We start from the raw sequence: 72,089 nt of genomic DNA, 5'->3' as shown, positions 1-72,089 counted from the left end.
TAGTAGTTTAAAGCTAATTGGGTACATATATGTGTGATTATATGTTAACTAGGATCATAGAGTGTGTTTAAGACTTCACTTGACACCTAGCAATCCTACATCTTCAGTACATCCGTACCACTCACTGTAGGTGAGTTCATACCCCTTAATCAATGGTTTAAATGTTTTTAAATGCTTTTATGGGGGGGATACAAGTTGAATACTTATAGTTATTACATCAATCACATGTGATTAATAACTACAAAACCAGTGATTTTCTTACTGTTCAAACTGTTTATCAAACTGTTTTGCTTCAAACTGTTTTACAAATTCTTACACTTATCAAATACATTTACTTAAGCTCTGTTATACTTATTATCAATTGCATGTATATGTATGTATAGTTATATAAGAAATGTTTAAAAGGCTTAGGAAGGCCTGCCCGCCTTATTTCCTTTCCGCCGTTGAGATGTAGTCTGGTGGGGTATCGGGTATCCGTCCAAAGGTCGTTTAAATATTAGTTATATATCATGTGTGCATATATAGTCATAAAGGTTCTTCCAGTTCATTCAATACCCTTGGGTAGCAAGGGTATACTTCCATGTTCATACGTACCAGTTACATCACTAGTAAGTTACCATAGGGGTAGCACAGGAAGATACAATTACTATTACTAGAACAATGAAACATATAATGTGTCAGTTCATTCGTGAGTCAGAACGAGTAATACATACAGTACATTACAGCTAGTACACACAGTACATTACTATACATGCTAGATAGAGAGAACATACATTACAGCTAGCACACGCAGAACATTTCAATACATTACTATACATGCTAGATAGAGAGAACATACATTATAGCTAGCACACACAGAACATTTCAGTACATTACTATACATGCTAGATAGAGAGAACATACATTATAGCTAACACACACATAACATTTCAGTACATACAGGCTAGACAGAGAAAGAGTACACTTTTCAGTTAGCACATTCATTACATGTACATTTATGCAGTTATGTGAACCAATAAGCGGGGTATGACACTTCCTGCCATGACCGTTTTTGTATCCCGAATCTCCTTAATTGGGGAGCGTATGAGTTTACATATAGATCTATACTGGATTGATTATCCTACACCTTGCTGCTCGCTACAGTGGGACTTGCAAGTCTACGGGTTCCAAATGTCATTTCTTACGGCGTCTTACATCGTCGTTTTACTAGAGTCGGCAGGATACAGGTCGATCACATGTTACATTGAACACCTTTTGTTTTAAGGTAGTTAGTACAGTGGTAGTCACTTATTACAAATACTACGTACTTTGATATTTTCCCATTACATTCACTTCGTGAATATTCACACGATGCACGGTAATGTAGTAACTATACTTTGGTTAATGATAGTCAAAATTGGGAAAACACACACTCTAACAAGAGACACACGCACATACACTAGATGCCTTGGTAGAAGGCTACAGTTAGTAGGAAACATAGGGTTTTCTAGGAGAGTTCAAACATTTTACAAAACATTGTACAAAACATCTTACAAATGCTTTCATACAAAGACATACAATAATATACTTATGATCTCACCAACTTTAAGCTGATACTTGCTTTCAAAATAACTTGTATTCTCAGGTCACCAATAGACAGGAACATGTGCCAGGCTTTTGAGAAGATGGAGTTCGTTCAAGACTCACCTTTTATTTTGTTATGTATATTTTGGTGTCTATATAACTTGACAGAACACACATGTATGAAATTATATTATTAATGCAATGGATGATGTTGTTGCTTGTTTACTACTATTCGTTGTTTGTGATACTGTACATGACGTCCACCGCCCCAGAATGTTTCCGGCATTCATGGTTTTGGGGTGTGACATTATGACTATGCACAAAATCACAAAGACTTGGCAACAGACATTACAGAGTATTCCAATGGAGATCATTCCATGGAAACGAAGTCTCAAATTCAAAGTACATTGCTTTGAACATCCTTCTTGAATTAAGTTTCTTAAACAGATTTAATGAATAACTTCCGCCTATGGGAATATTTATATATTCTCATTTTAACTATCACTTCTGAACAAGAGTTGCCTCTTTTCAGAATATGTCAATATGGTCCTCTCCAAAAATTTACACCATACTTCCAACTGTCCTTGAGCAACTAATCTTTGGTAAAACGTAGATTGTCCTCGACAATTACTTAATCAAATTAGTCATATCTAGTTCTAGTACTTTTTCCTTCTTAATGCTCTAGCCATTTGGAAAAATTTAGAACAGATGAATATTATAGCACATGCAATCGACCCTATATCCGAAGTATATGGGACATGATTCATGATGTCTCACATAAAGACATGATACTAGACCAGTCTTTTGCTATAATATTTCTATTTCTATTTTCCATGTTCTCACAATTCAGATTATGAAAAGGGATGTCATAATCATAATCGAATTTTAGAACGCAAATTATGTTCCCATATATAGAAATTCCTTATGTTGAACCATTCCAACATAACATATATATATATATATATATATATATATATATATATATATATATATATATATATATATATACACTTGACTAAATTTGATTAAAATATCACGATCTAAGCTTTTAGAATTGAAATGAAGTATAATCTCCTCTCCCTTAATTATAGCAAAACAACTATTCCCAATTGAAACTTTTGCTTTCTATAACTAATATTGCTAACTTAAAATACTTATCATAATTATCATGCTACCACTAACATGATGATTATTAACATAAGACTTATGCTCCCACTAGCTTTGACATGTATCCAAAAATTATTTGGACTTCTAGAAATCAATACTTTATTGACTTTCTTACCAAAGTTCAGTTTTCTGATATGAGATGCTTTGATAAAACTTTATCAAAAATCATACACCTTTCCTTAGATAGCACACATGTGTGTCTAAACAATTTCATAACTATGAAAAGGGATGTCGTAATCATAGTCTCAATTGTTTAGATTTTTGTCATTCCTCATAAGTCCAGGTTAGTGTGCCGGTTAACCACACACGCTCCACTAATGACTTTGAGAATGCAAATATCACAATTGCTATCTACTTAAAACCTCTTAGTGAAAGTGTTTCCTCGCCATCATTCTCATGAATCAGAGAGAAACCTTATGACACTTAGATTTTATGGTGTATGTGTTCCTATCCATGTGAATTTGTCAAAACCATAATCGTAAGATAAGGTTAGTGACAAATCCAAACTCATATGGACTGAACTTGTGCAGTCTTAACTTCTTGCCACCTGGCAGCATAAGAGCCTACCATTGCTTCCAAGTTGTTGTGTCATCAATTGAGAACTCTCAAAACTTATATACAAAGCCAAATTTAACTGGAATGGGCATAAAAATAGGAATATGTCAACACGATAGGTTATAAAACTCAAGTCGTGTGCTAGTGATAAACTACAGGTTTTTATTCTTGATTAGATCTTGAAGCTTTTTCAAGATCTTTAAGTCTCCCGCTGTCCTCTTGACATATAAGACTCTCTTGCCAAGACCCATTCCTTGACAAAAAAATATTCAAGAGATAGTGCGGATTCTTATCCAGACAAACACTTCACATAATTGTCCTAAGTTGGTCTCTGTTTTTATCCAAAACATCACAACTTACCAATTTCAAATATACAAGAGTAAAACACATTTTACTCTTACATTTGACAAGTGTTAATAACCTTCTTTAAGATGTGTCACTCAAGTTACAATCTTGGAGTATGACTCTAAGACTTGTTTTGGAACGAAGTATGACTCGCTTCTTGATTTAACCACTTCAACAATTCATGACTCATCTTCTTGATAAAACCGGCTGCCCTTGCTTTCTATTTATAGGGTGAAATTTTTGGATTCACGTCGTGAACCACAAGTGTTCACATCGTAAACTTGGTCATGATCAGTTCGTAGTCGCGATGTCAGTCTGCCAGGCTCTGGGAGACGTTAATCACTAGTTCATGTCGTGAATCTCTTGTTCTCGTCGTGAGGTCTGACAGATGTTGAAGTTTGTGCCCCGAACTTCAGAAATTCATATCTTCCGCATACGAGCTCCGTTTTCGATGTCCTTTATATCCACGCGTAGGTGAGATTATGCTCTACGACTTTGATTTAGACTATGTCGTCTAATTCTGATTTATTTTTATTATTATATTTTTAGTAGGCCGGGACATGAAAAGTCTGTTATAAATTCATAACTTCTTCATCCGACGCCCGTTTTCATCCGTCTTTTTACTGTTGCACTACTATTAATGAGATCTTCGATTCTCGTTTAGATTGTCTCGGCTAGAAATCACTCGATCTCATATTCGAACTTTGGGTTGCATACTGTTAAGTCGAAACTTCGAAAAATCATAACTTCCACATACGGAGTCAGATTTAGACGTTCTTTTCATGCATTCTCTCGGTTTAACGTATTCTACGACTTTCGTTTAGATCTCTAAGGCTAAAAATCCCTCTATCGTAAATTCACTATTTACGTCACGGAGTGTCGTACCGGTACTGTCGCGAAACTTCGACATGCCATAACTTCTTCGTTATAACTCGGATTTCGGCATTCTTTATATATCCGGAATCCTTGTCACGACCACTACAACTTCCTTCATGGATATTGGGTTTATCTAATATATTATTTTAACGATTATTTTTATCCTTAATTCATTTAAGTCACACAATTAAGCATAAAACATATAATACTCAAACAATACATTTTTATTATTTCAAAATGATTTTCAAAGGTTAACCTAGACTATTACATCATCATTAATGCCTAGCCTAGAAACACGGGCGTTAAAATTCTCTCCTCTTTAGGATGATTCCGTCCCCAGAATCACACATCAACAAACAACTACAGATAGCGACTCATCATGTCACTCTCCGTTTCCCAGGTGAGATTTGTCCATTCGTAAGTTTTTAACGGACAAGCACTAATTCAACTATCTTGCGTCGCAACTTCTTAGTCTTACGGTCAACGATTGCCTCTGGTTCTTCAATTAACCTCTTGTTTTCATAAATCCTTAATTCATAAATTGGAATTATGTCGGGAATTATGTCAGCAGTTTGATGGACTATCTCTGGTCCCATAAACTGCTTTTCCCCAGCATCAAGCCTACAAGATGGCGTACGACACTTCTGTCCGTACAAAGCTTGATAAGGTGCCATCTTTATGCTTGAGTGGAAACTATTATTGTAGGAAAATTCTACTAAAGGTAAATGTTCATCCCAGTTACCTTGGAATTCTAGGGTACATGCTCTCAGCATATCTTCAAGTGTTTGTATCGTCCGTTCACTCTAACCATCAGTCTGTGGATGGTAAGTTGTACTCAAACACAACTTGGTACCCAATTGCTCTTGTAGACTTTTCCAAAACCTTGAGGTGAAACGGCTGTCACGATCTGATACAATCGTTAATGGAACACCATGAAGCCTCACAATTTGCTTCACGTCAGATTCGTAAGCTTATCCATAGAACATTTCTCATTGGCTGCTATGAAGTGCGCACTCTTAGTGAAGCGATCCACGACCACCCAAATCATGTCGTGACCGTTCTTTGTTCTGAGCAGCTTAGTGACAAAATCCATGGCGATGTCTTCCCATCTACCCATGGGTACAGGTACATGTTCTAAACTCCCATATGGCTTCTGATGTTGTGCCTTAAGTCTCGCACATGTCATACACCCGACCACATACTTTGCAATATCAAGCTTCATCGTCGACCACCAGTAGTAGGGTTTTAGGTCCCTATATGTTTAAGTGTTGTCAGGATGAATCGAGTACATGGTTTTGTGAGCTTCTTCCATCAGAAGATCTCTTATTCCTCCTGACTTAGGCACCCAAATTCGATCTTGGAATACCTTTAGTTCGTGACAGTTTATACCGAACACTAACATTTTGCCCAAACGCTCTTCCTTTCGGTCATTCTTCTGAGAAGCTTCTTCTTGAGCTTTCTTTATACTCTCCACAATCTTCACGACAACTTCTATTCTCAACACTCTTGGCCTTTTTCTTTCAAGATTGACTTTCCAACTAAGAGCATCAACAACAACATTGGCTTTACCAGGGTGGTAAAGTATCTCACAGTCGTAGTCCTTAAGTAACTCTAGCCAACGTCTTTGCCTCATATTCAATTCTTTCTACTTAAAGAGATATTGGAGACTCTTATGATCAGTGAAAAGTTTGCACTTCGTCCCATAAAGTTAATGCCTCCATATCTCTAGAGCAAATACTACCGCTGCCAACTCCAAATCATGAGTGGGGTAGTTCTTTTCATGCTCTTTTAGCTGTCGAGACGCATATGCTATCAACTTTTCTCTTTGGTTCATAAGACAACCCAACCCAACCCCATATGCGTCGCTATAGACAGCGAAGTCCTCAACTCCATCGGTTAGAGAAAGAATCGATGTTTTGTTGGGTTTTGAGCATTCTAACACTCCTATGTGTACATGCAACCCTAATAAACCTTGGATCTATGTTTTCTCTAAAATACATGCAAATAATAATTTCCAAGGTTTACATCCTAACTAGCATGGCATGAAGAAATAGAATCATAAAACACTAGAAGAATGACATACCTTTGGATAGTGATTGATTGCCTGGAGTTTGAAAGCCTAGCACCAATAATGTGAATGCCTCAAGTGGAATCACAAATCACCACAAACTTGGAAAAACCTTGAGAGAATAATATGTTATGTAGAAATCGGCCACCATAAAATCTCACACAACTAGTTGCCATTTCTTGAATTATGTGCATATTTATATAGTGTGGAGGATTAGGGTAAACCCTAATAACCCGTGTCTTTTCCTTTCCAAGGATCCATGGGTTAAAAGCTCCATGGATCATCCATGGACCCCCATGCATGCTTAGCCCATTCCTAATGAGTTTAAGCCCACATTATATAAAATGCAATAGCCCATGTTTAATCAGTCTTCCTTTTAATCACTAAATTAATTCATAATTAATTTAAGACTAAAACTAATTAAATAACATGACTTCATATTAATATATTATAACTTATAATATATTAATAAATCATCAACATACTATTCTCATAAGATTATCCATATAAATTGTTCGGGTGAAGTGCAACCCAATTGGAACATGTCGGGTCGGGTCAAGTGTATACCAAACAAGTTATGGACTTAGACACCTTATCCAATAGTCTCCCACTTGGATGAGTCTAATAATTGTATTTGCGTATATTACTTCAGGAACCAACCAACAATCGTAGCTCTCGAAAACTCTATTGAACTATGAAGTGCCATTTTAGATAAGTGATCATATAATCCTCTGCTCTTATGATATCAACCGGACAAATACATGGAACAACTTCGTACTTATTGTCCAGCAGTTTGTTTCCCGATTTCCGATTTGTTTGACAAAGAACTAAATTGAACACACCAATTAGGTTCTGACCGGGCCCGGTACATAGGTCAAAACAAAATCATCGAGGGGCCTAGATATCGCTTCTATTTCTAGAAGGAACAGATAAACTCCGACTCATATGCTTGTTCTACTACTTGTTGAATTGTACACAAAGGCACGTTTTATAACATCAAGTTACTAATGCGTTTTCGTGCAATCAATGCACAACGAACTCATAGGCAACAACTCATATCTCTAGGTTTGAAGACTTATATGATATTACCGTCTCACAATCACTCGATATAAATTCCATGAAGTGATACAAGTGAGCGTGGGTTAATTTAAATACTCATAACTTATGAGCACTCGTGAATGTTGTAGCAACCATTGCTATGACTAAACACATTTAGCCATCTACAAACTCAATTCATGATAGTCTTAATTCATACCTACTTCCAACATATGAACGACTGTGGAGTGTTTAAATAACTTAGTCATTCGGAAAGAAGAACTTAGCTATTATTGAAGTCAAAACATGCAAAGTGAAACATAATAATAATCGAATCCAATATGGTCTCAGAACCCTTTTGAATATAAATAAAACCATCTTTTATTTATCACCATATTGATTACACATTATTCATTGTATAATGTTTCAAATAATCAACTTAACACTTGAATAAAAACAACAGTTGTCCCATGCTCCTAGCATGTACACTTTGTTTTTCTAAACAATAGTTATGCCATACTCCAAGTATGCACACTATGTTTGTCTATGATCTTTAATTTGTGAAATAGATCAATTGAACATGATTCCAATGATGCTCATTTCACAATCCCAAATCCTTATTGTAAACGTAAGAATTCCTAATTCCTACCATTTACCAAAAATCTGTTCAATTTTAAACTTATATGCACTGATCCTCTCGTAATGATTATGCACAAGGTCACCAAAACCTTGTTATCAGTCATTACAGAGGATTCCAAATGAGATCAACTCTATGGAAACGAAGTCTCATATTCAAAGTACATTGCTTTGAACATCTTTCTTGCATTAAGGTTTTCTAAACTTACACAGATTGAATAACTTCCACCTATGGAGACATTTCCATAGTCCCATTTTGACTATCACTTCTGAATAAGAGTTACCTATATTCAGAAAATGTCAATAAGGTCCTGCCAAAATTAACACTATACTTCTAAATGTCCTTGAGCAACCAATCTTTGGCAAACCTCAGATTGTCCTCGACAATTGCTTAATCACTTTATTCATATCCAATTCTAGACTTTTCCCTTCTAAATTCCCTAAACATTTGGAAAATTTAGAAAGGATGAATATTATAGCACATGAAATCGATCCTATATCCGAAGCATATGGGACACGATTCATGATGTCTCACATAAAGACATGATACTAGACCAGTCTCTTGCTACAATATTTTTTATTTTCCATTTTTTCAAAATTTAACTATGAAAAGGGATGTCGTAATCATAATCGAACTTAGATAACTTAATATATATATATATATATATATATATATATATATATATATATATATATATATATATATATATAGAATTTGTTTAAGTTGAACCATTCCAACATAAAATACATACATACATATATATATATATATATATATATATATATATATATATATATATATATATATCCATGACTAAAGATGATTAAAATCTCAATCTAAGCTTTTTGAATTGTATTGAAGTATAATTTCCTCTCCTTTAATTATAGCAAAACAACTTTTCCAACCCCTGCAACTTCACAAATTGAAACTTTTGTTTTTCTATAACTAACATTGCTAGCATGCAATAATAATAATAATCATAATTATCATGCTCCTACTAACATGATGATTATTAGCATAACACTTATGCTCCCACTAGCTTTGACATGTATTCAGAAATCGGTTAGACTTCTAAAATTTAGATTCATACACCTTTCCGTAGATAGCTCACATGTGTGTCTAAGCAATTTCAAGAACTATGAAAAAAGGATACCGTAATCATAGTCTCAATTGTTTATACCTTTTCCATTTCTCACAAGTCCATGTTAGTGTGCCGGTTAACCACACACGCTCCACTAACGACTTTTAAAAATGCAAATAACACAATCACTATCTACTTAAAATCTACTTAGTGAAAGCGTTTTCTCACCATCATTCTCATGAATCGGAGAGAAACCTTATGACACTTAGATTTTATGGTGTATGAGTTCCTATCCATGTGAATTTGTCAAAGCCATAGTCACAAATAAAGGTTAGTGACAAATTCAGCCTTACATGGATTGAACTTGTTAAATCTTAATCTTTTGTCACCTGGTAGCACGAGGCCCACCAATGCTTCCAAGCTATTATGCTCATAATTTAGAACTAACAGAACTCATATGCATAGTCAACTTAATCGGCACAAGAATTATGTCAACATGATAGGTTAAAAACCTCAAGTCATGTGCTAGTGATAAAACACAGGTTTTACTCTTGATTAAATCTTGAAACTCTTTCAGGATCTTTAAGGCTCCCACTGTCCTCTTGACATATAAGTTTCCCTAGTCAAGAACCATTCCTTGACAAAACAAATATTCAAGGGGTAGTGCGGATTCTTATCAAGACTAACACTTCACACAATTGGTCTTAGTTGGTCTTTGTCTCATCCAAGACATCACAACTTCCCAATTTCAAATGTACAAGAGTAGAAAACATTATACACTACATTTGATAAGTGTTTTAAACCTTACTTTATGTCACTCAATGTTACAATCCTGGAGTATAACTCTAAGAATTGTTTTGGAACGAAGTAGGATTCATCTTCTTGATTTTAACCACTCCAACAATTCATGACTCCTCTTCTCAACCATAAGAATACACTACGATGTCCTTAGAGGATCAAATTGTGATATGGTTTCAAAATCATTAAGATGATCATAAAACATGATACTAAAGTACTCTCCCATCTTTTCAGATTTGAGAAACTTTTATCTCTCTGCCAAATTTGATTCTTCTCATCTGCTCTGCCATACATTAAAACCTTTTCAATATTACAGAATTATACTTAAACTTGCAAGTATAACCATACTTACTAAACTTAAGTAAATCATGACGAATCGATATTTGTGGTGGACCTCGTCCAGCACACACCTAGTGTACCCGATCCCTTTAGTTCTATCCTTGTTCACATAAGGAATTAGTCTTAATTTTCCAAAGATGAAAATTCTCATCCGTCATACAATACAGCTTGTATGATTCCAAGTTTCGGTCCAATTGAAACTTGGGTGATGAGAACCTTTCCTCATTTGGTAAATTCTGACACTACCACAAACGAAAGAATCAAATCCACTTTCCATTATTGCTATTACTGGAAACATATAAGCAACAATTTTTCACAAATGCCATTATAAGGATATTTTTAAAATAAATAAAATTAAAACCTTTTTTTTATTTTAAGCGGAAACACTTATCCTTACAATCCATATCAAAACCTTGTTGTTATCTATTCCTAAGTAATATATTATAACTCTTAAGCAACAGCTCAAAATTCTGATCACCGAACCATGCGATCGAAACCCATCTTCGCAATCAGGATCAACATATACTTGCTTTAAGCTTCCTATCTTTTCTTTGATTCTTAAAACATCAACATGTGACCCATTCACATTATGTAATAAGAATCTCCAAATAGGAACTTAATAGAGTTAGATAGTGGACTTTAACTGAAGTAGAGTCAAACTTCTGGACTTGATCAACCGTATGATCTTTTAGGTAAATAAGGCAGCTTCGGAATCAGTGCCCCTCCCTTTGGCAATAAAACATATTGACCCTTTGGTAATGGCACATGAGACTATGTAAGACTTATCCTTTCTCTTTACCATTTGGTCAACCGAGTTGACTATGGCCGATCCCTTTCCATTGGGAAGAGAAATCCTTTTCTAGATATCCAATGCTACGATTGTCAATGTCCATTTAAGGTTTGGGAAGTTGATCTTCTAACAAATTTTTCTTTACTAGTGTTCCAAATCATTGCTGATTCCGCAGCACCAAGCAAATAGATAAGATCACTAAGGGTCATGTCATAGTCTATCTCATAGTAGTCCCAAAGGGACTCGCTATGTTACCAAGAAAGTGATTGAACATCCAACTTTCACAAGACTTTGACACCCAACTTTCCCGGCTTGTCAATATGTGACTTTATCTCCAAGATGTGAGCACACATAGACTATGCTTGCCAATAGGGCTTGAGTGACCTTAAACTTGTGGGTTAGGTAGAATAAATAGAGGAGGTAGAGGAAGAGAAGCATGATGTTGAGGGACATCATCTTTAAGAGGAAAGCTTGTTCCAAGAGATTTAGGAAGATCATAGTTGTCTGAACTAGACATCTATTATGGGAGATAATCAAGTTAGTTGATTCAAAATCCTTAATATAACACCTAATATGAAATATTAAGGCTAGGACCCAACACAATATTTTATAACTTGGAAGAGGGATGTCGTAATCCAAGCTATAAAATATTTGAAGGTAGGCGAATGACGATTCACCAATTTCCACCACAAAAACAAAATAATTTTATTAGGTTTTTCCTGGGTTTGAAATTCCTAGATCTTTTGAGATTCATTGAACTTTTCAATGGCATGTTTCAATCTCGAGTGCTCCCTTCAAGTTTTGAGACTGGGATGTCGAGGATCACAAAACAACGTGTGAATAACCATACTAATTCACTTGGTACCCTTAATATTACCACCTAATCAATGTGCCAGTTAACCACACACTCTCTATTGATCTATGACAAACATTAAGTCACCCTTCGTGATCCTTACTAGTCCAATTTAGTGTGTCGGTTAACCACACACGCTCCACCAACGACTTGGTAAGGTACAGAGTGTGAATTCCATGGGCAAGAACCATGTTCACATTTTTCCTAAAGTAACTAAGATTGGGAATTAAAATATTTAGTTACTTTATAATAATCATTATACTTTTAATGAGGATTTAAAGTCATTTTCCTACCAGTTCGGCTAACGACCCTCCACTGATCAAGGAAGCGATGGGTGAGAGTGGACACCCATTAAGCTGCCATTTTATAAGCAACAACCTTATACCCCCCTTATAGACTGGCTTCGTGAATGAGGTCTACTAACGGTAAAGCGACTTAATCTTATACATATATATATATATATATATATATATATATATATATATATATATATATATATATATGTATATATATATATATATATGTATATATATATATATATATATATATATATATATATATAAATATTAACCATTAATCTTATAATAGTATAAGGGTTGAATTTTAACTTTTAAAACTTCTAGGGCATGGAATTAAAGTTTGTGTGAGACTTTACAAATTCCAAAGCTTGAGGGCAAGTTTTGAACAATTCAAAAACTTTTGGATATTCATAACTTATGAGTTTTAATTAAGTGTTTAAAACTTTTAATGAAGAGTCTCTTGGAAATCCATAACTTGAGGACAAGTTATGGAGTCCATAAAAACATTTATTAGAAAAAAACTTTTCAAAAGTGTAACTTATGACTTCTTAAAAAAAATTTAAAAGAAAAAACTTTTGGAATTCCATAACATGAGGACAAGTTATGGAGTTCATTTAATGTCATAAAGATCAAGAATTATTCTATCAAACTATTTGCAAACAATTCCTATGATCTATCAAAACTCATAAGTTCATGAACATTCATAATCAACAACTTTCAAGAATCATATAAGCATATATAAACATGAAACTTTGATTATAACTACGAAATTGGTCCACCATCATCATTACCACATCAAAAACAGGTTTTATAAGTTCAAAACAGTTTAAGGTAATGATTCTAGACCAATTCCAGCACCAAAACTCGAAAAACTGCACTCAGGCCTGCCAACTCGTCGAGTGCATGAACTGACTCGGCGAGTTGGTTGCATATAAACATGGACTTGGCGAGTTCCATGAAGGACTCAGTGAGTCAGCTGTGCATAATGCAGTTTTTCGACATTTTTCAGCAATTTGCATCAAGTATTCAAGAAAACAAGCTTAGGCTCTGATACCACTGTTGGGTTTTGAGTATTCTAACACTCCTAAGTGTACATGCAACCCTAATAAACCTTGGATCTATGTTTTCTCTAAAATACATGCAAATAATAATTTCCAAGGTTTACATCCTAACTAGCATGGCATGAAGAACTAGAATCATAAAACACTAGAAGAATGACATACCTTTTGATAGTGATTGATTGCCTGGAGTTTGAGAGCCTAACACCAATAATGTGAATGCCTCAAGTGGAATCACAAATCACCACAAACTTGGAAAAACCTTGAGAGAATAATATGCTATGTAGAAATCGGCCACCACAAAGTCTCACACAACTAGTTGCCATTTCTTGCAATATGTGCATCTTTATATAGTGTGGAGGATTAGGGTAAACCCTAATAACCCATGTCTTTTCCTTTCCAAGGATCCATGGGTTAAAAGCTCCATGGATCATCCATGGACCCCCATGCATGCTTAGCCCATTCCTAACGAGTTTAAGCCCACATTATATAAAATGCAAAAGCCCATGTTTAATTAGTCTTCCTTTTAATCACTAAATTAATTCATAATTAATTTAAGACTAAAACTAATTAAATAACATGACTTCATATTAGTATATTATAACTTATAATATATTAATAAATCATAAACATACAATTCTCATAAGATTATCCATATAAATTGTTCGGGTGAAGTGCAACCCAAATGGACCATGCTGGGGCGGGTCAAGTATATACCAAATAAGTTATGGACTTAGACACCTTATCCAATAGTCTCCCACTTGGATAAGTCTAATAACTGTATTTGCGTATATTACTTCAGGAACCAACCAGCAATCGTAGCCCTCGAAAACTCTGTTGAACTATGAAGCGCCATTTTAGATAAGTGATCATATAATCCTCTGCTCTCATGATATCAGCCGGACCAATACATGGAAGAACGTCATACTTATTGTCCAGTAGTTTGTTTCCCGATTTCCGATTTGTTTGACAAAGAACTAAATTGAACACACCAATTAGGTTCTGACCGGGCCCGGTACATAGGTCAAAAAAAATCATCGAGGGGCCCAAATATCGCTTCTATTTCTAGAAGGAACAGATAAACTTTAACTCATATGCTTGTTCTACTACTTGTTGAATTGTACCCAAAGGCACGTTTTATAACATCAAGTTACTAATGCGTTTTCGTGCAATCAATGCACAACGAACTCATAGGCAACAACTCATATCTCTAGGTTTGAAGACTTATATGATATTACCGTCTCACAATCACTCGATATAAATTCCATGAAGTGATACAAGTGAGCGTGGGTTAATTTAAATACTCATAACTTATGAGCACTCGTGAATGTTGTAGCAACCATTGCTATGACTAAACACATTTAGCCATCTACAAACTCAATTCATGATAGTCTTAATTCATACCTACTTCCAACATATGAACGACTGTGGAGTGTTTAAATAACTTAGTCGTTCGGAAAGAATAACTTAGCTATTATTGAAGTCAAAACATGAAAAATGAAACACAATAATAATCGAATCCAATATGGTCTCGGAATCCTTTTGAATATAAATAAAACCACCTTTTATTTATCACCATATTGATTACACATTATTCATTGTATAATGTTTCAAATAATCAACTTAACACTTGAATAAAAACAACAGTTGTCCCATGCTCCTAGCATGTACACTTTGTTTTTCTAAACAATAGTTATGCCATACTCCAAGTATGCACACTATGTTTGTCTATGATCTTTAATTTGTGAAATAGATCAATTGAACATGATTCCAATGATGCTCATTTCACAATCCCAAATCCTTATTGTAAACGTAAGAATTCCTAATACCTACCATTTACCAAAAATCTATTAGATTTTAAACTTATATGCACTGATCCTCTCGTAATGATTATGCACAAGATCACCAAAACCTTGTTATCAGTCATTACAGAGGATTCCTAATGAGATCAACTCTATGGAAACGAAGTCTCATATTCAAAGTACATTGCTTTGAACATCCTTCTTGCATTAAGGTTTTCTAATCTTACACAGATTGAATAACTTCCACCTCTGGAGACATTTCCATAGTCCCATTTTGACTATCACTTCTGAACAAGAGTTGCCTATTTTCAGAAAATGTCAATATGGTCCTGCCAAAATTAACACTATACTTCCAAATGTCCCTGAGCAACCAATCTTTCGCAAACCTCAGATTGTCCTCGACAATTGCTTAATCACTTTAGTCATATCCAATTCTAGACTTTTCCCTTCTAAATTCCCTGAGCATTTGGAAAATTTAGAAATGATGAATATTATAGCACAGGAAATCGATCCTATGTCCGAAGCATATGTGACACGATTCATGATGTCTCACATAAAGACATGATACTAGACCAGTCTCTTGCTACAATATTTTTTATTTTCCTTGTTTTCAAAATTTAACTATGAAGAGGGATGTCGTAATCATATTTGAATTTTGATAACGCAATATATATAGAATTTCTTTAAGTTGAACCATTCCAACATAAAATACGTACATATATATATATATATATATATATATATATATATATATATATATATATATATATATATATATATATCCTTGACTAAAGATGATTAAAATCACAATCTAAGCTTTTAGAATTGTATTGAAGTATAATTTCCTCTCCTTTAATTATAGCAAAACAAATTTTGCAACCCCTGCAACTTCACGAATTGAAACTTTTGTTTTTCTATAATTAACATTGCTAGCATGCAATAATAATAATCATAATTATCATGCTCCCACTAACATGATGATTATTAGCATAACACTTATGCTCCCACTAGCTTTGACATGTATTCAGAAATCGGTTGGACTTCTAAAATTTAGATTCATACACCTTTCCGTAGATAGCTCACATGTGTGTCTAAGCAATTTCAAGAACTATGAAAAAGGATTCCGTAATCATAGTCTCAATTGTTTATACCTTTTCCATTTCTCACAAGTCCATGTTAGTGTGCCGGTTAACCACACACGCTCCACTAACGACTTTTAAAAATGCAAATAACACAATCGCTATCTACTTAAAATCTACTTAGTGAAAGCGTTTCCTCACCATCATTCTCATGAATCGGAGAGAAACCTTATGACACTTAGATTTTATGGTGTATGAGTTCCTATCCATGTGAATTTGTCAAAGCCATAGTCACAAATAAAGGTTAGTGAAAAATTCAGCCTTACATGGATTGAACTTGTTAAATCTTAATTTCTTGTCACCTGGTAGCACGAGGCCCACCAATGCTTCCAAGCTGTTATGCTCACAATTTAGAACTAACAGAACTCATATGCATAGTTAACTTAATCGGCACAAGAATTATGTCAACATGATAGGTTAAAAACCTCAAGTCATGTGCTAGTGATAAAACACAGGTTTTACTCTTGATTAAATCTTGAAACTCTTTCAGGATCTTTAAGGCTCCCACTGTCCTCTTGACATATAAGTTTCCCTAGTCAAGAACCATTCCTTGACAAAACAAATATTCAAGGGGTAGTGCGGATTCTTATCAAGACTAACACTTCACACAATTGGTCTTAGTTGGTCTTTGTCTCATCCAAGACATCAAAACTTCCCAATTTCAAATGTACAAGAGTAGAAACATTTTACACTACATTTGATTAGTGTTTTAAACCTTACTTTATGTCACTCAATTTTACAATCCTGGAGTATAACTCTAAGAATTGTTTTGGAACGAAGTAGGATTCATCTTCTTGATTTTAACCACTCTAACAATTCATGACTCCTCTTCTCAACCATAAGAATACACTATGATGTCCTTACAGGATCAAATTGTGATATGGTTTCAAAATCATTAAGATGATCATAAAACATGATACTAAAGTACTCTCCCATCTTTTCAGATTTGAGAAACTTTTATCTCTCTGCCAAATTTGATTCTTCTCATCTGTTCTGCCATACATTAAAACCTTTTTAATATTACAGAATTATACTTAAACTTGCAAGTATAACCATACTTACTAAACTTAAGTAAATCATGAATCTTTGTGGTGGACCTTGGCCAGCACACACCTAGTGTACCCGATCCCTTTAGTCCTATCCTTGTTCACATAAGGAATTAGTCTTAATTTTCCAAAGATGAAAATTCTCATCCGTCATACAATACAGCTTGTATGATTCCAAGTTTCGGTCCAATTGAAACTTGGGTGATGAAAACCTTTCCTCATTTGGTAAATTTTGACACTACCACAAACGAAAGAATCAAATCCACTTTCCATTATTGCTATTACTGGAAACATATAAGCAACAATTTTTCACAAATGCCATTATAAGGATATTTTTAAAATAAATAAAATTAAAACCTTTTTTTATTTTAAGCGGAAACACTTATCCTTACAATCCATATCAAAACCTTGTTGTTATCTATTCCTAAGTAATATATCATAACTCTTAAGCAACAGCTCAAAATTCTGATCACCGAACCATGCGATCGAAACCCATCTTCGCAATCAGGATCAGCATATACTTCCTTTAAGCTTCCTATCTTTTCTTTGATTCTTAAAACATCAACATGTGACCCATTCACATTATGTAATAAGAATCTCCAAATAGGAACTTAATAGAGTTAGATAGTGGACTTTAACTAAAGTAGAGTCAATCTTCTTGACTTGATCAACCTTATGATCTTTCAGGTAAATAAGGCAGCTTCGCAATCAGTGTCCCTCCCTTTGGCAGTAAAACATATTGACCCTTTGGTAATGGCACATGAGACTATCTCAGACTTAGCCTTTCTCTTTACCATTTGGTCAACCGAGTTGACTATGGCCGATCCCTTTCCATTGGGAAGAGAAATCCTTTTCTAGATATCTAATGCTACGATTGTCAATGTCCATTTAAGGTTTGGGAAGTTGATCTTCTAACAAAATTTGCTTTACTAGTGTTCCAAATCATTGCTGATTCCGCAGCACCAAGAAAATAGATAAGATCACTAAGGGTCATGTCATAGTCTGTCTCATAGTAGTCCCAAAGGGACTCGCACTGTTACCAAGAAAGTGATTGAACATCCAACTTTCACAAGACTTTGACACCCAACTTTCTCGGCTTGTCAATATGTGACTTTATCTCCAAGATGTGAGCACACATAGACTATGCTTGCCAATAGGGCTTGAGTGACCTTAAACTTGTGGGTTAGGGAGAATAAATAGAGGAGGTAGAGGAAGAGAAGCATGATGTTGAGGGACATCATCTTTAAGAGGAAAGCTTGTTCCAAGAGATTTGGGAAGATCATAGTTGTCTAAACCAGACATCTATAATGGGAGATAATCAAGTTAGTTGATTCAAAATCCTTAATATAACACCCTATATGAAATATTAAGGCAAGGACCCAACACAATATTTTATAACTTGGAAGAGGGATGCCGCAATCCAAGCTATAAAATATTTGGAGGTAGGCGAATGAAGATTCACCAATTTCCACCACGAAAACGATATAATTTTATTAGGATTTTCCTGGGTTTGAAATTCCTAGATCTTTTGAGATTCATTGAACTTTTCAATGGCATGTTTCAATCTCAAGTGTTCCCTTCAAGTTTTGTGACTGGGATGCCGAGGATCACAAAACAAGGTGTGAATAACCATACTAATTCACTTGGTACCCTTAATATTATCACCTAATCAATGTGCCGGTTAACCACACATGCTCCATTGATCTATGACAAACATTAAGTCACCCTTCGTGATCCTTACTAGTCCAAGTTAGTGTGTCGGTTAACCACACACGCTCCACCAACGACTTGGTAAGGTACAAAGTGTGAATTCCATGGACTAGCACCATGTTCACATTTTTCCTAAAGTAACTAAGATTGGGAAATAAAATATTTAGTTACTTTATAATAATCATTATAATTTTAATGAGGATTTAAAGACATTGTCCTACCAGTTCGGCTAACGACCCTCCACCGATCAAGGAAGCGGTGGGTGAGAGTGGACACCCATTAAGCTGTCATTTTATAGGCAACAACCTTATACCCCCCTTATAGACCGGCTTCGTGAATGAGGCCTACTAACGGTAAAACGACTTAATCTTATACATATATATAAATATTAACCATTAATCTTATAATAGTATAAGGGTTGAATTTTTACTTTTAAAACTTTTAGAGTATGGAATTAAAGTTTGTGTGAGATTTTACAAATTCCAAAACTTGAGGGCCAGTTTTGAACAATTCAGAAACTTTTGGATATTCATAACTTATGAGTTTTAATTAAGTGTTTAAAACTTTTAATGAAGAGTCTCTTGGAAATCCGTAACTTGAGGACAAGTTATGGAGTCCATAAAAACATTTATTAGAAAAAAAACTCTTCAAAAGTGTAACTTATGACTTCTTAAAAAACATTTAAAAGAAAAAACTTTTGGAATTCCATAACTTGAGGACAAGTTATGGAGTTCATTCAATGTCATAAAGATCAAGAATTATTCTATCAAACAATTTGCAAACAATTCCTATGATCTATCAAAACTCATAAGTTCATGAACATTCATAATCAACAACTTTCAAAATCATATAAGCATATATAAACTTGAAACATTGATTATAACTATGAAATTGGTCCACCATCATCATTACCACATCAAAAACAGGTTTTATAAGTTCAAAACGGTTTAAGGTAATGATTCTAGACCAATTCCAGCACCAAAACTCGAAAATCTGCACTCAGGCCTGCCAACTCGTCGAGTGCATGAACTGACACAGCGAGTTGGTTGCATATACACATGGACTCGGCGAGTACCATGAAGGACTCGGCGAGTCAGTTGTGCAGAATGCAGTTTTTCGACATTTTTCAGCAATTTGCATCAAGTATTCAAGAAAACAAGCCTAGGCTCTGATTCCAGTGTTGGGTTTTGCGCATTCTAACACTCCTAAGTGTACATGCAACCCTAATAAACCTTGGATCTATGTTTTCTCTAAAATACATGAAAATAATAATTTCCAAGGTTTACATCCTAACTAGCATGGCATGAAGAACTAGAATAATAAAACACTAGAAGAATGACATACCTTTGGATAGTGATTGATTGCCTGGAGTTTGAGAGCCTAGCACCATTAATGTGAATGCCTCAAGTGGAAAAACCTTGAGAGAATAATATGTTATGTAGAAATCGGCCACCATAAAGTCTCACACAACTAGTTGCCATTTCTTGCAATATGTGCATATTTATATAGTTTGGAGGATTAGGGTAAACCCTAATAACCCATGTCTTTTCCTTTCCAAGGATCCATGGGTTAAAAGCTCCATGGATCATCCATGGACCCCCATGCATGCTTAGCCCATTCCTAATGAGTTTAATCCCACAATATATAAAATGCAATAGCCCATGTTTAATTAGTCTTCCTTTTAACCACTAAATTAATTCATAATTAATTTAAGACGAAAACTAATTAAATAACATGACTTCATATTAATATATTATAAATTATAATATATTAATAAATCGTAAACATACTATTCTCATAAGATTATCCATATAAATTGTTCGGGTGAAGTGCAACCCAAATGGACCATGCCGGGTCGGGTCAAGTATATACCAAATAAGTTAAGGACTTAGACACGTTATCCAACATGTTTCACATAGCTTCTTCTTTAGCAACTCGAATGCTTCTTTGTGCTTATCACTCCAAGTATAAGTAGCTCCTTTGTGGGTCAAAGTTTTAAATGGAGTAGCGATCGAAGAAAAGCCTTGGATAAATCTTTGGTAATATCCGCCTAATCCTAGAAAGCTTTGGATCTCCGTGGACTTTTCGGTTGTTCCCACTTCATCACAACTTCAATCTTCGCTGGATCAACCATTATCCCTTCTTGGTTGACCACGTGACCCAAGAATTAGATTTCTTGAATCCAAAAATCACATTTGGAGAACTTGGCATACAACTTCTCCTTATTCAAGACTTCCAACACTTCTTGCAAGTGTCTGCCATGCTCCTCTTGGCTTTTTGAGTAAATCAGAATGTCATCTATGAACACTATCACAAATTTATCAAGGAACAGTTTACAAACCCTGTTCATTAAATCCATGAATGTTGTTGGAGCATTAGTTAGTCCAAACGACATAACCAAAAACTCATAGTATCCATATCGTGTTCTAAATGCAGTCTTCTTGATATCCTTCTCTCTCACCTTCAGTTGATGATATCCTGACCTTAGGTCGATCTTTGAAAAATAGCTTGAACCTTGTAGTTGATCGAACAGGTCATCAATCCTTGGCAACGAATATCTATTCTTTATTGTTGCCTTATTCAGCTCTCTGTAATAAATGCACATCCTCATACTCCCGTCCTTTTTCTTTACGAATAACATCGGAGCTCCCCATGGTGATGAACTAGGTCTAATGAAACCTTTGTCCAATAACTCCTGAAGTTGCGTCATCAGCTCCTTCATCTCCGTTGGCGCTAGTCGGTAAGGTGCTTTTGCTATTGGCATCGTTCCTGGTAAGAAATCGATATAGAATTCTAGTTGTCGATCTGGTGGTAATCCAGGAAGATCTTCAGGAAATACTTCCGGATAATCACACACCACAGGAATGCTCTGCATCTCCTTTTTCTCCTTCTTTGCATCAATCGCGAATGCCAAATATGATGTACATCCTTTGGCCAAACACTTTCTGGCTTTCATTAGAGAAATAATCCCAGAATTTACTCTGTGTTTGTCCCCATACACCATAAATGACTCATTCCCTGGCGGGTTAACTTTTACTAACTTCTTCCTACACAATATTTTAGCATCATTGGTGCTAAGCCAATCCATTCCCAGCACATTGGCGAAACCATTTAGCTCAATAGGAAATAATTCCTCATGGAACGTATTCCCATTCAAGTCGATGAAGACGTTTTTCATAAGATGGCTAACAGGTACAAACTTGCCACTAGCAACTTCAACTAATAAATAATTATCTAGTCTATCGACAGGCAAAGCTAGTTTTCTACCAAATTCATGGGAAATAAAGGAGTAGTTGGCTCCAGAATCAAATATTTTTTGGGCAAACAATTTGTTTACGAGAAAGGTACCTGAAGCGACATCAGCTTCATTTGTCGCAGTTTCAAGTGTCATCTGAAAGGCTCTCGCCTTTGGTTTTAGTGGAATGTTGGGTTTTGTTGCCTCCTTCTTTTCGGGCAGCCCCTTGAGATGTGCCCCTCCTCACCACACCCATAACAGATTTTCTTGATGATGGTGCATTCTTTGGCATAGTGCCCAGACTTTCCACATTTAAAATATGTGACTTCTCCATCACATTTCCCATGATGCTTCTTCTTGCATTTGTCGCACCATTTCGCTTCGCCTCCTCCACCTCTCAAACTAGACTTCAAGAATTTAATTTTTTTGTTGTTGGACCTCGAAGTTCAATCGAACATCCTTTTCTCACCAACATCTGTCCTCTCCAGACCCTTCTCCCTGATCTGGGTCTTAACATTCTTAGCAGCCCAGATGGTGGCTTTCAAAGTGGTTGCTTGCTTAACCATTGGACCAAAGTCCGCTGGTAATCCGTGGGCAAAATTGTTGACCTTAGAGAGTTCAGTTTTAACTAAATATGGAATAAGCTTCATCTTTTCCGTAAAACTAGCAGCGTATTCAGTAACGCTCATTCTTCCCTTCTTTAATTTCTGAAACTCATTATTGATTTCCAAAAGGTCCTGCTCAGAGCAGTATTGCAATTTCACCAATGAGGCTTGAGAATTTAACCCATTTAGTGATTAGATTTTTTAAGTATTGCACCAAAACCAATTTAAATGAATACAAACTAATAGTCGTTATTGGATTGATTTTATGAACATGAAAGGAAAATTTACCTTACCTACCCCGCCATTTTTCACTATTTAAATAATAGTCATTTTAGGTAAGACAAATACCAAACGCGTAAGAAAAACAAACAGTAGGGACCAAACATGTAACAAAAACAAACAGTAGAAAAAAATAAGTTAGGGAGCAAGCGTGTAAATTACTCCAATCCATAGGGACCATTCGTGTAATTTACTCAAAATTATATTGTTATCTTTAAAACACAAATAATATTTGATGTTCTAAATACTTACAATGATATAAATTAAAATATTAAGCAAATAAACTTTTTAAAATTAATTAATCATAGCAACATCTACAAATATCATTAAACCATATATTCTATTTAATTTTATTCATGAGTAACCCGCAGGTAGAGATCTTGTAACACCCATAAAATTTGAGCTAAATTAAGACATTTTAATTCATTCAAAAACCATTAAGTTCATACATTTGTTTTCAAAATAGTTTAGACATCAGAGTATTCCCCAGAACCATATCACATAAATCATAAAACATGAGGAGCGGTACGATCACGCCTTCGCCTTGCCACGTTCTCCTAAAGTACCTGAAACAAAACACTGAACTGTAAGCTCGTAAGCTTAGTGAGTTACCCCCAAAATAACAACCACACGCAAACATACTCATAACATATCGCAAATAGAACAACCATGCACATCAGGTCTACAGTGTGATTGGTCCGCCCACACTGGGCCTTCAATCCACCTGGTCCACTCTCTGAGTCTACAGTATGACTGGTCCACACACACCGGGCCTTCAGTTGGCCTGGTCCACTCTCCGAGCCTCGGCACGTCTGGTCCACCCTCTTGGAGCCTTTAGCCTATCCGGACCGCTCGCTGGGCCTTCAGGCCTTCGGAATATCCGATCCGCCCTGGGTATGTTGGCCTACAGCACAAAGCAAGACCCGCCTCAACCTAACCCCCGTCAAACAATCATATGCACAATAAAAAATTAATCGCATAACAATCCTTAACCAGACAAACAGTCTAACAGATCACGTAGCATATCAGTAACATAACAACCATCCTAAACCAGGATGTATCTAGCATATCAATAACATAGCAACCATCCTAAACTAGGATGAAATCTAGCATACCAGTAACATAGCAACCATCCTAAACCAGGATGAAATCTAGCATATCAGTAACATAGCAACCATCCTAAACCAGGATGTATCTAGCATATCAATAACATTGCAACATCCTAACCAGGATTCCGACCTAACTAGTCACTAGCATAACATTACCCTATATACCCGGTACCGACCTTAACCAGGTCACTAACATAACACCATCCTAAATACTAGGATGCATATCAAGCAAAGCAATAACATAACAAACAATACCCGGATTTCCATTCGATAAAGGGTCGGCCTTGGTGCCGTAGACCCTATTGATATAGTAAGGAGAACTCACCAGAAATTGCCGACTGGAAGGATAAGACCACGCTGCTCCGACCACCGACACGATCTTCACCACAGAACACTACCAAACAACCAATTCCATAAATACCCAAATTTACCAAAATACCCTTGGAAGTCAAACTGGTCAACTCTTGGTCAAAGTTAAAGTCCTCAGTCAAAGTCAACCTTCCTGGTTGATTCTACTCACCGAGTCACCCCGACGACTCGTCGAGTTCCTATACTCAGAAACTCCCATAATACGACTCAACTCGCCGAGTCGCCCCAAGACTCGTCGAGTCCAACGATCTCTGAGTCCCATCCTGTCCGACTCACTGAGTCGCCTGACCGACTCACTTAATCCAAGGCTTTAACCAAAAGAGGTTGGGTCTGCGACCAGACTCGTCGAGTCCAAGAACAGACTCGCCGAGTCCAAGGCAATCTTCAACAGACTCGTCGAGTTGTTCTTCCAACTCGTCGAGTCCATGCACATGTTCATACAACTCGTCGAGTACACCCATGTGACTCGCCGAGTCTCTCTAGTTCTCAATCCATTCAGAAGCTTTTAGAGCCATGCAGGAGCTCCAATCCATAGATCCACCCTTCTACAATCTAACCCTCACATAAAGTTGCAAACTTTACGTGAAACCAAGGAGATATAGGCCCAAAACATGCTAGGGATTGGGTTTTAGACAAAGGGGCATCACCAACAACTCAAAGACCGAAGCTTTATGACATTCTAGGCCATCATGAGTCTAGATCTGGAGTAGCAACCCCAGATCTAACTCAAAATCCGAGATAGGTCTCAAAACAAGTTAAAGAAATCCCAAAACAACCACCAAGGATGAACCACAAAGGAATTAGCTTAAGATAAGGGCTCCTTACCTTAGAGATGTGCCCAAATCTGATGTAGATCCCAGATCTATACAAACCCCTTGATGCTAGCTTCCAATTTCTCAAGCTCCTTCCAATAGTTTCCTCTTCCAAGTCCCAGTCTCCTCAACAATGAAGCCTCACACGAAATTAGGGTTTTCTGGAACTCTCAGGGGGATTAAGAGGTTAGGGGAAGGACATAAACTCCTTTAGATAGGGTGCAACCCTCGAGATTAGGGTTTTCTCTCTTCAGCACCAACTCGTCGAACCACTTAAACCCGTGATCAATCCCGCTCTGACTCGACGAGTGGCATACCTACTCGTCGAGTAGCTCCCTTAATTTACACTTAGCTCACTCCAACTTGTTGCTTCCGAACTTGGGATGTTACAATTAAGACAACTGAGATTATAAAATTTTAAAAGATGCTTACATTATCATATAATTGAAAACAAACAATGTTGATATCAGCTTAATATAAGATTTATTATATAAGAGATAACAACAATATTTAAAAAACATATATTTATAAAAATTTCAAATATATTGTTGTATTCTGCGCAACGCACGAATATTCGCCTAATATATATATATATATATATATATATATATATATATATATATATATATATATATATATATATATATATATATATATATATATATATATATATATATATATAGAGAGAGAGAGAGAGAGAGAGAGAGAGAGAGATTCAGGTGTGTATGTACATCTATTATGTGGATGTGTATGATAATGACTAAGATAATAGTTTGTTTGGTAACATGAACATATTCAACCTCACACAACTATCGTAATATTCACACATTTTCACTAATTTTTATTCAATTTTGTTCTTACTTATTGTTTTTCACTCAGTTTCATTCTTACAGAATACGATTATCAATAAAACATTCTGACAGAATGAGAATCATACAAAAATCTATAATACCCTTATAAACGATTTATTTAATGAGAATGCGAAATAATGATAATAGTTATGTTAGGTTGAACATATTCATATTATTAAACAACATATTTTCTTAATATTTTTAACATAATTGCACTCTTTACACGCCTATACAATATGTATCAGTTAAATTTGAACTTAGCCTCTCTCTCTCTCTCTCTCTTTCTCTCTCTCTCTCTCTCTCTCTATATATATATATATATATATATATATATATATATATATATATATATATATATATATATATATATATATATAGGGTTAGGTACATGTGAGACAGCCTAATTTTGTAAGACCGTGAGACGCAATTCTAGTCACTCATTTAGTAGATAAAACAAAAACATTTTTAAAATGTAAAATAATTGAAATTTTTTGAAAATCTTTTTCCAATATTATTTTCAGGATATATATTTTCCAAAAAAAACAAAAAAATAAAAAATAAATACAAAAAATACATTTTTTTTATATATTTTAGTATAATATTTAGAATATTCTACATATCTGGTAGATCTAGTAGAATATTCTAAACATTCTAAAAATCATATTAGAAATGTACAATGTAATATTCAATTAGAATATTTCACGTATTTTTCATAAAAATGGTAATTTTTTTTTAATTTTTTTAGTTAAATAAAGTTCCGAAAATAATAATTAAAAAAAGAATTTTTGGATTTTTCCTTTTTTTTTTTTGCATTTTAAAATTATTTTTAGATTTGTTCTCACGGTCTCACAAAATTAGCATGGTCTCAAATGAATCTAAACCTATATATATATATATATATATATATATATATATATATATATATATATATATATATATATATATATATATAGGGGACTTTCACTTGAGAATAAAAAAAAGTAGAGATCCTGAGATTAAACCTCAGCCACATATTTCGCATTTACCGCTCTAATGCTCCAGCGTACCACCAGCAACGATGTATGCCTAATCATAAATGATTATATGGCAGAGAGGTATAATCATACAAGATTATACATGTTTATACGTATATGGATAATCATAAATGATTATACATATATGTCTGTTCACAGATTGAGTAATCATAAATTATTATTACAGTTAGTCGTAGAAGAGATGGTGGTGACAAATGTGGCGGTGATATAAGTAATGGAGGTGACGATGGTGGGGTCGACTGGTGTCAGAGGTGGTGGTAGTAGTGGTGGCGGTGGCGGTTACGGTGATGGGGATGGTGGCGGAGGAGAAAGGAACGAGTGGCACTGTGTAATCATTTATGATTACACCAGACCTACCGCGCCGGTAAGCCGAAGGGTTAGAGCGGCAGATGTGAAATACGTGGCTGAGGTTGAATCTCGAGATCTCTATTTTATTTTTAATCTCAACATAACATATCTCTATGTATATATATATATATATATATATATATATATATATATATATATATATATATATAGGTTCATTCGAAAATATAAATATCTTGCGAAAACGCGAAAATAGATTTTTATCTTATGAAAATCTAACACATGTACTATAAAAAATAAATTTATTAGCAATACATTAAAGATAGTATGTTTACATTGGATGGTGTTATGATAATATAGATTTAAAAACGTTTTTGATAATTAAATTTTTTTCACGTCCTTAATCATTTTTAAATTCATGTTTTCATAATAAAAATGTTAAAAATCATACTTTGCTAATATGAAACAATTTATCATCTATCATCGATTATCATCATGTATTTCAAAGTATGGATAAATTATTTTCCAAAATATAATGTTTAGCTGACACAATATCATAGATTTTTCTTGTTTTCGCGTTTTCGCAAATTATTTGCATTTTTGCATAAACCCTCCCACACACACACACACACACACACACACACACACATATATATATATATATATATATATATATATATATATATATATATATATATATATAGGGTGAGGTTCAATAGAGAACCATAATTAACCAATGAACCAATCTTTTTTTCAACTTTTAGAACTTATTTTTTATAAAAAAAAAACTAAAATACAGAAATTCATAACTTTTTATCCTTTTTCCAATGATAAAAAAATTCGATTTTTTTTGTCAAATTCACAATGTGAATCTTCGAAAATTCACAACGTGAATCTGAAAAATATTTTTCACATTTACAATGTTAATATATGAATTTAGATATTTTTAAATTTTTGTTTTCGATAAAGAATAAGCTCTAGAAATTGAAAAAAAGATTTGGTTCCTTGAATAACCCATAATTATGGTTCTCTATTGAACTATATATATATATATATATATATATATATATATATATATATATATATATATATATATATATATATATATATATATATATATATATATATATATATATATATATAGGTTCAGGTTCATTTGAGACCATTCTAATTTTGTGAGACCGTGAGACCAAATCTAAAAATAATTTTAAAATGCAAAATAAATGGAAAAATCCAAAAATTCTTTTTTTAAATATTATTTTCGGAATTTGAATTAACTAAAAAAGATAAAAAAAAAATAAAAAAAATAATTTTTTTTTTGAAATATACGTGAAATATTCTAATAGAATATTACAATGACATATTCTAAAAAATAATTTTAAAATGCAGAATAAATGGAAAAATCTAAAAATTCTTTTTTTAAATATTATTTTCGGAACTTTAATTAACTAAAAAGAATAAAAATAAATTCCATTTTTTTAAAAAACACGTGAAATATTCTAATAGAATATTACACTGTACATATTCTAAAAAATAATTTTAAAATGCAAAACAAATGGAAAAATCCAAAAATTCTTTTTTTAAATATTATTTTCGGAATTTGAATTAACTTAAAAAAATAAAAAGTAAAATAAAAAAAATAAAAAGGTGCGTCTCACGGTCTCACAAAATTAGGCCGTATATATATATATATATATATATATATATATATATATATATATATATATATATATATATATATATATATATATATATATATATATATATATATATATATATATATATATATGATTTCGTCGAGTATGCTTCTTCTCATAGACTTTTCTCTTTCTAGATTCTCAAATGTATATTCCTTCATTACAAAACCCACAAGTATCATTCAATAAAAAAGGGAGAAAGAAGTAACAACGCACAATATGCTCGATTCGGCCCGTCTTAAAGTTGGAAACGTATCCCGTTTTTCCACAAGGAGTCTTGATGAGTCGTATTTCGAAGAGGTAAATTTGGTGGGTTTATTGGGTCTAGCGAATATATACTTCTCCAGCATTTTAAAGAATCGTAGCTAAAAGGTTTGGAATGATATTAACACTAATTATATGCCATGTGACATTTGGTATCCAATCTTTAAAACCACGTAGTTTTAAATATGTTTGATTTAAAAAAAAAAAAAAAAAAAAAAAAAACTTCATTAAAAAATTTATCGTAGTTTCCTTACTCGACTAATAACATCGAACTTCCTTGAATTATGATTGATTCCATGATCATCGTTCGAACGGAATTCACATACATCGACTACAAGAAAACCAATTTCATAAAAATCAGAATTTATATAAATGCAATTCACAGTAAAAGAAGTTGCAATTCACGGAATTGGTTTACGACTGCTGCTGTTTTGTTGCTATATTGTTTGGAACATCTAAGCCTTCAACGTTAATTCTGAATTGAATACAGCAAGAAATCGACCTTCTTCAAAAACTACAAATCCCAAATAATTTTCTAAAACTGATTTATCAACACCGATATGAATTTTGAGTACATTACATGAATGGTTCCTATGGTTTATGGTAATTTGCGTGTTTGGTCCCTAACTTATTTTTTTAACTCGTTACTGTTTGTTTTTGTTACACGATTGGTCCCTGGCTTACCTAAAAAAACTATTTTGCCCCTGATTTTTTAAAATATTTAAATAAACACACCCCAACCCCAACCCCCCTCACTTTATCCTACCTATCCTATAATTTTTTTCCCATTTAAATAATAGGTTTTTTAGATAAGACATGGACCAATCGCGTAACAAAAACAAACAATAGAAACCAAGCACGTAACAAAAACAAACATTAGGGACTTTCCGAGTTAAAAAAATAAGTTAGGGACCAAGCACGCAAATTACCACAAACCATAGGGACCATTCGTGTAATTTACTCATGAATTTTCAAGTTTTTCTGAATTTTATTATTAGAGATTACGGTTATAGAGTTTTCCATTCTTGGTTGTTATTATTGAATATAAAACAATTTGGTGTTAGTCTTTTGTTTGGAAATATGTATTGTTGTCTTGTTTAGAAGACCATAATGACATTTCAATTTCCTATCAAATTGTTTTTTGCAATGAATATTAATAAAGCAAATGGTCAAACATTTGATTATGTTGGTGTTTATTTAAAAGAATGTGTCTTTTTCTCATGGACAATTGTATGTAACACTTTCTTGGGCAAGAATTTTAAATAATATGAAATTTCTTATAAAAGGATATGTGTTCACTTGTACTAATGATATTACAACTACAAAAAATTGTCTACAAAGAGGTTTTACAACATGCTCAACAATGAAAAAATAACAGTGTACTATTTTACAAGTTATTCTTATATTCTATCTTTTTTTAATAACATAAATAGTATTTTTGTCATTTTTAAGATAACAATTCTTTACCCACAACCCCACTTCAAATTCCTTGAAAGTTTGCTATGGTTCTAGAGCATTGCAAAGGAAAATGATCCATTTGGCTTACTCCATTTCAAGTAAGTGTTTGCTTGTATCTGATAAGTCAAAGACCTATGCTCAACAATATGTATTCTATTATATAATATTCTAATAAAGAAAATCTGTATATATAAGATAAATGTTATATAGAGTATATATTTTTTTACCTTTGGACTACATGAACTGTTTCGACCAAATGATTATTCTATCCTTGTTTCTAATTCATTTTTCGCTTATTTGGGTTATGTCCACTTCTTTTATATAGGATGCATATGTAAATGTTTCATCGGATTCAAGTGACGAAGATTTTTCTCTATAAAGGGTTAAAGAAACATGATGATTCTAAAGGGCACATGAACTGTTTCAGGCAAATTACCATTTTACCCTTCTTTTCTATTCATCTTTGAATTATTTTTTTATATTGGCGTGATTTATATAGGAAGCATGCGGATATGTTTCATTACATTCAAGTAATGCTGATTTTTCTAACCCTAAAGGGTTAACACACATAATATACTAACAGGTACATGTACTGTTTGGACGAAAATGACTATTTTACCCTTGTTTTCTTTTATGTTTGGCTTATTTTCTTTATGTTGACATGATTTATGTAGGAGGTATGTGGAAATGTTTTCATCAGATTCAAGTGATCGTGATTTCTCTAAATCGGAAGGGTTAAAGAAACATGATGATATTAAGGGGGGCAAACAGTCAATTTAATAGGACACAAAAAATGAATGTTTTACCCATGTAAGAAGTTACATGTCGAGGGAAAAAGTAGGATTTTAGTACGCAAAAGTTATGCTTATTCCAAAAGCCTTTAACGGGTCTGAATACCTACCTTTGTTCTCAATGTTGATTGCAAATCAAGAATCCATCCCCACTTATTAGTTTCCTAAATTAACCCAAATTTAAATGATTACCAAGTTCTTATATATATATATATATATATATATATATATATATATATATATATCTGTGTGTGTGTGTGTGTGTTGGCATTATATCGTACACCTGGTGGGTGAAAGTTTGTTAAACTTTCACAATTTCACTGTATCCAAACACCAATTTCACTCCAATTAAACCTAGTGATATTCATATTGACTTACATAAGAAAGGGTAGAGATATCGATCTTCATTATTTTTCAAGGAATTCATGAAAAAATCAATTGAAAATAAGCTAATTTGATCTTTGATTATTGATGGGATTTTGAAGAAAATTAATGTGTGTTCCAAAATAAATTTGATAAACTTAAAAATGGAGGAAAAATTGTTGAAGAAGATGGAATTGAGGAATGTGGTTGGACAAGTGAGCTGCAACAACGACGAAAGCCATGGACAAATGTCTGATCGAACCCAATTTCGTGAATTGATTTTTTTATGTGAATTGCGATTTATGTTAATTCCAATTTGTTTAAAATCGTTATTGTTGTAATCAGTATATGTGAATTATGTATGATAAAAACCTATGTAGGTTCACGACGATAATCATGGAATCATTCCAAATTAAAGGTGGAAGTTTGATGCTATCAGTCGATCGAATAAGGAAATGTATTAAAGAATTTTAGAAATTTTTTCAGAAACACTAATCAAAACTATGTATTTTCAAGGACTGGGTAATATATATATATATATATATATATATATATATATATATATATATATATATATATATATATATATATATATATATATATATGGGAAAAATGAATATACCTTTAAGGGTATATAATTTAGGTACCCAAACTCACCATACTACGGCATTTTGTGTCATATATATACATTGTAATTGTCCAATGTTCTTATAATTCAACTTCTAACTTGATTTACTTCCAAGATTTTTAGAAAATTTCACACTTATCTTCCTCTTATATAATTTTCATTTTAAACTACAATATATATATAGCCTAGTAGGTGTTCGGCAAAAAGGTGTGAAGTAAGAGAAACATAATAGTGAAATTTCGAAAATCTTGAAAGTAAATCAAGTTAGGGTTGAAGTTTAATAACATTATAATGAAAATATCAAACAAAATGACGTGTTATGATGGGTTTGGGTACGTTAGCTTATATACCCTTAAGGGTATATTCACTTTTCCCTATATATTGATGGGTTTTAGCCATAAGAACATCCTATGTGCTCACGCAACCCTAATGCTTGGATCTAGGTTTCTCTATTGTACATGCAATTCAACCAAGACTTTAAACCCTAGTTCTAGCATACAATTAATCATATTAACATGTGAAAGGGTTTTAGATCTTACCTTGATTGTTATGTAGCAATAACAATCTCAAATCCTCCTTGTAATGACTTTAGAAAGCTTAGAGTCACAAATGTCACTCCTCTAATGGTTCACAAACACCAATAGCAAGAGGATGAAGAATGAGGAGAGTGGAGGCTGCCCAAAACGTGTGGAAACCCTAAGGATTCAGTTCACGACGTTTTTGAGTCTCAAGGGCCCTTTAAATAGTGAGACTATTAGGGTTATCTAACAAGGAAACCCTAATTTGGATGCTTAAGCCCTAAGCAACCCATTGACTCCCTCATTAGAGGCCTAGGACGATTTCTAATGGGTTTCCCCATAGAATTCATCCACCCCTCTAATATGGAGTCCATTAGCCCAATATTCAACTATCACACAATTGACAGTTTTACTCCCTTAAGTTTAATTAATGTCTTTTAGCCACAAACTTAATTCTAATTAATTCTTGACTAATATTAATTAAACAATATATTATTCTCATAATATATTAATAAATCATCATTAATCCTCTCTCTCCATAATTCATCCTATCAAGTTGCTTTGGTGAAGGCAACCCAAAAGGACCATGCATCATCGGGTCAAGTACATACCAAAATAGTTATGGACTTAAACACTAATCCAACAGTAGCGAACCTCACCTTCGACCCCTCAGGGAAGAAGCTAGTCTTCTGGGCACACTCAATTTCTATTATCCATCACCTGGATGCAATGGGGTCCTTTGCCCCAAAGAATTCTGGCACCATATATCTCCTAAAATCATTGAAGGAGAGAGTGTGGGCTCCATGATGACTACCGGCTAGATCGGTCTTAAAGATCCGAAGGTGATCCTCCATCAAATCGATGATACCCTCCTTGATCGACCCAAACATCACCGGGGTCACATCAAGGATGCCTCTACTAATCACAGACGCAATGAACTCATGTTATCCCTCGTCAATTGGTTCGGTGGCCGAGCCCAAACCAGATCCAGATCCTGAACCTCCTGCCCCACCGTGTGTCATCACCATGCTGAAACATAACACATAAACAATAAGTACACACACTAATAGGTTCACACTCTCGAAGTTTCTTGAATTCATTCCGACCTTCCTTGTTTTGGGTATAGAACTATCACGAATCCTCCAAGTCACTATCCTTCTATCTATTACTTCTCTCATATCATAGAGCGCCCTATTTCGCCAAGACAAATTCCAGTAACTCCTTAGGGTTCCTTTCCTCACCACTCTCCGCTATCAACTACATAAGGAACTCCCTCTAATACCTGTTAACTACCACACGAATAAAATTACTCACTATCGGTACTAGATAATTCTTTGAGTGAAAGGTCTCACACTACAATGGTTGTACTCAGACAAGAGCTACGCAATAGAGTTAAACCTAACCCTCTAAAATTATTTAATCTCAACAACATGTAACCTAACGCATTCTTCTACTAGTTATTTGGTATTAATGAGAATTCCTAAAAGCACAAAGCACGCAACATTCTAGCATTAAGCAATTCAAATCAGAACATAACCTAAACATGCCATCCTAAGCAGATCTTTAGCCCTAGTCCAACATGCGATTCTCATATCATAGCATAAAACATTTAAAATGTATGGGTATTTGGGAAGACTTACTTAAGATAGGCTGGTTGCACGCATCACAACCCCTTCTTTGATTAGAAATTTCTTAATAAAATATTTATTTTTATGAAAATCTACCAAATCCTCAGTTTGAGTTTAGACGCACCCGAGAGTATGTCCGAATCCCTCAAACCAAGGCTCTGATACCAACTTGTAACATCCCAAAAATTTCAGACAAAAAATTCATGTTTAATTCATTCCAAAATATCCAATAATTATGTCAAAACAACCGAAAGTGTATCATAGTGAAATAATATCAGAATACAAATCCGAAAATCACAAAATGTAGGAAACATGGGCGGATGCAGTGTGATTAAGTTGGGGCCTTCCCTTTCGACCTGGAAGTACCTGAAACATAAAATGAAAATCGTAAGCACATAGCTTAGTGAGCTCCCCCTGAATACCTCATACCATACATATATAACAGTCAAAACATAATTAGGTCTATTTCACCTCCTTCGGACTCTTTCGACCGATATTGGGTATATTACAACCCTTTCGGTCTCTTTCAACCGGTACTGGCACTATTTCACCCCCATCTATCTCTTTCAACCGGTACTAAGTGTATTTCAACCCCTTTGGTCTCTTTCAACCGGTACTAGGTGTATTTCAACCGTTTGGTCTCTTTCAACCAGTATCGGGTCTATTTTTCCCCCAACAACTAGCATATTATCATAACAGCAACAATCATAAAGACAACAAGCATATACAAGCATAGCAGGAAATTATCACAAAGACAACTATCAACCTTCAAACACAATTTAGTGGGTTGACATTGTTTCCTTCGACCCACGAGTATGGTGAAGGAAACTCACCTCCCAAAGCAACTCAACAACCAACACGCTCTAAAAAAATTCCCACAATAGGTGCTACCGACCTAGATAATCACACAAGGCAAGACCTTATTCTACCTATCATTAGTTTAACAAAAGTCAATAAGTCAAAAGTCAACCCTCAAGGTCAACGGTCAAAATCAACAGTCAATGTTGACAACCGGTCACCACGACGTGGTCTTCCTTGGCTACATCATGGTCCGCATACGACCAAACAAGCGGGAAAATCCCACCTTCCACATTGTGGTGACATAGGACCATGTCGTGGTTGCCGATATTCCAACAACTTAATGCGTTAAGTTGTTTTCATCGACTCCAAGAACCTCAAGGCTCAGATCTGGTCCAAAATATGATCTTGAAGGATAAAGTTTCTAACTTTGTCCATTAGGACCGTCCAAAGGTCCCAAAAAGGCTTAATAATGAAAGAACTTAACCAATAAGCACTTATTCCATAATGTCTGGAATCCATCCTTTCCAGAAGTGATTTTTGTACCAAAACTAATTTAAAAGTTGGTGTTTTATAGATATGTATGTCCAATGCATGTCTTGAAACCATACTAGTTCAAAATGATGGTTTTATGACCTAATCTCATGCATGGACCAAAAACCTAACCAAACTCCATATCCATGGCACAAAATACTCCAAATGTCTCAGAGATTCATAAAGTTGCAAACTTTATGAGATATCATCATCTCAACAAACAAGAACAAGAAGTTAATGGGATAAAACTCAAGAGCTAGCAACCTAGCATGATAAAAATCTAATCTTTGACACTTACAAAGGTCCAGAAGAGTGCTAGGGTGAAGAATGGAGACTTGCTTGCTTGATCTTTACTTCTTTCTTCTCCCTTATTTCTCTTTTAGCTTAAAGGAACACGAAAACTGGATCAACAATGGAGGAAAGTGATTAGGGTTTCTTTGAGGCGTGGGGAACTGATGGAGGGCGAGGATGAGCAAACCCTAGCCTCCTTATTCCTTTGAATAGGGAGCAAACCTGGAAAAATAGGATTTACATATCAGTTGTCACCACATCGTGGCCAATACTGCCATTTCGTGGTGACTTGAATGAACACGCGACCCATTTCGCCCCGCAACTTCGTGGTGGTGCCTCTACGACGGCGTGGTAATCCCAAAAATGACAATTTGAAAAACTGTACTTGAAAAATTAAATTTGCACAAAAAATTAAAATTTGAATAGCATAAAATAAGATACATATAATTATAAATATAAGTAATATGTCACTTGTTTTTTTTAAAGTAGCATCGAAAGAGACAAGATCTGAGAATTTAGAGTAATTTCTCTTTGAAATTCTATCTGCCCAAAAAAAAACCCTAAGCGCATCACCTCTAGCATGTAACGGTGTTGTAAAATTCGCCGAGTTAGCCGATTACTCCTCCGAGTACTCGCTACTCGGCCCCTTACCGAGGCGAGTTATAGAATCCTGAGTACTCCTTGATCGACCCTTACTAAACTGAGCGATGTTGTAAAACTCGGTCAACCCGGTGATTAATATGTATAATATACTTAATGATCTATTATTTAACACACACATGTGATTATCACTACATATATATATATATATATATATATATATATATATATATATATATATATATATATATATATATATATATATATATCTTAAATTTTCAGTAATTATTCACGAAATGAGACCATTATGTGTTTTTTTTAGTTTTTGTGCATTCACATGTATCTAATATTGTTATATATTTCAATCAATTTATGATTTTAACTTATGATTTTGACATATATAATTTCCCTAAAAATCTTTCTATATGAATTACCAAATTCGAGTACTCCCTGAGTACTCCTAAGTACTCCCGAGTACTCGCTACTCAGTAATCGGCCGAACAGGTACCGAGTAACGAGTTCTACAACCTTGACATGTAATGAAATGAGAACTTAGGTCTATATTTTTTCTGAAGTTTGATCAACTTAACAAACATATTAGCATCGATTTCTACTACATAGAAATTTAAGTCCCTTGAAAAATAAAAAAGTCCCAAGTCTTTGGACCTAAAGAACAATGTCCACCATTTAAAATCGACATCACAGTCTGTGCTTTGGTGGCCCCAAGGTTTGAAGTCTTTAAATTGTAGATAACATTTTTATCAAAATAATTTAATGGTCTATTGGAACATGAAATGTGAACAGTGTCATTTGTACATAATTCATGATTATGCTTAGGAACAAATGTCAAAACAAAAGAACTTAGTAGTGCATTCACCCACCTTCAAAACCAATCTTGGTTGGACACTTAACAATTTGGCTAGATTGCTTTCTTTTTTGTTTCCCTTTATCACCTTTCAATGTATCAGCATTGTTTTTCTTTTGAGTACCAAATCTACTGCAAAATACATACTTATAAACTAAAATTCAATTCATAAATTTTTTAGATCCTAGTCTAAATCAAACTCTGCTTTTTCATCATATTTGATATCCATCTCAACTCCCAAATCTATATAATTAAATTCAGAAAATGGAATGGGCTCAAGTGATTTATGGACATTACGAATCCAAAAAAATGTATTTTCACCACCATGAGATTTAACTTCAATAAAGGAAATATCATCTGAGAATATAAATGTAAATTTGTTAATAATTAAACAACAGGTAGACGTAAAAAAAGTATAAGAAATTTAATGAAAATTGGCATAATTTTTATTTTAATGACCTTTCAACTCAATGGTTACTACAATATTATGATTATGATCTTGCGGTTGAATAAATAACAGTCACTGACATCAATTTCATCTATGAAATGACTTACATTGTTGGCTAAACTATGCTCATCTTGTTCAATGTCGTGAACAAAAAAAAAAAAAAAAAAAAAAAGAATCACTTACAGTTACTTAATTTTGGGAATTAACAAAGTTATTTGTTGTATTATATTCATTTCCTTCATTGTCATAAGAAAAAAAACATTCCCTGCATATATAACATTAAAACAAGAAAAAAAAAATACAATTAGATATATAAAACATGCATATGTGCACATATATTAAAATAACAATAACAATAACTTCATGTATGCAATAATCAAATTACACATGAACTAGTGTAATATAATCTTATACATATGTCCATTCAAGATATATTAAATAATAAAAAGATAGACATCACAACTAATACATACAGTAAACTAAAATAAAAAATATTAAAATATACAAATTAACAAAAACAATAATTCAGCTACTACTGAAACACTTAACTAATTAATCTAAAAAAAAGTTTGTACACAAAAACATTTATATGAACTTAACAAAAACATATAGTTCAAATTTCCAATTATCAAATAATAATGATAAGGACTAACATAAAGTGCATATGCTACAGATTTAAACAAAATAAATTCTAGATTCTATATACAAATCATCATAAAGAGAATAACATTTAAGGAATATAATTAATTAGTCTTTAAAACAATTCAAGTAATTAATTGAAAAGGTTATATATCCAGTCTACATAATTGAAAGGATTCACATGTAAAATCGATTTTTTACTCTTTTATAATTTCAATTAAACAAAAACTACCTTAGATAAGTGAAAACCAAAAGAGTCTTATAGCATCATAGTAAGAGATTTTGTAACAAACAGAGAGTAATCAATAAAACTATAACATATATCATTTTAGAGATGCAATAATCATATGAGTTATTAGTACAGATAAAAATAATACTTTCATTATTAGGATTTCCAGAAACAAAAAATGCTTTGATTCCAATTATTGCTAAAATTTAAAAATCAAATTAGTATACAATTAATACACAACAAGTAAAAATTCAATTGAATCTAAAAAAATTGAATGCAGAATAAGATATAGAACAACAATAACAACATTGCTTAAACGATCGAAATTGAATCACGTCAATAAAAAAAATCAAGCATGACGAAGAATAATACAATAATGAATAAATGATTTAAGCTAAATACAAATGATTCGAAGAAAATAAATTGAAAATATGACCAACTAAAACTGAAAAAAAAAAAAAAAACAAAAAAAAAAACAAACAAACTAGGAATGTGATCGCAATTCTGAATCACAAGAACCATTTTGTCAATGTTGGATAACAAATAACCGATATTGAATAAAACGATTGAACAAATCAACGATATTGAATAAAGCGAATCAACAACAATACAGATGATTCGAAACAAAAAGAAGGATATTTGAAGAAGAAAATAAAAAAATATGAATGATCGAATGGATCGATGAATCAATGAATGAATATCGTAAAGTATGATGATCATTATTCTTAATATAATCTAATTCTTGTCAAAGATAAAATAATATTTTATTAATGATTAAAATAAAACTTAAAAAAATGTTTTTTAATGAGAAATTAAATATCCTTCTACATTTTCTCCATACATATTCTCCAACCATCCTAAATGATGACAAGTGTATTAAAATGTTATTAATTTAATTAAATATAACACATGTCATCATTTAACATGAGTAAGAGGATGAATAGCAATAAAATATAAGACGATATTTAATTTATTTTTGTTAAATTAAAATGAGAAAAGTCTGATGGTAACTTTACTTAACAAAAATTAAAGATAATCTAATCTAATGGTTGTTCTTGGGTTCTCGCAAATATATGAGTTCTCAAAACAACTTTTATTACGTGCAAACCCAATCCCACATCGGTAAAAAGTGAAACTAGGTGCTTGCATATAAGGCAATGTGTAATCCCTTTTTATCACCAATTGGTTTTAGAAAATGGAACATAATTGTTCTTCTATGTTGAGAATGGCTAGGCTAGTAGTGATCCTAACAAGTGGTATCAGAGCTACGGTCATAGCCCGGACGATGTGATCGGATTAGGTGGCACAATCCCTAGTTAATCTCGGTCCAACAAAGTTGACCTTGAAGCCTTGTATCGAAAGTCTTCCTAATGGCCCAGGTTAGGTGAGTGTGTCCCGAGAATATCGGCGGTATAAAAAGGATTGGATCAGATGAATAGTCGTTGTAGGGGAGGCCAAGAGCGAAACTTGTGTTTGAGGGGAGGATTGTTAGGTGCAAACCCATTCCCGCATTGGTAAAAAGAGAAACTAGGTGCTTGCATATAAAGCAATCGGTAATCCGTTGTATCACCAATTGGTTTTAGAAAATGAAACCTCATTGTTCTTCTATGTTGAGCATGGTTGGAGATGTCTCTCATTTACACCAATCTCTAGATGATTTGGAAGGTGTGCAATGCATTGATGTTAAAAAACAAAAGACGAACAGTCATGATGGTTACAGATGATATTAGTATTAACACTTTTAATTAGATTAAATCAAGATCTAAGCTTTATAATTTAGAGTGGTTTGTTTGGCGTATGTCTCCACCTTTGAACTCATTTGTTTCTTGACTTAGCTTCTCGTTTAAGTCCTTTTTGTGCTAATATATGTTGCTCGCCATTAAAAAACAATAAAAATGATTGAAACATAGAAATTAATTACGAACAATAGACTGTTTTCTTTATCGTCAAAGTAGTCAACCTTAAGCATTATTAGTATATGATATAATTGAATATAGATGTGTAAATAAAACTTATGGTCACCATGTTATGTCAGTTGGTGAAAGAACCCTAACTTTCATAATTAAGACATTGTTACTCCAAGTCACTACAAAACATGCTACATGCATATTTATAAACAATATTTACATTGATAGTTTGATTACAAAAGACTGGATACAAACCGACTAAGTTTTAGTATATTGCATAACTACCCAGGATATTATAGTTTTATACATACATAAACCCAAGAACAAAAGTAATAATATAAACTATTCTAAATCTTCCAACAGTATATGACTATATTGGATTATCATTATCTGTATTTATTAAACACTGAGAGGGGTAAGCGGTGACGCTTAGTGAGTTCAATAATAGAGACAATATAATGTTATGCCATATATATACTTCAATATGGCAGAAGCAAACGGAACAAGGAAAAACAAAGGCATATGTGAATCATGCGACAAGCTTTCCATCTCAAATCAATGAGACATAACAACTTCAATACTTGATATACATTAAAAATGCTTCGACCCAAATGACACAGAAGACATATAATTTCTGATTAAACATTTTGGTAGATTTCAGGCTTTCAGCCCTATCTAACTCTCTGCCAATGCCATAGGGGTAGAATTCATTCTCTTGCGATACATGCTCTACACGACCAGAGGCTACATACCAATACCACTGTGAATCTAAGTCCTTTCACTGATCACATGGCCAAAGGTACAACTTTGCTATCAAAATAGCAGAAATAATAACACGAGATTATAACACGAAAAAAGCACATAGCACATATAACCCATAACATACAATTGTTCCTATATATTGAACTCACCGTGAATTAATTGGAGTTTAAAATAGTAATTTGGGCAGCACTTCGTTACTATAATTAACTTTCTTCGATGAAAACCGAGAGCTTTATTGAAAATCAGGCCTTGCGAGGGATGGGCTTCAAACCGAAAAGATAAATTTCTCGGGCTCTTCGAGCACTTCAAAACGTGTTTCGGGTGTTGGGTATGATCCCGAGGCTTCGGGGGATGCTAAGTAGCTTAAAAGAGGGTTTACGAGTGAAAAATGAGAGAAGTTCCACTCAAAATCGGGAGATCTCGCACCTCCCTTTATATAGGGGAGGCTTCGGACCGAGGAGAGAAGGAAGGAGCATGTGCCTCGCATGCGAGGGAGGCAGGTGGCGAGCATGCAAAGGGCGACACAGGTGGAAGAGACGCGTTGGATTCTTGTTGGCCGAGTCTTCAGTGCAAGGAGTGTCACCACTAGCATTTTTGGCTAGGAAATTCCATCCTCAGGTAAGTAAGGACTATTGTGAGACTTGTGCTAACACATTTAAGTGTACAATATGAGTTCCTAATGAGCCATGTAGTGTTAGAATGAAATCTCTCCAAGTATATCTTATCTCTCCCAAATCTCTCCAAGTATATGAAATCTCTCCCAAATTTCTCAAAGTATGTGAAATCTCACCCAAATCTCTCCAAGTATATGAAATCTCTCCAAGTATATCGAATCTCTCCCAAATCTCTCCAAGTATATGAAATCTCTCCAAGTATATCGAATCTCTCCGAAATCTCTCTAAGTATATGAAATCTCTCCCAAATCTCTCCAAGTATGTGAAATCTCTCCCAAATCTCTCCAAGTATATGAAATCTCTCCAAGTATATCGAATCTCTCCCAAATCTCTCCAAGTATGTGAAATCTCTCCCAAGTCTCTCCAAGTATGTGAAATCTCTCCTAAATCTCTCCAAGTATATGAAATCTCTCCATGTAAGTGAAATCTCTCATAAATCTCTCCAAGTATGTGAAATCTCTCCCAAATCTCTCTAAGTACCTTCCTCAGTCGAAAACAACTCAAAACCGAAAGAGAAAACCCAATAGGACCCTCTTGGTTCGGAACCCTCTTGGTCCGGACTCTTCTTGGTCCGAAACCCTCTTGGTCCTGAATCTCTTGGTCGGAACCCTCTTAGTCCGGAATGCCTTCTAAGGAGCCAAGAGGAATTGCATCTCGGCACCTCCCCTTGCTTCGGATCTCCTCGCTGCTTCGGAAGGGTTGACTCTAGAAGGAATGGCCCCGGAAGACATTGCTTAAAGACCTGCTTGGAAATCTAGCCAGCCTCGCACCTCGGTCCGGATCGACCAAATTCGCACCTGACTCCGGACTTCGCTCGTGACTTCGGAACTCGCCCAGTGCCTCTGGAACTCCTTGGTTTCCACTTCGAACCCTCGCATACCTGACCCTCCACTCCGGAATTCTAAGAGGTGCTTCGGAAATTGTTATGTGGCTCCGGGATTCACCTTTTGACTCCGGATTTTGGACTATTTCGGACTTTTTCTCCATTTTGGGGTATTTTGACGTCGGGAATCCCATCAAACGCATGTTTTTCGTAACTTAAACCCCTAAAACCTCTATTTTATGCCAAATTTGATTATTTAAATCATATTTACATAAAATAAAAGTTTAGGAGTTATGAAGATCTTATCCTAAATCAAGATAAGGACAAGGAGGTTTGACCTTGTGATTTGATGTAATCGTCCATTTACCATGCAAATCACAATATCCAATGTTTTAACCACCAGATAACCATGCATGAACCATCAGATCCCCATGCACCAAAGTTCCCTCCTTTTCTTATACTCTTAAAGCAACGACAGTAAAAGAAAATGGGGCTTCACATTTTTTCTCACTTCTCTCCTATTCTCTCACATACCCCTCCCAAGTGCAAAAATCAAGGATCTTAGTAAAAGCAAGATTTCTCAACTTCTCTCTAGAGTTTTAACTAAGTTTCTCCACTCATCTAACATGTTATGTAATTTTCAAAATGAATCCATATTATTTTATTCATAATAATATGTGATGATCACCTTTAGGACAACATTCCTCCCAGGAAGTTCCTCATCTCAGCCAAAGGTCTAAGCTTGAGATCTTCACTCCATCATTCCAAACAACTCATCAACTAACTCAAAGTGAGCTTCATACCCCCACTTTTTTCTCAAAGTTTTATTGTTTTTTGGGGGAGAATACAAGTCAAAGTCTTGCATAAATCATACTCTATTTCCTTATTATATATGCATGCCATTATTACCTGTGCATATGTATGAGACCCCATATAAATAGTCCAAAAACTCGAGATTTTGATTGAGTCTCAAGAGTTTGGATTATGTTCCTCAAATCATGTTTGAAAACAAGAGCTAGTATGCTACCAAGTATAAGTCACAAATTATTATAATAACAACTATAAGGATTTGCTTCAAGATTAACTTAAACAAGTGGTGGAACAAATTATTTTGAAAATGATTAAATTATGAAATAATATTATTTTGGATCATTTTTGGCCAAACATAAACATAAGGGTTATCTTGGAACATTATGTCATACTCATGACTTTGTACCAAATTAACAAAGCTATTAGAGATTATTTATAATTATTTAATAAAAATAATCCTACCAAGAACAATATACGAAAACAGAGTTTTCATGAAAAAAGTATTTGCATGTCATAAACTACTGTCATAAAACTTTCAGGAACATAAGTAATGTTCTATATGTCATAAAACAAAAAATGTGTGTCATAACCTACAATCATGAATTTACAAAAATTATAACTTGATACTTTCCTTTTGACTAATATGGGCCTGAGCCGCCAATTTATAAAAAGGAAAGACCATTTTTTCCAATTCCGATAATGTTGGGTCATTTTGATAAACGTTCAAAACGACTTATTTTTCAATAAACGAAATGGAACGAACACGAGGCACCCAGTTAACAAGCACAATAAATGAGATGGAACGAAAATGATATTTCTATTCAATGAGTATTGATATCATTATTTTCTCTAACAAATAATGGATCTCAAGCGATTGCTCAAAAGGTTATTAGTACTCTAGTCAGACAAATCTCAAAAGTACCTAAATATAAAAAATATTAGCGTACGTCTAAAGTCCTATAAGGAGTTATAGCCAAAGTCTCCTGGAGGGAGAGCGGAAATTTGTGTATAGATCTATACGAGGTTGACACCCCGCACCTTCGCTGTTCGCTACAGCAAGACCGGCCAATCTAGGGTGACAAATGTCTTTAACAAAACAAGGGCGCCTGAGAAACGCCAAAACAGGTCCCGGTCATATTAGTATGGTTATAACGACTCACTAGAATACGTTATGTTAGCTAGAAATTTATGTAAGGAAAAACCTCATAAATAAATTTTGGCACTTTGTGTTGACTGTTCTACGCATGGTAATGATGGTCCGCATTTGTTGTGTTGACTGTCCTTTTACATTGTGTAGAATGTCCACAATCGTCATGTTGATTTCTTTCACCTAACAAGTATTAGAGTCTTAATACTGCTATTTTACCAACAAGAAAACATAAGATTTTTTGGGGAAGACGTTTGTAAACGATTTTGAAAATGATAAACTAACACACACATATACAAGTATACACAGTTGGACACGGAACTTACGAATATTTTATAGCAGAAAATACAGGACTTTCTGGAGAAAACGATTTCATACGATTTCGATAACGATAAACTAGAACGCATACTCACTTATATCCGATAATATTTACAACTGTATTCTTTTTGGAAATACGGGATTTTCTGAAACGGTTGGTTATTACTATTCAAAAGAACTATTCTCGAAAACAACTCGCCTTTACAAACTATACTACTTTTCAAAGATCACTCCTTATAAGGATGAACTAGAGTATTGACACACACGAATATATCTATAATTTTCAAAGTAAGACTTCAAACGGTTTCATAGAAAATATCGGATTTTCTAAAAGTACAATGAGAACGATTCTAAACAAATTTAAAACTATTTCATGCAAAAACGCTTATGAACTCACCAACTTTTTAGTTGACGTTTTTCAAAACGATTTGTATTCTTAGGGATCTAGTAAGCAGGTAACAAGGGATACGGATGCAAGACTATTTAGCTGTAGTTTGGAATTTTTCTGCTTATGTCTCTTTTATGTAAATCAAAGGACAAATACAATATGTAAACAATGTAAGCATGTTATCTCAATTTATGATGTGTTTGATTTCTCTGTTTCATTTATATTCAATTGTTATGATATTGTACAATGAAGTCATCTGCCTCCGGACGTTTCCGCCATCTGGTCCGGGGGTGTGACAAGGAGGGTGCGACACGGGTCGACAGCTGGCCTCGGATGACTCATCAATTCGGACATGCAACATGCTGCGAGCAAGGGTGACGTGACCGAAGTCTGATCATGCAAAATTCCTCGGATTTTGCGATTTTCTTGAATTTTGTGCCCCGAACTTCAAAATTCCATAACTTTCGCATACGAGCTCCATTTTTTACGTTCTTTATATGCACGCGTAGGTGAAATTATTCTCTACAACTTTCGTTTAGACTCCGTTGGCTAATTTTGAATTTATTTTTAATATTATTATTTTTAACAGACCGGGGCAGGAAAATCCGTTAAAAATTCATAACTTCTTCATCCGATGATCGTTTTCCTCTGTCTTTTTACCGTTGTACTACTATTGACGAGACCTTTGATTCTCGTTTAGGTTGCGTCGGCTAAAAATCACTCGATCTTTTTTTCGAGATTTTAGCTGTCTACTTTTATTCCGAAACTTAGAAAAATCATAACTTCCTCATATGAAGTCAGAATTGGACGTTCTTTTTATGAAAATTCTCGGTTTAATGAATACTACGAATTTCGTTTAGATCAATAAAGCTAAAAATTAGTTTATCAAAAACTCACTTTTTACGCTAAATAATGTTTGCCGGTTTTGTCGCGGATCTTTGATTGATCATAACTTCTTCGTTATAACTCGGATTTCGTTGATGTTTTCGCCTAAATGTTTCTAACAAGATGCTTTATAACTTTCAATAATAGAATTATACTTATTTCAAATTTTATATTTTCGTTAAATTTTAATATTTGATATTTGATTGGAATCTTATAAGACTTAATATTTTCGGAGTAAATCTAAACATAGTTTTACTTCATTTCTATTAAAAACTATCTGTTAGAACTCAATGCTCGATATCATATAATATTTCATAATATTATTTATTTTTAAACTACAAAACACGATAACTGAACATGTATGTTACAGTTGACAACTGGATTGACCAGTCAAATGGTAAACATTGAAACAAACCGGAAAGAAAGTGTCAAAATTACTATTTTTTTAGAACTTAGTGTCTTAGTTGTAAAAAAATACCAATATCAAAATCGAAATTTTATATAAACAATGTATTTTATGCAACTAACAATTAGTGACTTACTAACATGAGACGTACGTAAATGATGCCTAATACTTAAAAGCTTTTTTAATGTAATTAGTTTAGTTCAAAAGTGAACATAAAACCACTTTTAAATTCGACTCCCTATAAATTTACATAATAATTAAAGAAATGAATGTTTAGGCATTTAGGACTAGATCACTACGTAGTTTCTCATGTGAAAACATACAGATTTTTTCTTTGAGATACCTACAATTTTTAAAGCTTATGTTCTTTTACCTATTGCTTTTTAATGCGATATGTCTGATAAGCAAGTAGAAAATGTTATTAAACCTTATGATTATAATCGATATATTTTTACATAATTACATGTTGCAGCATGACACGTTATGTGTGAATGGATGATATTGGAAGAGAAAGTGGTAGTGTGTGAATTACATGATTATAGATTATATTATCTTGGGACCCTTAAGAGACATATTAGGATACTACCTCTCATTTCAAAATTGCTTTCAACATTATGTACATATATGTCCGTGCATTATTATTATTATTATAAGATTTCTGGTGCGACTGTGAATATTCTAACTAATAATGTTAACACTTATATGAATGAACATAATAATATTGTATCTCAGAAAAGTTATAACTTGTGCCGTACATAGTTGATAAATTATAAAGAAAAAACATCATAAATGGTCCCTTTGGTTTCCCAAAATCTGAAGTTTAGTCCCTGTGGTTTAAAAACATCATAGATGGTCCTTGTGTTTTCAAAACTTTCGATGATTGATCCTTATTGCTAACTCTGTTAAAAAAAGTCCGTCAACTAAAGGGCATTTTCGTCATTTCACTATCACAAGGACTATTTATGATGTTTTCTCTTATTTTTTTTAAACCCAAGAAACAAAAACATGAGACCCAACCTAATTCTCTATGAATACACACAATCAAAGCTTTGAGTTCTAGGGTTTGGGGGTTGATTCTCCAAACCAGAGTCCATAAGACATTTAGAACACAATATATCGACACTTTGCTCGCTCGTGAATGAAGCTTCTTCTGAATCAATCTCAAATGATATTCTCAGAAGCTCTACATGTGCAGAAAAAACTGAAAAGATGATTCATAACCAACCTAGAAGACAATTCAGATTCAACACTCTTCCACATTAGTCATTATCCCCATAAATCGACAAATCATACCTGTTCTTGAATCCACAACTAACCCTACCTATGTTCTTGAGTGCGTTTTTCTGAGCGAAGATCATATCCATGGCCGCATTCATGTCTTTCTTAGTGGTATAAAAGCTTCAATTTCAGGATGACGATCTTGTAATTATCCCTATGAACCAAACGACCCTGTAATGGAGGTCCAAAATGAGAATGATGAATAGAAGAATGTGAGTGATCTTAAAATTACCTGAAATGTGTATGAAAGTCTTATTGATAAGAACTGATTCAGGTCTTGAGTAAAGGAACCGATAGTTTACAGCAACAATTTCATGGACCAAAAAAACAAGCAATTGCAGTAGTTGCCGCCACCGCCCAGACGCCGTGGGTGCAGCCCAGGCCGCCGTCACCTTCAGTCAGACTATCAAGTTGTAATTCCGTCATTGTTTGGGAGAACTCAACTGCCAAAATTCGAAGCTCTATTTCGTGGGTACTTAGTAATTCACAACATTAATTGATTTACTATAACAGCTCAAGGAAAGCATTGAAGGCACTGAAAATCGCTAATGAAGCTTCAAGGAGTTGTGAGAGATTATTTGGTGAGGAAAGAAGCTGCACCACCGGCCCCTAGTCATAGTCGGCACCCTCTATCCAAAATTCTCGTAACAATTTTTCCCTCTTCCCATTTTTGTTTTAATTTTCACTTTCTCCTCCACCGTTACCCCCCCCCCCCCCCCCCCCCCTAATTTGAGAACCACCCCTAATAGAAAACACTAGACATATAAATATACACACTCACATATAGCTCATCTTCTGTTGACGAGATGAAGGGGTGGGAGGTTGTCACTGATTCCAAGGGAGTCATCGTCCACGACAACAGATTCAACTTTGTCCGACGGCAACCTAATGAAATCATCCGTCGTGACATGGGCATGAACCATTGTTACGATCAAGGGAACAAGTAGAAGAAGTATGGCGTAATGATCCATTTTCTTGGTTCGTCGGAGAGCCTTTAAAGAGGTTAACGGTCTTTTTTGTAGATATTAATTGAGCGATTTATATGTAAATAAGAAAGACCCTTTGCATATTTTTTCATTAATTAAAATAAAAAAAATCATAAATGGTCCATGTGGTATTGAAATGACGAAAATGCCCTTCAGTTAATGGATAAAACTTAACGAAGTTAGCATTAAGGACCAATCATCGAAAGTTTTGAAAGCACATGGACTATCTATGACGTTTTTAAACCACATGTACTAAACTTCAGATTTTGGGAAACCACAGGGACCATTTATGATGTTTTTTAATTATAAATAACATAGATAGTAATTGTAATAAAAAAATGGAATATGAAATTATTTATAATCAGTGGCGTAGCCACATTGAGGCGACAGTGGGCCATGGCCCACCTTACAAAAATTCAATTTCATAAATTTAATGTATATATTTTATTATATATAAAAAGAATTTTGGTTTCATAGCCTACCCCAATGACAAATTAAAATGGAAAAATGACATATTAGCCCAATGATGTTTTGCACATTTACCCATTGTGTCCCTTAATTATTGTTCGTGCTTTATGAGGGAATAAACTTATTTTTGTCGGATCAAATTGGCCCCTTTTGAAGAAATGAAGGGGTAAACCGGTAACTTCTTGGCCACCTCAACAAAGAAATTGACTTTAACTTCTTCCTTTGAAAATTTCCTCCTTTGACTTTGAATCGGGCCATTTACAGTGAATGTGAATCAATTTGGAAGCTAATTTTGACTTTAACGCCTTGCCACACATCCGCCTCCTTCCACCAAATGCGACCACCTTAAAAACCGACTCGATCTCCATGGACGCCGGTGATTTCTCCCGTTTAGCCTAATCCATGGGGGAATTTATCGAATCGAGAACTAAACTCAAAATGGGTCAAATCCACCGTCCTCCAATTCTCTCAAAAACTCAAATAGGGTTCTTACTCGCTGCATTCCTGATATCCTTGCCATTCCTGTTCAAAAGACTATTAGCCGGTGAAACACTTCTACACGATAAGAGGGTTTGGCTATCCGATTCTGTGTTCATTTACTTCTTTAGCGTTTCGGGAACTATGCACAACATAATTTGCAAGCTCGTCTTCTTCTACCAGGGATCTGGAATGTAGTTGGGTGCTGAGGGTTTTGCTATCGGGTTTCTTTACACCATTGTTGGCATGTTGTTGGCTTTTATGACCCATGTTTTAGTTAGGTTGCAGAGTAGGATTGCACAGAGGACGATAATGATCATTGCCATGATTATTTCAGTATGGGCTGTGAGGAAAGTTGTGTATTTGGATAATTGGAAGAGTGGTTATGCTGTTCATGCGTATTTGGATAATCGACTCTTCACAGATGATGAAATCAACATCGAATTGTTGTTCTAGGGAGGGCTTGATTTTGAGGATGTGTCTCTGATTTTTTATTCTTTAATGGATTTTGAGACAAGAACAAATGGTGTTTTGACTTTTAAATGAGGAAATGAATGCGTGGAACATCAAACCAGCTAATATAGGTTAGAGGGACTATAAAGACAGGTCACAACAAAGTTTATTTCCTCATAAAGCACGGAAATATTTAAGGGACTCAATGGGTAAATGTGTAAAACAACGTAGGGCTAATGTGTCATTTTCCCAATTAAATGTGTAAAACAACGCAGAACAAATGGTGTTTTGACTTTTAAATGAGGAAATGAATACGTGGAACATCAAACCGGCTAATATAGGTTAGAGGGACTATAAAGACAGGTCACAACAAAGTTTATTTCCTCATAAAGCACAAAAATATTTAAGGGACTCAATGGGTAAATGTGTAAAACAACGTAGGGCTAATGTTATCTTGATAACTCAATTGCTTCATTATTGTTTTTATTTTCATCATAGATTTTATATTTTATCGTAGGTTCCTAAATCCTAATAAATTAGGTTATTATTTCATGATATGAATTATTTTATTTGTATTATTATACTATATGTAAGTTGATTTTGTTAAAAAATATATGAGTATGCTTGTAATTGAAAATTTTGTGATTAGTGAATTTTATTGACGAATGGGAACAAAGCAAAAAAGATTAGATTCATAAAGAATAGATTATGTAATAAAATGACTGATGATTTTATTGTTGACAATCTGGTTCTTTACATCGAGAACGATATCGCTAAACTTTTCAACTTAGATTTCATTTTAGATGATTTTAATGATCTAAAAGAGTGTCGTGTGCAATTTAAATAAATAATTTATTTTAAAATATATACATTGTTATATTTTGTTATCATTTGAAGTATTTTTTTACTCGTTCATATCCTATAAATTATATGGCCTACCCTAAAACTAAATCTTTGCTACGCCACTGTTTATAATTGATTAATTCAGTAATTGATTATCAAACATTTTGAATTTCAAAATCTCTATTAATAATATTAATTTTGAAGGATTTAAAAGAAGATTTTAAGTTAAATATAAAATCATAGAAAATGACACATGCCACTTTTAAAGAGTAGCAAAAAACAATTATAAATTATAAAAATATGATAAATGACAAAATTAGGATTTTTATTAATATAAGAGAAATTATACGGTTATGTACAATATTCTATTTACATCATTGATATTATATAACAATATTCTGTTTAGATCATTGATAATATTTTTGAGACTTACAAAAATTATTATTTTGATAGAAATAGTATATGTAATTATATTGTTATGGATAATATTGTAATCTATAAAAATAACTTGTGTCACATGTTATTTTTTTCAAAGTATCAATTCAAAAATTTATCTTTTATTTTCAGGTTGACACGTGACAATATCACAAAATTTTCTCTATTTACTCAGTTTTTAAAATTTAAATAAATCAAGATGTGTATTAGATTCGAAATTTAAAATTTGAAATAAATTATAAGGTAACTAATTTGTAATAAATTATATTTTTATTTTTCTTCATATTTTAGTATTATATTATTATATTTTTTTATATTTTATCAATATAGTTTGATTTTCTAAGTTGTCAACCCGTGTTATTCACGAGTCTCTAACCTAGTTATATATATATATATATATATATATATATATATATATATATATATATATATATATATATATATATATATATATATATATATATATATATATATAGAGAGAGAGAGAGAGAGAGAGAGAGAAAAAAAAAGAAAAAGAGAGAAGGGTCGGCCTCAAGAAATTGGATGCCGTATGCAATTTAGTAAAAAAAAATGTCTCAAAAATATTCTAAATACCATCCTTTAGTATAGTTGTAAAAACCAAAATTTCATTCAAAATAGTATACAAAAAACTAAACTCCTTTTACTTAAAAATTATCATTCTTTTAATATTTAAACCCAACTTCACTATTTCTCTATAATAGATGTGTTAAGAAAATATCTTATTGCAATTTTCTCTTCTCATGCCTTTGAAAAATCAATATGAAAACTGAAATTTAAAATTATGAATTAGAAAGACAACAAAATAAAAATCCGGGTGAACCGTGGGAAGTTTTATGCCAGGAGCCCAAAACGGACAATATTTTATAGGTGTCAGATGGAGATGTTCCAAATACTTGTAACGTCCTGATTTTGAACCTAAAATTTTCATTTTTATTTATTCAAAATATTCATTTACATTAGAATATTTTTTACATTATGCCGAAACATGATTGCGAATGCGCATATGTACAGTCGAACATTGCCCTTCTTATGAATAAATGATGCTCCCGAGAAACATTTATAAACAGCTGGGCAAGCGCTAGGCTTGGTGAGTTCCCCAATATACCATATACCATAATACTTATACATGCATACAAATAATGGCTCTCGTACTTTAATCGTTCTGCAATAAAATTTACGAGGGTCTATAGGCTCCCGTACTTAATTCGTTCTGCCATCAACCCGAACTAGATAGACATGGGTTTGTAGGTTCTTGTAATTTATGTGTTCCGCCATCAACCCTAACTCATTTTTAAGCATACCAACAATTACGTACATAGATACTACACATTCGGCTTTACATGCACATGGAAACTACACTATGGGCTCTGCTCTACTGGCTCCTATATCCTAACCTACATGGATATATATACGGGAATACATAATATAGTGTGTTGTAACATCCCGATTTTCAACCTAAAATATTCATTTATTCAAAATAATCATTTGCCAATGAAGCTCTTGAAAAACATTTATAAATAATTTGGTAAGCGCTAGGATTACTGAATTCCCCCAATATACTATATACCACAATACTTATACATACATACAAATAATAAATGGATCAAAAATGGAAACTCATTAAATTGTCTCCTTGATGCCTCTTATCATATTTTCTCCATTACAAAATGGGTCAATGTATACTAATTGTATATTTTAGTTTCTTAGGGTAAAGAATATATTTGGTACTTAGATAGTGGTTGTTCAAGACATGATAGGATTCAATTCACTTCTAAATGAGTTCGTAAAAAAGCACGACCCAACTGTTACGTACAGAGACAATGGCAAGGGAACTACAAAGGGATGTCGCACTATTAAATGCACTTTGTTGTATTCAAGAATGTTTCACACATAAAAAGTCTTCAATACAATCTCATCTCAATCAACCAACTATGTGATGCTGACTATGAATATCATTTTAACAAGAAGGAAGGAAAAGTTGTTGATCAAAAGAATGTCACTATACTAACCGCAAACCGACAGAATGACATCTATGTTATGGACATGTTTTCTGCTGAAAACTCTCTTCGATGTTGCTTCTTCGCTCGTGATCAATCCCATATGAACTGGCTGTAGCACAAGAGACTATCTCACTTGAACTTCAAGAACATATCAAATATTTCTGGGAATCAGCTTGTGTGAGGAATTCCTAAGATGCAGTTTGTTAAACATAAATTATGTTCAGCGTGTGAAAAAGAAAAGAAACCCAAGTCATCCTTCAAGCCACAATCATGTTCCTCCATCACCAAACCCATTTATCTCCTCCATATGGATCTTTTCGGAACAATTCCAATTAAGTCAAGATTTGGAAAGAAGTTCACCCTTATCATCGAAGATGAATATTCAAGATTTACATGGGTAATCTTTTTGAGAAAAAAATTTCATGTTGCTGATGAAATCATATCACTTATAAATAAATGGGAAGTTCTTTATGATCATACAATTAGGTAATTACATAGTGATCATGGAACTAAAATTTAGAAATTCCTCCTTAGAAGATTTTTATTCAAATTCATGAATTTCTCAAAATTTCTATGCTTTTAGAACCCCTAACAAAATGGCATTGTTAAAAGATGAAATTAGACTCTCATTGAAGTTGGGCGAACTATGGTTGTTGAAGTTGGTCTTCCTCTATCCTTTTAGGCTGAAATTGTTAACACAACTTCTTATACTCAAAATAGTTACATCATTGTAAAGAGTCATGGGAAAACCGTCTATGAGCTACCTAAGGGGAGAAAACATGACATTTCTTACTTTCATGTGTTTGGATGTGTTTGCTACACTTTGAATCAAAAAGATCAACGCTTAAAGTTCGAAGCTAAAGTCGATGAAGGAGTTTTTCTCATATACTCTAGTGTGTGAAAGGATTTCAGGGTATTCAACCTTTCAAGGCAAACTATTGAGGAAACGGCTCATGTCACATTCGATGAAGATTCATTCATTCATAATCGGATTAATCATTCGTCTTCCATTCTAAGTGACCTCACTCTTAGTCCATCAGACCATGTTCCTGAGTTTTTGCCAAATGTAACTAATCATGTTGTTCCTAATATGGATCAAATTGTCAATTCACATTCTACCTTCAAAAGATTAGGCTATCGTCTTGAAGAAGTTGAGCTATCAAACTCCTCAAAACAGGAAGATTCAGTTTCGAGTAATATGAATGAAAATAATAATCCTAGAATTCTTCAAGATCATCATGAATCTGAAATCATTGGAGATGTCAATTCAAGGATTCTCACTCATAGCAAAGTCAGCAGTAACTTTTGCATGTTTGTGAATTTTGTCTCAATGATCGAACTAAAGAATGTTGTTGAGACTTTCAAAGAAGGTTTTGTCAGCTGAAGGTTTGGATTATGACGAAACCTTTGCCTAGGTTGCTAGACTTAAAGAAATCTATATGTTCCTTTCTTTTACCTCATTCAAGAAATTCAAAGTCTATCAAATGGATATTAAGACTACCTTCTTACATGGGAATCTTCAAGAAGATGTTTTTCTAAAACAACCTCCAGGGTTTGAATGCAAAGAATTTCTCAATCATGTATATCATCTTGATAAAGATATTTATGGTTTGACGCAGGCACCCAAGGCATGGTATGTCACATTGGCTAGTTATCTTCTGGAGAGTGGATACAAACAATGAAAAATTAAAAACACTTTGGTCACCAAGTAATCAGGATCTCACATCATCCTTACTTAAGTGTATGTTGATGATGTCATTTTTGGATCTATTAATGAAAAGCTGAGTTTTGAGTTTGTTGAGGTTATGGCCAATAAATTTGAAACGAGTATGATGGGTGAACTAAATTTCTTTTTAGGTTTGTAGGTTAAACAACTCATTGATGGAATCTCTTTTTGTTAAGCTAAATACATTGCAGACATACTGAAGAAGTTTGAATTTTATGATAGCAAGCCAACGAAGACTCCAATGTCTTCATAAACGTTTATCTCTGCTAACCAACTAGTGATGATGTGAATGTAACCCTGTATCGAGGAATGATAGGATCACTTCTCTATCTTACTGCCAGTCGCCTTAACATTTTGTTCGCCACCATATTATGTGCTCGATATCAAGCCTATCCAAAGAAATCTCATCTTCTCGTTGTAAAAAGAATATTTCGTTACTTGAAACATACACCCAATATTGGGTTATGGTATCCTCATGATTCTGAGTTTAAGTTGGTAGAATACACTGACTCGGATCATGGTGGGTTATGTGCTCGATATCAAGCCTATCCTAAGGAGTCTCATCTTCTCGCTGTAAAAAGAATCTTTCTTTACTTTAAACATACACCCAATCTTGGGTTATGGTATACTCGTGATTCTAAGCTGGTATAATACACTGAATCGGATCAGAGTGGGTGTGGCATTGATCGAAAAAGTACTTCAGGAGGAGCTCAAATACTGGGAAATAGACTAGTGAGTTAGTCCAGCAAGAAGCAGACATCAGTGGCTTGTTCTACTTCTAAAGCTGAATATGTAGCCACTATAAGATTTTATGCTCAAATTCTTTTTATATAAAATCAACTCTTAGACTATGCTTTCAACTACTCAAAGACTCCCATTTATTGTGACAACACTAGTTCCATCCAGATGATACAAAATGCGATGCAACACTCTAAGACCAAAAAAATTGACATTCGACATCACTTCATCAGGGACATAGTTCAGAAGGGAAAGGTGGAACTATTCTACATTCCATCCACTGATCAATTGGCTGACATTCTAACTAAGGCATTGGATGAGAAGACCCTGAATAAATTGATTTTTGATCTCGACATGCTTTCAATGACTTATTTTTTAGCTTGCTTTGAAAACCTTTCTTTTATTCGCTTTCTTAAAAAGAAAACACAAAAACAAGTACTTTATATATTTTGCTTTCTATAAAGAAGCTTAGATATCTTACTTAATTTTTGTATCTAATGTTTACAAGTGCTTTCTTTTCTCTTTATTATCTCCTTCAGGTCTACTAATATTGTTGAGATTAAAACTCTAATGATCGATAGATTCAAACAGGTAAACAAATTAAGAACAAGGAATGAATATCAAATATGTCGAATGATTTATTATCAAAACTTTATAAGAGCTCGATTAAGAACTTCTACTGTAAAGGCGTGAAGGGTTTACAATACGATTATACGATTTTCATAAAACAGTGCATGCATGCACCTTAAATAGCTAAACCCTAATTAATAAATAATGGATGGACAAGACCAACCCGGATACATAATAAACTAAACAAAAGGCCCATAATGACGCAACACATTAAGCTCTAACAATCTCCCCCTTTGCGTCAATTGAGGCAGGAGACCTTCATGGTTGTGTTCGCTTCTGAGTCTTGAAGAGCTTGGGCATGATGCTGAGAAGAGTACTGCGAAATCCTATGTACCACCTGATCATATCCGAATAACACTTCTTTGTAGCAGCATCATTCACATTGCAAGTACCAGTGATATCCAAAATATAGTTCAAGCAAACTGTAGAAAATAGATGCTTATCTAGTAAAGCTAATAGACACTTTTGAACATCTCTTATTTCTCTGGATCCTCGTTGAAACATCATGGTCCAATATCTGTTTCTATCTTCCCCATTTTCATCTTCTCAATGACAGATGTCGAACCCTGAGGAAGGACTGTCGGTTTCTTTCGTAATACAGAAGCTATTTCAATATCCAGCTTTGCAACTTCATGTATATACAAAACCAACATTCTTTTGATGTGAGTAACGATTGGTTCATATTTTTCTCATCTTGCATTAGGAGATGCAACAGAATGATCCAATCATAGGGATTCAAACATGGCAGATCTGCGAGTGAGAACTCGAACATCAAATTCGCAAAACCTCGAGAAGTCTTAAATTTGACATTGACAAAAATCTGAATTTGAATTGGCCCAATAACTTTCACTGTTGTTAACTTCTGCGAAATCTAGGTCTAGAATTGTGGCTTGCCATGCTTCAATTAGAAATCCATCAGAGACTTATCAACATTCACATTCAAATTTGAAGTGTTCGCAACCACATCAAAATAGTGAAACAAAAATGTTTTCGGAGTGATGGGAAAATCGAGTTGCGAATCAAGGGTGTTGTCCGGTTCAAATGATGTAACTGGATCTAACTAATGAATACTCGGGTTATCAACTGATTCATTCATAATTCTCTCCAAGGACCAAGGAGGAAATAGCAGCTTTTTGTCTTTAAGAGCAGTTTGAGCGTCACGTTCAGCTTTTTCTTTCTTTTCTGCTTCTCTTGCGATCCATAAATTTTCATCTATAACTGCATCACGAGCTTTGCGTTTGAGTCTCGTATTTTCGTCTTCGTCTTCTTCTTCTTCATCATCATCTATTATCTTTTCCTTTCCTCTAGAACCCTAAGCTACATTATCCTTCAGTTCTGATCCCTTTGTGTTCTCAGTTTCACCAGCTTTCTTAGGAACTTTCGTAGAATAAGGCTTCACAGTTTCTCCCCTTGTTTTGGAAGTGAGCTAAACTACGAAACATCCTCAAGTTTGTTTAGAATTGTGAACATTGGATTTTCTTTTACTACCCTTCTTAGGTGATTAAGTTGGTTCAGATGGACCGACCTTCGCAGCTCTTTTCTTTCCTCCTTTCTTCGGTTTGTCTGCCTTGTCGAGGATCTTTTGACATTCACGAGTCATAGGGAGAAAACCTGAGACTGGTAGAGTGCGATAGTTTTGCATCACATCACTTACAGCTGTAACATCTCTAAGCATAGACTCTGGAATGGAGCCAATGAAGCTGAACTTGGAAGTATCAGCGAGAATAATATTAGTGGTGTGGAAGATCTGGATTTCATCCATGCATGAGAATTGAAGAATGGGGATGTTTAGCTTGTTGATCGCCCATTGAACCACAATGGTCTAGAAATGAGCACATGATATTTCATTGTGTCGTATAGTGGAGAGGGTACTTTGGACGAATTTCTCCCAAAGCACAGAGCCATAATCAAGGTTGATTCCATAATAGACCCCGTACATCATCTTCATAAAGAACTTGCTCGCATAGTTAGAGCCAATAACACTTTCTGAAAAGGTCTTGAATAGAAAGGGTGAACAACCAGTTCTACAGCGGCGCCAAATTAGGCTTCTTGAACTTGGAAACTGCAGCCAAGACTTCCTTGTATCCCATCTGGTAGAACATTTCCATGATGGAAGAGTTGGAGACGCTCTCAGGGTCAACCAGGTCACGACCCCGAGGAAGCCCTAGGAGGTTACAAAACCTCGATTTGGTGATGTGGGTTTTCTGATTGAAGATTTCGAACGTATCAACTCCTTTCCCTTTTGAAAACTTGTTGTGGAATAAGCTTTTGATAGATGCACCAATGGAACAATCTATGATTTGGTGAGAGCGATAACTAGTGGAGAATACCTCAAGCACTCAACGATTAGGTGAAGAAAACCGTCATATTTTGCTTGGTCAAGGTCGAGAATCAAGTTTTGATTTGCCTTGACGTTGAGGATCGAGGATTGGGCCATCTGTTTTGCAACTGAGGGGGTCTCTAAAGAAGCTGACATGGAAGCTTAAGGAAGGAGATGATGAATAGTAGAGAGAAAATTCGCCGGAGAATTTTGATTGCTTTTTGAAAGTGGTAAGTAACTACCGAATCGACAGAATCCTTATATATCGTATAGTAGGTGAGAGAAAATCGGCGATTGGTTGCATCGATTACAAAAAAGCCACCTAAAAAGGCGTGAAATACAGCTGTGACGAGTGTTAGGTGGCGTCAAATCAGCGTCCGTTCAAATTCACGCGCCCAAATCTTATCCTTTAAGATTTCGTTGTAGTGACGCCTTTCGCAGTTGATTCAATTATAAACTTTCACAATTATCATTCATCAATAATCCTACGAAACTAAAAGTAATAATCAGTACCACGAACTAGACTTTGTAAAATCACAAGGATCTTCGTGCGAGAGTGTGCCAAAGATAAAGAAATAAATCAACATTATACTTAGGGATTCTAGTGATGTCTATTAAGACATGAAGCAGATGGATCCCAGGAAATGATCTCTTCCTTTGCAGTGAAGGGAGACTTTAAAGTGTCTATGTGGTGTCCCGTTGAATTACGATCATCTATTTGGTGAGAAGCCGTGAAAGGATTCTTTTCATTAAGCTCAAGGGTTGGCTTTATCTTCAACCAAACTACGAAACTTGACATAAGTCCGAACGTTCAGATAAAGTACTTGTCTGACCAGTGTAACCATAAAAATAAGTATGCTTTGGAATTATTTTAAGTGACTAGGATTAGTATAGAAATCTCGAGAAAAATAAAAATTGGATCTATTGGGAAGAAACGTCTTAGTAATAGAATGTCTCATTAAGATCACACAAAAAGAAAAAGAGATTTCATGGTACTGACCATGAAGGTGGACATTCGTTAATTCCTTGGTGAAAGCTAGAACAGTTAAACTGTTCATCGTCAATTTATAAGTATGTGTTGGATTTTGGCTTTCACTCAGTTTGTGGTAATGACGAATTTAAGATCATAAACACAAAAAAATTTAACCATAAACCTCAGTGGTAACATCCGAGAGTCTCAAGCGTTACATTTATGAAAGCGAAAGTGATGGAGAAACGGTAAGAGGTGGTTCCAAAGAAATAGTGTACCTCTGCTATGTGAAATCGACCAAGCAGTTAACTCTTAACTTAGATTGAGAAGAGTAAGGTAGCTCATGACTTATGTGAATAAACAGCCTAATTGGGAAGAAATGATTAGTGTTATCGAATCATTAAGGCTTTAAAAAAAGAGTCTTTGAGGCTTCAGACTACATGCAACAACATGCTTCTAGGGACACTTAGCTATTGCATAGATTAAAAAATTTATACCTGCCCCATCATTCGTAATTGAGATCACCAAGATATTTGCTTTCAAATTTGCTCAATTATCTAATATTTTTGGTATTTCTGATTACTTTGTAAAAAGAAATAAACATATAATTTTTTTTGTACTTTTGTTTTTCTGAAAAAGAAATAACAACATAAAGAAATAAAATATTTTTGGATTTTCAACAATCTAAAAAAGAAATAAAAATAGAATAAAATATATTTCAATTTGCGATTTTTTGAAAATGAAATAAAAACATAAATAAGTAAAAAAAAAAGAGATAAAGAAAATGTACAAAGGATACATGACGTTCCTAACCACGAATGAATAGTAGACTATGAGTCATTACAAAAATTCACACCGGTTCGTCGCGTGAACAGTTGACTACGAGTTATTGCGAGCGTTCGTATGAATTCGCAGTGTGAACAGCGGATTGCGAGTCACTGCGAGCTTTCGCACCAATTCGCAGGCCTTTCAAAACTTTATGACTACGAAGGTTGTTTTGGAACAGATTCAGCCTCTATCATTCCTAAACCCTGAAGAATGTGATTAAAGGTTTGCTCAGGCAAGGCTTTCGTGAAGATGTCGGCTAGCTGATCAGCGGATCTAACAATGTGTATCTCGACATTTCCATCTTCCACATGATCTTTGATGAAGTGATACCTCAACGCGATGTGTTTGGTCTTTGAATGTTGCACCGGGTTGTGACATATGCAAATGACGTTATCAGAATCACAATACAAAGAGATTCACTTCATATTTATGCCATAGTCACGAAGCTGACTTTGAATCTAGATTACTTATGAAGTACAAGAGGCAGCGGCTATGTACTCTGCTTCAGCAGTTGATAAGGAGATGCAAGTTTGCTTTTTAGATTGCCAACTTACGAGTTCGCTATCAAAAATTGGCATCATCCCGTTGTACTTTTTCGATCTAAACCGGAACCTCCTACACCTACATCTGAAAACCCTTGCACAAAGAAACATGAACTAGAAAGGTACCAAATTCCTAGTGAGGATGTTCGCTTGAGATACGTGAAGATATTCTTAACAGCGTTCATGTGGGGTTTGCAAGGATTCACTTGAAACCTGGCACAATAGCAGACAGAAAACATGATATGTGGACGACTTGCAGTCAAATACATCAATGAACCTATCATTTGACAATAGAGATTCATATCACTAATTGACTTGTCCAGATATTGTGTTCGTTTCGTTCTGAATGCCATTGGAACCTTCACCTTCGAATCACTCACCATTCCAAATTTAGAGAGTAGGGTCTTTGTATAAGCCTCCTGATTGATAAAGATACCTTATTAACTCTGTATTATATTCAAACCAAGGAAAAAGTTAATCAGACCCATCGAGCTCATCTGAAACTTAGTTTCCATCAACTTTCGGAACTCAGAAGTTAATCTGGGGTTAGTTGATTTGAAGATAATGTCATCAAAGTAAATTTGGACGATCATCAAGTGGTCACCATTTTTCTTGTGAAAGAAGGTTGGGTCGACCGATCCTTGTTTAAATTTAGCCTGTTTTAAAAAGCGAGTAAGAGTTTCGTACCAGGCTCTTGGAGCTTGCTTTAGACCATAAACTGCTTTGTCAAGAATGTAACAATGGTTCAGATACTTTTCGTTTATGAACCCTGGTGGTTGCTCCACATACACTGCTTTTTCTAGCTCCCCGTTCAGAAAGGAACACTTGACATCCATGTGATATACTTCAAAGTTCTTGTGTGTTACGTATGCAGAAAGATGCGAATAGATTCCAACCTTGCAATTGGTGCGAAGGTTTCTTAGTAGTCAATGCCTTCTTCCTGAAAATATCCCTTAACAACGAGTTGCACCTTGTCCATTAATCATTATCACATTTCCCTCTTTATGCAACTTCTTGCGAAAAATCCATTTTAGACCAACAACGGATGCATCCTTTGGAATAGGAATCAGTCTGCAGACTTTGTTTCGTTCAAATTCATTGAGCTCCCCCTGCATCGCTTGCACCCAATCAGAATGATCAAGAGCAATTTGAACATTCTTAAGTTCAATTTTGGAGCTAAACTAATTGAACATGCAATATTCCACTTTAGAGAACAATGCAGTCTGCTTCGTGTTTTGTTGTGCTATCGTAAGAACTCCTGAAGACGAATCTCCTATGACTTGAATTTTTGGATGATCTTTGGTCTATTTAGTCAATGGAGGGTAATTGGGATCATATGTTGGATCCAATTTGGCATTCACTTCTTCAAACTCTAACTGCACATCTGAATCATCATTCGCATTTGCATTCTCCCCCCTCGAATGATGTATGGTCTTCTTCATTCGGAATGGAACACTCCACTTGGAGTGATTTTTCAATGTTGATTTTAGGGGTTTCGTTCTCCCCCCTAAACAAGTGTATGATGTGAGGAGGTTAAAGTTAAACCCTCCCTATGTGGGGTAGCATTCGCACCTGTTGATTGAGATGAAGTTTCTGGGTCTTTCGGAGTGGGGTGCTTGTGTTCCATATCTTTCGCAACATCATCAATGATTTTCTTCAATTCGTATTCCTTGTTGTCTGATGCTTTGAATTTTGAGGAGATTTCCTTTTCTGGCACATCAAATAAGTTCATGAACTCCTCGTAGAGATTGGAGTGTTAAATGGTAGCTGGATTCGGTTTGGGAAAGATCTCCTTTGATTGATTGTCATCCTTCTGAAACTTCTTCAAGTAATTGTCGTTGAAAGTGACATAATAGGTTTCTTCTATATTTTTGGACTTTTAGTTGAGAACCCTATATGCTTTAGAAGTCAAATAATACCCCAAGAAAATACCTTCGCCAGCCTTCACATCGAATTTGTTCCTTTGCTCCTTTGAGTTGATGATAATGCACCTGGAACTAAAGACATGGAAAAACTTGACATTAGGTTTTAGATTATTTATGATCTCATATGGAGTGACAAAGAATCGCTTATTGAGGATAGATCAATTTTGGCTAAAGCAGGAAGTTCCGATCGCATCTGCCCAGAAGTAAAGTAGCAGATTTGCGAATGATAGCATGGTTCTCGCAGCTTCGCACAACGATCGGTTTCATCTTTCAACAACCCCTATTTTGTTGAGGAATGTACGGAGCTGAAAATTTGTGAGATACTCCTTTTGCAGTCATAAATTCTTCAAACACTTGGTTCTTGAATTCCAAACTGTTGTTACTGCGAATGTTTTGAACCAACTTTCGCAGTTGTATTTCATTCTGTTTTATGAAATCCTTGAGCTTGGGTTTGGGTTCATATTTCTTCTTAAGAAAATGCACCCAGGTAAATCTAGAAAAATCATCAACAATTACAAGTATGTATTTGTTACCACCAATGCTTTCAATTGTCGAAGGACCACAAAGGTCTATATGCAACAGTTCAAGGGGTTCTATGACTTTCGTATTCACAATTGTTGGATGACTCTTCCTGCTCTATTTCCCCATTTTGCAGGTTGCGTACATATGTACTTTATTAAACTTCAAGAGAGGAAGCCCTCGCACATGATCACCAAGAACCAGCTTATTTATGTCTTTGAAATTAAGGTGCGAGAGTGTCCAGTGCCAAAGCCAGCTACCATCAGTAGAAGCTTTTGTATGTAGGCATATGACAGGCTTCCCTTTGATGGGGTTCAAATTGAGTGGATACATTTCACCTTTTCTTTTTGACTTTAGGAGAACTGTTTTGGTCTCCTTTTTGAGAATCTCTGATCCCTCATCGTAAAAAAATATAACACTCTAAATTTTTCAACCAAATTTTTTTCAATTTTAAAACACATAAAACTCATTTCACATTTCTTAAAATCCATAATTGTCTCGAATGTCAAACACAAAACCACAAATAACTGAAAGCATCCCAGAATCCTCAAACAAAGTCTCGAACAAGTTTGTACAATCAAGTTAGCGCCTTCCTGTGATCCTGAGAATTACCTAAAACACATAACACACAACACGGTAAGCACGAAACTTAGTGAGTTCCCCAAAATACAACATACATAAATAATAAGCCTCTCATGGCTATAAGTTGGCATGGACCCTCCGGTCTCATGCATCTTGGTGAGGATCCTCCAGTATCAAGACTCGGTGTGGACCCTCCGGTCATGTATCTCAGTGAGGACCCTTCGGTCTCACAAATCGGGTTGGACCCTCCGGTCCTATATCTTAGTGAAGACCCTCCGGTCTCACAACTCGGTTTGGATCCTCCGATCCTAACTCAATAAAGCACAGAATAATATAGCATATATCACAAAGACGAAATGCATAATATCACATAACTCAATATAAGCACATAGGACCCTCCGGTCGATAACTAAAATAAGACCCTCTGGTTAATCAGTATTACCACTCAGGTAAGTATAGTGAGAAGACTCACCGCGGAAGTAAGCAAGCAGATCTAGTACCCTACGAACAATCTAGACTCCGCCTACACAATATAATTATCTCTATTAAGAAAATCGAAATAACCAATCCGAGATGCTAAGATAACTACTCTTCTAATTCTAAAAAAAGGTGAAAAGACCAATTTACCCCTCCATGGTCTCCAAGGTCCACAGTTGACCAAACCCTAAAAGTCAACGAAAGTCAATGCTCAAGTCAACAGTCCATGTTGACTAAACTCATCGAGTGCATCTATGCGACTCGTCGAGTTCCTTTACTTTCTTTAAAGTATCGGGAAAATCCAACTAAACTCGTCGAGTTGTCTCGTTAACTCGCCGAGTTGTAGCTCATGCAGTCTATCGGGTAAAACCCTAGCTGACTTGTTGAGTTGGCTCATGCACTCGTCGAGTCCCGCTAGACCAATTCTCATTCAAACCATTCTAAGCAGAAATAATGTCACAGTCTCTAGATCTGGCCTCCCAAGGCTGAAATACCATGTAAAGCTACAAGCTTTACGTCCATGCATGGCATCTAGGGCTCGAAATGCCATAATAAGCTCTATATGGGGTTTAATGCATAAAAACTTGCCACTAGCTTGATAAAGCTTGGATCTTTGGGCTCAAGGGACAACATATGGTCCAGATCTGAAGTCTCAACTCCATGGAAAGCTCAAAACATTCTAGAACTCAAAGAAGGATGGGAAAAAGGCCCTAAATCCCTAGAAACGAGATCTAACCAAACAATGAGCAACATGGTGACTTTTTACCTTCAATCAGAAGCTAGGAATGAATGAACATCGGATCCAAAAGCTCCCTCTCGTCTTCAAGCCTTTTGCTTCTCAACTTTCCCACAAAAATGCACCAAATCACAAAATATTAGCCTCTCCTTTTCTCACACAAGGTTATAGCTCGATTAGGGTTTCTCATAGAGTGTTAGGGTGATAAGGGAGGAGGAAATAGAGGCTTGAGGTCCTTTAAATATGACACAAACCCTAAAAATTAGGGTTTTCTCACTCAGCACCTACTCGTCGAGTTGGGGTCCTCCAACTCTTCAAGTAGACTCTAAAAATCATATGCCCATTAACTCCTGTAATCGGCGATTTGGGGCATCCAACTCATCGAGTTGCTCTGACATTATAGATGTAAATTAATTAAATATTATACCTAGGAGTCAGGGTGTTATAATTCTCCCCTACTAGAATCAGACTTCGCCCTCAAAATCATTCTCTGGAAACAACTTTGGGTACTACTCCTGCATCTTGGACTCTGGCTCCCAAGTACACTCGGATCCCTTCTGATGTTGCCACTAAACCTGAACCAAGGGAACCTCTTTATTCCTCAGTACCTTCACCTTCCTATCCAAGATTGCTATCGGTCTCTCAATGTAGTTCAGGCTTTTATCCACATGAATGTCCTCTAAAGGGATCACCGCTGTCTCATCAACTACACACTACCTCAACTGGGACACATGGAAGGTGTTATGAATCTGGCTCAGCTCTGCAGGCAGCTCCAACCGATAAGCTACCTTACCCACTCAGGCGATCACCTTGAAGATACCAATGTATCTTGGGCCCAACTTGCCTGTTTCCTGAATCAGATCACCCGTTTCCATGGGGATACATTAAGGAGGACAAAATCTACGACCTGTAACTCTAGCTCTGAACGGCGCCAGTCGGCGTAACTCTTCTGAAGGCTCTGGGCCGTTAGTAACCTCTATCCCGCCTGTTGGATATGCTTTGTCGTCTTGAGCACTATCTCAGTGCCCCCATAACTCTCTAGCCTACCTCTCCCCAACAGATGGGAGTCCAACACCTCCTCCCATATAAGAGCTCAAAGGGAGGCATACCAATACTGGAGTCATGGATTTTGTTGTATGAAAACTCAGCCAAGAGCAAATAAGTGTCCCAACTTCCACCGAAGTTCATAACACATGCATGCAACATGGCGTCGAGTGTCTGAATCGTCCGCTAGCTCTAGCCGTCTGTCTGTGGGTGATATGTGGTACTAAAGTGAAATCGGGTACCCAATCCCTCATGAAATATCTTCCAGAACATGGAAGTAAAACGCACATCTCGATCTGAAACTATCGATGTTGGCACCCATGCCGTGCTACCACCTCTGGAACGTAGATCTCGGATAATCTCTCCGCATAAGAGCTCTCACTGATAGCCAGGAAGTGAGCGCTATTCATCAACCGGTCTGATGGGTTTTAGCCATAAGAACATCCTATGTGCTCATACAAACCCTAATGCTTGGATCTAGGTTTCTCTATTGTACATGCAAGTTATCCAAGACTATAAACCCTAGATCTAGAAAGCTTAGAGTCACAAATCCCAAATCCTTCTTGTATTGACTTTAGAAAGCTTAGAGTCACAAATGTCACTCCTCTAATGGTTCACAAACACCAAGAGCAAGAGGATGAAGAAGAAAAGAGAAGGAGGCTGCCCAAAACGTGTGGAAAACCTAGAAGGAAGCTTGTTCACGTTTTTGGGGCATAAGGGTTCTATATATAGTGAGGCCATTAGGGTTATCTAACAAGGAAACCCTAATTTGGATGCTTAAGCCCTAACCAACCCATGGACTCCTTTCCTTAAAGGCCTTGGACGATTTCTAATGGGCTTCCCCATAGAATTCATCCAACCTTATAATATAAGGCAATCCATGGCCCAATTGCAATTATCTTATAATTACAATTCCAGCCCCTTAAGTTTAATTAACCTCTTTTAGTCACAAACTTAATTCTTATTAATTCTTGACTAATATTAATTAAACAATATGGTTTCTCCTTTAATATATTATTCTCATAATATATTAATAAATCATATTTAATCCTTTCTCCATAATTCATCCTATCAAGTTGCTTTGGTGAAGGCAACCCAAAAGGACAATGCACTATCGGGTCAAGTACATACCAAAATAGTTATGGACTTAGACACTAATCCAATAGTCTCCCACTTGGATAAGTCTAATAACTATTTTGCGTATGACTTCAGATCCTGATCTGCAATCGTAGCTTTCCAAAGCCGCTGTCAACTCTGATCCTATCAGATACGCATGTCCTTTAGATAAGGGATCATATATTCCTCCATTCTAGATATCGTATGAGACATGATTTCTAATCATTCTCTCTGTACTATTTCTCGACTTCCGATTTATGACGATTGACTAATTGAACAAATCAAATTAGCCCTAGCCCGGCCGAGCATTTACGTTTGACATCACTAAATCATCGAGGGGCCCAAAGATATCGCTTTTATCCTACTTTGGATAAAAGGAACGAATAAACTTTGATTCAATGCTTGCTTGTACTTACTCACCGAATCACACACAACGATATGTTTTATGAAACCAAGTTACTGATGTGTTTACATATTATCAATGTGCAACCGATTTGCAAGTTACAACTCACACATCTCGGTTTCAAGAATATAAGATGTTATCGTCTCACCAATCACTCGTGATACAATTCATGGAGTGATTCAAGTCAGCGTGGGTTTAATCCAATGCTCAAATCATATTCATAAGCACTCATGAACATTGCAGCAAACATTTGCTTATGTCTAATGCTCTTTAGACAATCCACACACCAATTCACGACAGTCTTTATTCATACCTACTTCCAACATATGAACGACTGTGGCCAGTTCGAATAATTTGACTGTTCTAAACCAATTAAATTATTCAGGAAGTCAAAACATGGAAAGTGAAACACAAGAATAATGCTAATCCCATATGGCCTCAAACCTTTGAGCATAAATAAAACACCTTTTATTTATCACCATATCGATTACTCATTATTTGTTGTTTCGGGTAATCAACTTCTTACTTGAATTATTACACTTGTCCCATGCTCTTAGCATGCACACAATGTTTACCTACGGTTCTTACTTTGTGAAATAGATCAAATGAACACATTTCCAATCATACTCATTTCACAACTCCGAATCCTTTTCACAAGTGAAAGAATATCAAATTCTTGCCACTTATGGAATATTTTATATTCTAACATTTTATGCAACAATCCTTTTGTAATGTCACTGCACTAAAGTCACAATGACTATTGCCAATGAAATTACAAAGTCCTCTATCGGAGATTGTTACAATACAATTCCTTAGATATGATGTCTCTCACTCAAAGTACATTCCTTTGAACATCCTTTTGCATAAAAGTTTCTAATCTAGACATAGATTTTCAATATTCAATTCCCAATATGGAAACGTTTCCATATTTTCCATATGACAACTCATTCTTAATAGAATCTTTTCTATTCATAATAATGTCAATATGGTCCATCCAATATTATACTTCCAACTACTCACAAGCGACCAATCCTCGGCGAACTTTGGATTGTCCTTTGATAGTTGTTTAATTATCTTAGTCAAAACCGATTCTTGTCCTTTTTCCCTCTAAATGCGCTAGACATTTGGAAAATTTTAGAATGTTCAAATATTATAGCATTTGCAATCGATCCTATACCCGAAGCGTATGGGGCACGATACATAATGTCTTACATAAAGATTTGATACTTTATCAATCTTCTGCCATAATATTTTATGTGCTACGTTCTCAAAATTCGAACTATGAAGAGGAATGTCGTAATCATAATCGAAATTCGAGAACACACTATGTATCCTTGACTAAATTTATTAACATTCCACAACCTAAGCCTTTAGATTTGAAATGAAGCATAATATTCTCTCCCTTAATTATAGCAAAACAACTTTTCAACTATTGCGACTTTGCAAAGTATAACTCTTGTTTTCTATAATTAATACTGCTAACTTGCAATACTTTCCATAATAATCATACTATCATAACATTTATGCTCCCACTAGCTTTGGCATGTATTCAGAAACCAGCTTAACTTCCAGAAAAACAATACTTATTGAATTTCATAAGTTCATGTTTCTAATAGCTAATGCTTTGATAATCCTTTATCTAAGCTTATACACCTTTGCCTTAGATAGCTCATATGTGTGTCTAAACAATTCAGACTAATTGCCAAATCTCACAATTCGAATCATGGAAAGGGATACCGTAACCATAATCAAATTCGAGAATACAATTTCACAATCACTATCTTCTTAAAATCTCTATTAGTGAAAGCATTTCCTCACAGTCATTTTCATGAAGGAGGGAATCTTATGACACTTAGATTTTAATGGTGTATGTGTTCCTATCCATGTGAATTTGTTAAAACCAAAGTTTACGACAAATTCAAACTCATATAGACTGAACTTTCTCAATCTTGGTTTCTTTTCCTTATGGTAACACAGCTGCCCACCATGTCTTCCAAGTAGTTAAGCAGCTCACCTTTTCCTATCAATGTACTTTTCATTGATCAAGGTCCTTGCCTTTTATGCATTCAAATGAGAATTCATAGAACTCACATGCATAATTAACTTAATTGGAATGACACAGAAACAAAATAATGTCAACACGATAGGTTGTAAACCTCAACTCGTGTGCTAGTGATGATCGATAAGGTTTATTTTGATTTGTTTTTGAAACCTTTCAAGACCATTAATACTCCCACTAACTCCTTGACATATAAGATTCTCTTGTCAATAAACATTTCTTGACAAACAAATATTCAAGAGTTAGTGTAGTTTTTATCAAAACACTTCATAAATTGGTCCTAGTTGGTCTTTGTCTTATCCAAGACATCACAACTTTCCACATTTGATGAATGCTATAAACCTTCTTAATACTTTTCACTCAATGTCACAATCTTAACTCTAAGACTTGTTTTGGAACGAAGTATGATTGACTTTTTGATTTAACCATTTCTTCAATTCTTGATTCCTCTTCTTAGACATACAATTGTACTAAGACTCACTTAGAGGATCAATTGAGATATGGTTCTTAAACATTAAGACCTATCATAAAGCATAAAAGGTACTCTCCCTTCTTCTTAGAATGGAGAAACTTTTATCTTTCTGCCTACTTGATTCTTCTTATTCGTTCTGCTATTGATTTAAACTTATTCAATCAATTCATAATTACACTTAATCTGATAAGTATAATCATATTTACTAAACCTTTAGTAAATCATGACGAATATCTTGTTACTCTTATGGTGGACTTGATCAACATGCAACTTTGTGTACTCGATCTCCTAGTCCTTCACTTGACACTTTGTCAATGAATTAGTCTAATTTCCAAATATGAAATTTCTCATTCATCGTGCAACCAAGTTGCATGATTCCAAGCTTCTGTCCAATTGAAACTTGGGCGAT

General features: G+C 34.6%; 1 pseudogene; it reads left to right on the top strand.

Annotated features, from left to right (window-relative positions):
• Positions 1-49,716: 49,716 nt before the first annotated feature.
• Positions 49,717-51,297, top strand: LOC111880754 (probable dolichyl-diphosphooligosaccharide--protein glycosyltransferase subunit 3B; annotated as a pseudogene).
• The last annotated feature ends 20,792 nt before the right edge of the window (positions 51,298-72,089 follow it).

Source organism: Lactuca sativa, chromosome 7 (genome assembly GCF_002870075.4).
Source record: "Lactuca sativa cultivar Salinas chromosome 7, Lsat_Salinas_v11, whole genome shotgun sequence".
NCBI classification, from domain to species: Eukaryota; Viridiplantae; Streptophyta; class Magnoliopsida; order Asterales; family Asteraceae; genus Lactuca; species Lactuca sativa.
This window is presented reverse-complemented; position numbering and strand designations above follow the sequence as displayed.